Here is a 72,089-nt window from a genome sequence, read left to right as displayed (position 1 = left end):
ACAGTAACGCTCGCAGGCAAGTGGAACGGGAAAAACTGTGGTCGTGAGCGTGATCGTTGTGAACGTTTAGTGGAACGCACCCTTGAACATATCAACATACCTTCTAAGCTTATTTAAGTATTGGGCTAGATTTTCGCGTTATAGCAGATTTCGATACCTAATTAATGAAATCATTACAGGGAAATGTTGTGTTTCCATGTGCAAGCTTGAGTAAGATGTCAAAGAAGGTCATATTAGTTTTTACAGTATATGTTAAAATATATACTGCTACATATATGTATTTTTATATACATTTTAATTACTTGTAAGTATTACGATATTTACGATTCAATATTTTACTTATCTTTGCAGCGGATATATCCGTTACACATTTATAGGTTAGATCACTCTGTTTAAAAATACGCTAAATTGATATTATTGTCTTCTTTCAATAACCTGACCCACTACTAGGGCATATGCATGTATCACATGTCATTCGGATTACAATATCGCCGCAGTGCTTGGAACACTCAATTACGATACGTACCTGTACGTACGCTCTTGCCATAGAAAGAGAGGAATACTCGTCTTACTATGTCTCTCTCTTTCACCGGCTCGGGGAAACTTTTTCTGCCACCAGGCTGCCTCCATACTGTATATATGTATATGCTCTAGGCATCCGACTGGAACGTACACTTGGGGACAATGAATCTGAGACGGCTAATTTTTTACACTAGACTTGTTATGTTGGCAGCACAGAGAAACCTACAGCATCATAGTCGGCCGAGCGCGAAACAAACTCAGTCTCAATAAACGTAACATAACCCATGACCGTCGAATTTAACCTTAGAATACCGCGGGAATAATGATTTCTTGGATTGACACCTACTAGGTTACAGCGACCCTTGCGACCAATCTAAGAATTATCGAAAGTGGACTAAAGAAGTGAGTCACCCCCACCACCAGAGTTTCCAGACCTGTATGTAAGACCGTGGTAAAACCACTGATGCATGTATAACCGACATAATCTAAAGCTAGATGCACTGCTGCAATGATCCATAAAACCAGTGACTGCGGAACCTTCAAAACCGTAAATACTAATTATCTAACATGAATTATAGACTTTTTTCGTAACGCTGTATGGTAGGCAACGTGCACAAATATTTTGGAGGTAATGCAGATCTCCAATGTGGAGCCATACAGAACCTCACCTGGAGCACATATTAGGAAGCTTAATGACAAAAGGATTGTAGGTAAATCAACTCACGGGATGATTCTGTAAGGCGAAATAACCTGACAAACATTATTCCAAACAGAATTACAATTAATGTATGAATACAATAACAATCAACCCTTTAAAATGAACAAAGCTTATACCAGTTTTGAGGTGAAACGTAAGAAAACATATCCGTAGCTCTTTACAAGTATTGCACGACCACCAAAGAATAAACTCAAAGATGTATACGTGGCAAAGCCCAGTAACAGGCAACCAACAAACATAAGAACAACGCTCCAATACCTCTCAAGCCGATCTATATCCATATAGGAGTTGACAATTACCGAAGGGAATTATACGAAAGCACATACGTAAACCTATTCTAAAACTATGAACTATCAAATCTTTAAATATCCTAACTCTGTTAAGATAGTTACAATACGAGCACCTAAGAATATCCACAGCGCTGCGATCCTAGTATTAGCTTTGCTATTCAATAAATAACAACTATGTCCCATAAATAATCACTATTGCACTCCAGATGGATACTGACAGTGATTGATTATAACATATATGCAATTCTATATATTTACACGCTGTAAAGCTAACCAAGTAACAAGTAACCGCTATGGTAATCTTAATATATTGACTTTGTAACGAACAGGATAGTAAGAACATTTAAGAAGTAAATTACGACTAGAACTCAGCGCAACGTGACCTCGAGAGTGCACACGGCACTAACTTTCACGATATATGATACCACTACGAAACACGGGTCACCTGAAGCACACCTGCACTATAATCGCTATATTAGGAAGTAGCAGCTAAAACCGAACCATGTCCTAACGCCTGAAAAAGGGGGGTGGAAGTGAGGTAGCCAGGGGGGCTTGCTGCGCTCGGCACCACAGCTCGCATGGATAGTGGCGCGCAACTCGACACTACCACACCACCACGGTGTTATACCAAACATAGAAAGCTCTCAATATAGTAATAGGTAAGAGCAAAGATCATGGGCGAACATGCGACGAGCATATCGTACCCTAGTGTTAATTCCTAGAATAAGGGGGAAGGTGCGCAGTAGTTTGACAAAGAATTGAAGAGGGGGATCGGTTTGCGCAGCTACTGATCTCCATAAAAACGGCGACCGATCATCGAATCGTCCTTTTGGTTTCTACCACAAGATTCGTTGTCTTGTCCTCGCTACAATCTCGCGGTGAAATCCTTTTGCCTTCTGCATTCAAATTTTTCCTGCGAAGTTACTCTGTCTAAGCTCCAGCGATCTTCCCGTTACATTTTGTTATATTAATTTAAAATCAGCACTATAGTAGCTCCGTTGTTTGTTACTTGAAATTTGAAACTACAAAATAAATCCAAATTAATCATAGTATACAAATATATCTAAATCAGTCATTCCGTTAAACCCTCTCACCAATCTGCGCTGCAATTTATCATATTCAGATTACTTTCCAAAGGTAAGCCAATTTAAATCTCTAATCTAACAATTACTCTTTCCTTCGGTTTGTTTGATTAGAGCGATAGAATAACCCTTGTTCGGTGTATTTCAGTACTTTATCTGTAATTAGTGACCCAGCTACATGATTCTAGTACATTTAGAATTGTTTAATAGTGAACCAATTTTTTCAAATAAAATATTAAAAAATTCTACACGTATCTAGCCGACAATCATGTATAAAGTTCAATATTTTCAATAAATTCCGTTACGTATCACTAAAAAATCGTTTGTAGGGCAATAGTTGATTGTAGCAAATGATTGATAGTAACCCCCTTCTTCTGATTCCCCTACCCTTCTTTATTAAAATTATAAAATTGCAAAGTTAGGGTTATGACGTCATCATTGGACAAACATAAACTCAAGGCTGATACGAATTAGCAGACACAGCGTTCCAAACTTTTTCAGTTATACCATAAGTTACACCCATATATTCGAGAATCATGACCAATATTGTTATGTGATATTTATGACCAGGTAGGTGAGAAGGAGAAGAGATTGAGCACAAACAACGTTCAAAGACATTGAACGAGCGTCGAAATTTTTTGTTGCAAAATGGACTCCATGCGGGACATACGAAACTGATGGTAGTGTATATTTTATAAGGAATACATGTGCATTTGATTCCATCGCCAGTATTCTGGTAACCGCTGCCTTGGACGATTACAATTATTATTATTTTATGAAGGAATCCGAAAATGAACTTTGTCAATTTATCATGAAATTCGTGGAGATTGGAGTAACATTTGAGTTATACGAAGAACGTTAAATCTATTGAAACCTTTATATGAGAGCCAATGCACTATCAGCAGTTGTGGCAATTTTGATTTTGTGATTTCTTATAATGCCACGGATAGTCCAGCAGGTGTTTGTTGAAAATTTTTTGAATATGTACCCAACACATTTCAAACATCTGATTGTCAATATTGCAAGGATGAGATTGATTGTGAGGTAACATTGCGTGTAAATCATAACATTATTGCTTATAGAATATCGCTAAAAACAAGGAAAACACGTCTGAGGGAAATACTCCAAAAAGAACGACTAGTTGGATTTAAGTGAAATTTACTTACTAAGCTGATTCTGGTGTATTTTCTAATTTTGTAACGCTCTACAAGAACCGACTACGAAACTTTTGCTTCAAGATACCTGGACACCGCATGACCAGGGTCACTTATGGGGTCAACAGCCGGCCACCACCAACTACGGACTACCGAATATCGCTGAAATAACTCCAGATGGATGCCTACCTATTTTCCGAAAAGGATCGTGCGTGATGCACAACCAGGACCTCCAACTACGTAGACTTATCGACCAAGACCCGAACCATGTAATAACGCTACTACCGCTCGGATGCATCGCCGACGGCGTACAGGGCTGTGCGTCGACAACACAAAGAAGCCTCCCGTCGACGATTCTTATCAGCCCGGAGCTGAACCGACCACGACACCTACTTATCCGTTGTCTATGAAACAAGGACGGTTGTATCTTAAAGAACCGTCTTATCGAAGGGCTGTGGCATGGGTCACGCTCGACTACGCGGACCACGTTGATCTGGTGGATGCAGTGTGGAGATCCGGGATGAGGACCATCACCACCAGACCGTTCCGGCATGAGGGCTCCGATGAGCGAGTGCCGTGATGCAGCGCCAACGAGATAGTCACAACGGAGAGTACCAGAAAAGAAAGGAGTAAAGGATAACCTGCCATAAGTCCAAAACATCAGTAAACCAATTTTCTCGCACACCTCGGTAGCGCAACACATGTGGAGTACGACTTCCCCTCTCGCCAACAATACAGCACAGCTGATGGAAACCCCTCCGATGACCGCTCGACGTATCTACCTATACCTCGATACCTATCAGCGAAGGAGAAGAAACCAAGCGACGAGGGATTGTCGCCGCCCTTCTCTAGACCCGATCTACGCGACCCGCTAGCCCAATTAGAATAACGCAAATTTAAGGAAGAATCACGTGACAGCAGCACGACGAAAATCGCCAGGATCACCGCTCGTCTCGACACTCTACGTTCAGGTTACACGATATACAGGCGTTCTTTCGCTAGCTAAGTTTCGGTTATCATTATCGCATCTTCCAGTATTCTGTACCAGTTTATATCTTCCTTTCACGTAAGTGAGGTTCCTTTTCTATTTTGTGAAGCCACGAAATTACTTGCAAACAATCTTTTCTCTCTTTCGCTCTCGCAGTTGCTCTGCGTGAGCCGCTTGGGCTCGTATCTTATTCTTTCCTAGTTCTTATCGCATGTAACTTCGCGACTGGTTGGCTCTTACTTACGCCGTTGGTAGTGATTATTGATTTATTTAGTTATCCCTATCTTCTTAAATACCCTAAAAATCTAATATCGCTGTATAACAGTACTGTAATATTGTTTCGTTTATATTTGATTGGAAGCAAAGACATTTGACTGCTTGATGTCAATTGGCTTATTTTGAATGTAATTATTTCTTATTCTCTGAAACAACCGATACCTGCTAATTTATTAATTCTCACATCAGCTACTGAGCATTACTATTTCTTTACATGGTTTCCGGTTAACTAATAACAGCTTTTTTACCAATTCTCTCTGAGTAATTAATTTTAGTAAGTGGACCGCGTGCGCGATCTTATATCGCTGCGCAGCATCACTCGTCGTTCTTTTGACATTGGAGTACTGCGCGGTATTAAATATCACCTTTTTCATTATTTTCTTCGCTAATACCGCTGATCGTAGTTGTCCGTAAGTAGTTATATAAGGGGGGGTTGTGGCTCAAAACTGCGTTACCGATCGGATCGAGTGCTGCAGGACGCGCCTCACCTGTAGTCAGTTTGTTACCGACCGAGCGTCGCTGTGTTGCCGACTGCAAGATTGCGGATCAACCGGAAAGATGGTGGACTGACATGCAAGATGGCTGACTAGCATGCAGGATGGCTGACTAGCATGCAGGATGGCGCCGCAGTGCAGCCAGATCGTGGGTAGAAGTTACCACCTCTCCGACTCTCTACCCACAGCGCACACAATCACAACTAGTGTGTCCGTGAACAGGCGGTGCCGACGCTACTCGAAGATAGTCGAGAGCGGCCGAAGATCGCTTCTCCTCACGCGTTAATATTCGCCCGTCGACCGGCCAGCATGTGTACTAACACATCTAAGTTGAGCACGTGCGTGAGTAGCCAAGCCAAAAGCGAGGCTTGGAAAAAAATGAAACTAGCGCGAAGCCTGAGAAACTCGCATATGACGTTACGCGACGAATTTTTTTTTTATGTTTTCAGGTTTTTTGCAGCAAAATAATTTATAATTAAATAATTTTAAGCATGAATATTAATAATTAATAATTATTATTATGGTGATTAAAAAGCGTTAATTAATAATAATAATAATAATAAATAATAATAATAATAATTATTATTATTACTAAAATTATTAATTGATCGGGATTCGTGATTTTCTTCTATAGAAATCGTATTTTTGATGCTTTTTCAGTAACTTTCGTCTTGTTTACGTTACTTTTATTTCTTTTTTCAAATAATTTCATATTTTTTTGGGCTCATGGATGAGCCAGTAGAAAAAAAGCCGAAATCGGCAAAAAATTTTCAGCATCAATGGTACGATGACTACCCAGAATGGCGGTTATGGGTTCGGGAAATCCCTTCGGATCGCGCAAAACTTTTTTGCATTGCGTGCAAAAACACGTTTTCATGCGGGCGTAGTGAAATTCTGCGACATTCTAAGTCTGCAGGGCATGTTAAAAATATGCCCTTGATGGCTAAAAGAGTTGCAGATTTTCAAAACACGATGCCTTCAGCATCTGTTTCAGAAGCAACTTGTACTGCTGGTCTTGAATCATTTTCAGTTGATAATGATGCTGATTTTGAATTCAAAGAAAGAGTACAAATTGCTGAAGTTCGTTTCGCGACTTTTCTTGCAGAGAACAACATTTCCATGTCGGCCGCTTCGGAAATGTTGAAATTATTTAAAACGATAGGGAAAGAGCCTGCTGTGCTACAGGCCATGAAAGTCGGTAAAACGAAAGCCACAAAACTCATTGATAAAGTTGTTGGCGTAGTTGAAACCGAGCGAATTGTCGAAATTTTACGCGAAAATCGTTTTTCTGTGCATCTGGACGAAACTTCAGATTGCACAAACGACAAATGGATGGCAGTAATGGTCCGGTACGTTGAGCCAAATACGTTGGCTGTGAAAACTGAATTATTACAATTAATTCATTTAGATGCAGCTGACTGCTCAGCCAATGAGCTTTTCAAATCGTTGAAAAATGAATTTTGTAAAAAACAGATTCCACTGTCCAACATAATTGGCTACGCGAGCGATAACGCGTCGGTGATGATGGGCGAGCATTTATCGGTTCGTAAATTGTTATCGGAACAAATCCCTCAACTCGTTACGATACCATGCATCTGCCATTCCCTCGCATTAAGCGCAAGTGCTGCTTATGCCGTGATTCCGGAGGAAATTAATTCTTTCATTAAAAACATTGCGTCGTTTTTGAATGCGAGTCCTAAAAGAACAGCCATCTTTCGTGAATTTCAAAAAAGTTTTTCCGATCGTCCGTCTAAAATCACCCGTTATGCCGAAACAAGATGGCTGTCGCGTCATTCCGTGATCGTTAAAATTTTGAAAAATTGGGACACATTGATGGCTTTTTTGACAGAAATGTCATTTGAAAAATGTAAGCAAGCAGGAGAACTCCTCGAAATTCTAAAAATGCCTTTTACAAAGGCATACATGCTTTTTTTGCAATTTTCTTTAGAATCATTTAACAAGGTAAACGCTTTTTTTCAAAGTGAAGAGACATTAGTTCACTGCTTGCAAGCTTATTCAAAGAGAATGCTTCTGGATGTCCTGCAAAAATTTTTAAAACCTGCTTTGTTGCAGCCACAAATATTCAATGGCAATGCTCGCAGCATTGATTTCCAAAATCACGTAAATCAGCGTAATTTAAGTGAAATTGATGTTGGTCATGATTGCCAAGAATATTTAGATGAGCGAGTAGCTGTAGGACTTCCAAAGGCAGAAATTGACATATTCCGTGAAAAATGCCTTCAATTTTACGTAACTGCGGCGACCCAGCTTGTAAAAAGACTTCCGTTCGATGATTTCTTTTTAAAAAATGTAACGGTATTCGCGAAAATTCCCGCGTTATTCCACCCGGATCGTCAAACAACAAACGCCTGCGTGGCAAACGTTTGTCGCCGATGACGTATTGTTGACGAGAGCAGTGTTGTCCGCGAATGGCAACTGTTGTACAGCGAAAACAAACTTCAGAAGGAAGAATGGAGCAAATTGTCATTTGACGAAACGTGGATGGCAATTTGCACTGTTACAAATTCTGATGGATGTTTTCGCTATGAAAATTTGCGATTACTTCTGGGTATAGTGAGAGCATTACCTCATTCAAATGCAGCTGCTGAAAGAGCGTTCTCACTTATTCCAGATGTAAAAACAAAGAAAAGAAATGCTCTTCACGCGAATACATTAAATTCACTATGCGTCGTGAAAAATGTCATTGAGGGCAAGGGGGGGTAGTGCGATCACTGTAAATATCGATAGGGAACACATTTCGAAAATGAACGCGGTTAATTTATATTCACGGGTAGGGACAAAACCACAAGAAACGATACGATTGCAAGCTTACAACCCAGATGAACACTGGGATGTTTATTAAATTTAAGAATAGGTTAACTTTTTGAAAGTCCAATTTTGTGGCTGTGAGCAATGCTCTATTTATTTAGAAAATTTTCTAGTCTTGCTGTAGATATTGTGCAATCGATATATTCTTTTAATTTTGTTTCTTTTGGTTTTGTGGTGGATTAGATCTACGGTGGGGATACCACTTAAAAAAAAATGCGCACCATGGTATCTTACCTCATGGGTCACGTGGAAAGAGATACAAAAACATTATGATTTTTGAGCACGGGACATTACGCCCACGCCACAAAAAAAAAATTTTTTAAAAAATAAAAAAAAAAAAAAAGGTAATGTTCCGGGATTTGAACTCGGGACTTAGTGCATGTAAGCCAAAAATTTAACCACTCGTCCATCGGGACCAGTTTAAACATTATCAAGTAATCTTATATTTAAGTTGCGCTTAAGGCTTTTTAATTACCATAATAATAATTATTAATTGTTAATATTCATGCTTAAAATTATTTAATTATAAATTATTTTGCTGCAGAAAACCTGAAAACATAAAAAAAAAATTCGTCGCGTGACGTCATATGCGAGTTTCTCAGGCTTCGCGCTAGTTTCATTTTTTTCCAAGCCTCGCTTTTGGCTTGGCTACTCACGCACGTGCTAAGCTTAGATGTGTTAGTACACATGCGGGCCGGTCGACGGGAGAATATTAACGCGTGAGGAGAAGCGATCTTCGGCCGTTCTCGACTATTTTCGAGTAGCGTCGGCACCGCCTGTTCACGGACACACTAGTTGTGATTGTGTGCGCTGTGGGTAGAGAGTCGGAGAGGTGGTAACTTCTACCCACGATCTGGCTGCACGAGATGACGGGACATGTAGTCAGTGTGTTACCGACCTAACCTAACCTTTTTTTTTTTTTATTATCGCTGGAAAAATGCCTTATGCACACCCCGAGGCTCCGCGCAAGGACCCTCGGGGTAGTGTGGGACTCGCACCCACTAAAAAACCAGCGGCCATCCTGGTGCGGATAGGGGACTCCCCGGAACCGCTCGAGGCATATCTTCAGGGAGCCCCCCGGCACTAATACGCGGTTGCGTGCCCTGCCTGTTGGGGCTTGCGCTTCCCCTTCCCCCCTCCCACTAGCTATCATGGCTCTCTTCCTCGTGGGTAACCTCCTCCTAACCGCGCTGTGGCTGGCGCTTCGTGAGGCGAAACCGCCCAGTGCCGAGGGCGATTCCCACTCTGCGTCCTCTAGAACCAGGGCTACCCTCGCAGAGGTCGGGGCAAGACTGCGCGGCGTCGCACTCCAGTCGCCGTCCCAGGGGGTTAGGGCCGATGATGAAGAGGAGGTATTGAGCGGAGAGGCCCTAGCCCTAACCGAGAGCCTACTGCGTCCCACTCTGCCCTACTCTGGCACCACCTATGCCTCTCCGCGCCTCCCACGGCCCGCCCCAAGGGACGGAGCGGAGCTCGGCCGGCACCCCACCCCGCCAACCCGTTCGGGTCCCCACATGTCCGAACTATCCGTTCGGCCCGTGTAGCCTGCGCTACCGGGTCCCATTTGCTCCGCGCTGCGGGGCCTGCTGCCGCGGTCTCTCCTCCAGTTCTTTCGCGGCGATCATCCGTTCCGCGAAGCGGGCCACCGCCGCCCATCCCTCCCTTGAGCTCGTCATTGCCCGTACCAACCCGGCCAGGGTCAGGTCCCCCCCAACGGCCGCCCGCAGGGCTGCCCTATCCACCGCCCACGCTGAGCACGTTTCCACCGTGTGGCTTGACGTGTCCGCGGCCCCCCCACAGTGCTGGCAGTCCGGCCGTTTCGCCCTCCCTATCCTGTGCAGGAAGTCGGCGAAACAACCGTGGCCCGTCAGCACCTGGGTTAATCGGAAGGTCAGCATTCCGTGCCCCCTGCCGTGCCACCTATCCCACTTATCTGCGATCGCCGCTCTTAACCTCCCACTGGGAAGGTCGGGACCCTCCAGGGACCTCCTCCAACGTTCGCGGGCAGCGAGGAGTTCTCTCGCCCTGACAATCTTTGCTTCATCAGCAGAGCAGGATCCCGTCGTCGCTCGCGCCTCCCGCATCCAGCCGTATGCTCGGTGATAGGCATCAGCCACCAGGTGTAGCGGCGTCGTTCGGGCCAGCAGTGTGACGGACACAAAGGACGCCGTCCAGTATGCCGCGACCACTCTCGTACAGATTCTCCTCTAGTGCTTATCCATGGCTCGTTGAATGGGTTTTGACCTTTGCGCCACGTCCCCCCATACAGGATGGCCACGAACAGGGTCCCGGCGTACAGTCGCCGCTTCGCCTCCGACGGCCCCCTGAGGTTCGGCATCAGTCGCGATAAGGCCCTCGTGATGCCCCTGATCTTCGCCTCCATGGCCGCGAAATGCTCCCGGAATGTGAGACCGGGGTCCAGCCATATCCCGAGGTACTTCATGGACCCCGCCAGTGGGATCCTCTCCGAACCCACCCTCAAGTCCGGGATGTGTCCTACCGTCCCTTTTCCTGCGCGGCCGAAGAGGACCGCCTCCGTCTTGTTGGCCGATATCTTCAGCCCAAGGCCCGATATGCACCGGCATACCCTCGCCACCATTACGTTGGCCAGCGCCACCGCTGATGCTGGGTCCGCCGCGGAGCTCAGGACCAGGGTGTCGTCCGCGTAGCAAACCACTGCGGTGTCCGGCCTCGCTCCAACCCGCAAGACTTCGTCGAACGACAGGATCCACAGCAGAGGACCTAGAACAGACCCTTGTGGAACTCCGGCTGTCACCGCCAGGCTGCTCAGTCCCCCGCCCTCCGTTGCGTACTCGACGTACCTGTGGGAAAGATAATTGTTAATAATTTCCCGCATGTACGCGGGTACCCCCTTCGTCACGAGTGCGTTCATGATGACTGGCCATGGGAGGCTATTGAACGCGTTGGCTATATCCAAAGATACAGCCACCGCGCAGCCTCCCATCCTTGTAGCGCCCTCGACGAACTCGCGCACCCTGATTAGCGCGTCGATTGTTGACCGCCCTTTCCGGAAGCCATATTGCTCGTCCGACAGCCGGGCCCGAGGGTTCTCCTCCATCCAGTTCCCCAGTCGAGAGACCAGAACCCTTTCGAAGGCTTTCCCCAGTTCGCCCAAAAGGCATATAGGCCTGACCTTTGGAAAAGATCCGCCGGACGTGCCTCCTTTGGGGATAAGCACTAGGCGGGCCCTCTTCCAGGATCGTGGGACGTGCCCCTCCCGTAGACACACCGTAAACGTCCGTGCGAGCAGCGTAGTCATCCCCTCGGGGACTTCCGCCCACGCGGCTCCTCTAACGCCGTCTGGTCCCGGGGCGGTGTTTCGCCCGCTCCCCTTCTTGATCGCGGACCGTACTTCCTCGACCGTGACAGCCCATCCCTCGTTCCAGCTCCGGTCTTCCTGGCTCACCGGCTCGCTGCCCTCTCCTCTTGGGAATAGCGCTGTGAGGAGCCTCCCCAGACTTTCGCTGTCGAGGGTTTCCGTCAGCCCCCTCGAGGCGGTGCGTAGCCTGCCCAGCACCAGCTTGTAGGGTATGCCCCATGGGTCCGATTCCACGGAGCCCACGAGGTCTTCCCAGGCCTTGGCCTTCGCTGCTTTAATGCTGTCCCGCAGCCTCCGCTTACTGGCCCGGTATTCGGCCTCTATGTCGTGGTGGGGGCCGCTGGCTGCTCTCCTGTCCCTGGTGAGGCGCCTCCTTGCTGCCACGCAGCGCCTGCGTTGTTCGGCCAGGTCCTCGCTCCACCAGTACGTGGTCCTCCTGTAGCTCTTGGTTCGAGCTCTGGGAGCGGCCGCGTCGCAGGCCTGCGTCATGGTCCTCTCCACCCATGCAGCGAAGCCGGCTGACGTGGTCTGGTCCTCTCCCGTTGGTCCCCATGCCAGACAAGTGTCTAGGGATTCCCGAAAGCATTCTGCGTTGAATTTGCGCCAGTTCCACCGTGCGTGTCCACCCCCGTCCCCAGATTTTACGCGCCGGGGGCCCCGTATCTCGTACGTTATGTAAAGGTGGTCCGAAAGCGTCTCCCTCTCCGTGAGGACCCGCCATTGCTGCACCGTCGGCGTCAGGCTCGGCGTTGACCACGTCAGGTCGACAACTGATGAGCCCTGCACCCTGACACACGTTGCCGTGCTCCCATCGTTGTGCAGGCTTACTCCGCAAGACGCCGCCCATCTCTCCAAGAGCTTCCCCCTGCGGTTGCTCCCCGCTGGGTCCCATGCCGGCGAGCGGGCGTTGAAGTCGCCGCCCACCAGTACTCCCCTGCCGCCATCGCCTGCTGACCGGACCACCCGCGCCAGGTCGTCCATAAATGTCTTGAAAGCTTGCATGGGGACGTTGGGGGATATGTAGACAGACACGACTGCTATGTTTCCGCATCTGGCCGCTACATACCCCCTTCCCCTCTCCAGTAGGGAGCACCATGGTGCATCGGCCTCCGTCCTCCAGCATATGGCCGCAAGGCCGTCCTCGCTGCCCAGCCAGTTGTCTGCGCCCGGGATGGAGTGTGGCTCGGATATGAGACACACGTCCACCCCCTCTTCTAACGCAAACTGGCTCAGCAGGTCCTGGGCCCCCCGGCTATGGTTCAGGTTGCTCTGCAGGAAGAACCTGGCCATCTACGGTGTCCCTGGCTATGGGCCCCCGACCCCGTTCACTGACCGACGCGCAGCGTCCCGATCCCATCCTGTGGGCGCTGTTCTTCCCTTTGCTGTCGCACACCGCGCATTTCGGGGCAGATGTGCAACTTCTCGCCTGGTGTCCCTCGCTGCCACACCTGAAACACGCGCGCCCGCGCGTTGCCGGTGCGTTGCACGCGGTGCCTATGTGGCCAAAGCCCCAGCACCTATAGCATTGACGGGGCCGCGCCTCCAGTAGCTCGACCCTGGCTATGTTCCATCCTATTTTGATCTTCCCCTTTGCCGCTACGGTTGTGGCTGCCCTTAGAGGGCACTGCACCCAGGCGCTGAAGAGCCCGCTAGCCGTTCTCCGAGGAGGGCCTACTCGGATCTCCTGTGAGCCGCATCCTCCCTGCTCCGCTAGGGTGCGGGCCAGCTCCTCTGTCGTCACCGAGTCGTCCAGCCCTTGTACCCTCAGCTCCCCCTTGGTTGACGGTCGCGTCACCTGGACCGCGTCGCCGTATTTTTCCCCGATTACCTTGGAGAGTCACTCCGCCAGGGCGTCCGCCTTCTTCACGTTCTCGGGTCCGGGTATTTCTATGAGCACCCCGCCATTGGCTGCTCGCCGAACCCTGGTCCCTCCTATGTCCAGCTCTTCCAGTTGGATCTTGCTGCGGGCAAATTGCAGAATTTCTGCGTAGGGGGCGCTCTCCCCTCTGCATTTAATCGCGACCGCCGCGGTTCTCGGGGCCTTTCGGGTAGCTCCGGGCGGTTTGTTCGCACCTGATTGCCCCTGTGGCGACGGTGGGACACTTGGCCTGGCCTCCGTTGCCGACCTGCTGTAGTTTGCCCCTCCGGGGGGGGTTCCCTATAGTTAATCGCTCCTCCTTCTTCTTCTTTCCCTTCACCGTCGCGCCTCTTCGTCGCACTTCGACCCAGGCGTCGTCGCCTACCTCCATTGGGGAGCCTGCAGCGCCTGGGGCTTCTTCTGCGGGTTTTGCGGTTTCCCGGGCCGCGATAGGTACCGCGAGCGTCCTGTTGGGCGGTCCAGGGCCTGCACCTCTTTCTCTTACGGCATCCGGGGTGGTCGCGGTATAGCTTGGGTTTCCCCCGTCTCTCGTATTGCACAGCATGCGGGAGATCCGGCTGACCTCCTCTCGCACTTGCCTGAGGGCCGCAGCTTGCCTGGCCAGCTCTTCGTTCCTGGCCCTGTCCTCGTCCGGGACCAGGTATAGCTCGGAGTCCGTGAGTCGGAGTCCGAGTTCCGAGGCGCCGGTCGACGTCGCTGTCGGCTGGCCCTCGCTGGTTTCCCCCGCCGCGCTTACCGCTGCCGCCTGGATATCGAGCGACAGCGCTGTTGGGGGTATCCCCCTGGTGACCCTCGCGTAGGTGTCTACTGCGGGGGTTTTGGCCCTGGCCTGGGCTCTCCCTAGGGCCACCCGGTACTCCTCGAGCTTCTTCTGGAGCTTCTCCCTCTCCCTTATTCCATCCCGGACCTGGGTCTCCAGCTTCCTTTTCTCATCCCGTAGCTCTGCGGGACCAGCTGCCATTTCCGCTTTGCCGGTAAGGGTGAGCAGAGCTTCTTTCGCTCAGCCCACTCTTTTTTTAATTTCGCCGCTCATTCTACCGTTCATTGACTTGCATTTTACCCTAATGCCGTCAATTTCTTCGATCCAATCTCTGATCTGGGCTCCCAGATCTGCCGCGGTCATGTATCTGTACTCGACGGGGCCTATCCCCATCCGAGCATCTTCTGGGGAGCTCGTCACCACACCGGTGGCTTTTTCCCTGGCCTTCGTGATAGTAGGGGGGGCTTTGCCATCCCCGGACGTTGGCTGTGGGTACCTTCCTCGGATCCCGTGTCATCGGTGTCCGAGCCCCTTACTGCGCAGGCCCCCTTGTTGAGGACAACGCGCCTCTTTTTGTCCTTAGGGCGTGTACCTGTGTTCTTCTTCTGCTGTTGCTGGCCTTCTCCACTCTCGTTGGCTGAAAGCGCGGCTCTCGCCTCTCCGGTCCCGCTTTCTGTGGCTCCCGGTATGCCCCCCCCGCGTACTTCCCGGCCTGCGCGGCAGGGTCGGCTCCTCTTCGTCCGAGGAACTCGCGACTCCTAGTGGGGTGAGCTCACTTCCCTTTCTCTTACTCCCCTGCTGGCACTGTGGCTACGGGGGTTGCTTATCGGCACGCGCCATTGGCGTGATCTCCTCCTTCTCTTCCTTCCCAGTGGCCTTGGCCGCAGGTGTCTCTGCCGCTGGGTCCGATCCCGTCCTTGCCGTAAGGGGGGGCCAACTGATTCCCCTTACGATGGGACGTCCCCGTGTCTCCCTGTCCTCAACTCCTCCTCCTTGTTTTGGTTTGTTTGGTTGGTTTGATGTTATGAAATCCATGCTGAAACAGAAAAATGTATATCGACGGTTCGGCCATCATGGCAGCCACACCGCAGTGTGGCATCTCTCCCCGCCGGTAAGAACCCTACCCCCTCGAACGGAAGCCGCTGTCGGTTTGTCGGGTGGTCTGCCCTATCCGCTCGAACCCCCCGTCCCTGCCTCTTTAGCGTCGCCAGGCCGGGGATTCCCCTGTCAATCCGAAACAGGGTAGACCCCGACCCAGTAAGAAGTTGCCGGATTTGACTTACCGGACGTCGGGTATGAGGAAATACTGACCGGGTAATCCTCCACACATGCGCCCGGGATCCCAGGTTTGACTCCCAGATTGGCTCCAGTCAGCTGCGAGGAGCGGTTCTCCCACTTTGGCCATATGGTTTCCTGGGACCTTCGCCAGGGAACCGAGGTTCCGTGGACTAACGTTTACCCGTAGTACGCCACAGAGGCCCGGTAAAGGTACTGACTTCACCCGCAGCCCCAGTTGGTCGGCAACTACTCCTTCCTTGGTTAGCTCTGAGAAATCGCCCCAAGGGCCCCAACCGCATCCCATGTACACATCGCCCATTCAAACCACCATTCATACACCCAGCCCCAAGAGGCTGAGCCGACTGTTCTTAATGGACGCTCGTCTAGAATCACTTCCGCCACGGGGTTTTGAAGCCCCAGGGCGTCGGGTTATCAAGATTCATCGCGGCCATCAAGCCCCTACACCACGACAAGGTGACAGCCGACGTAGAGGGACCTAACCTAACCTAACCTAACCTAACCCAACCTAACCTAACCTTTTTTTTTTTTTTTATCTTTTCCGACATATCAGTGGGTGAGACGTTCACCTAGCGTGGTGTCCGGGTATCGCATTTTCTGCATTCGTCCGGAACGCCACTCTGCAGATATGGGAAAGGGGCGGAAAAAGGTTAGGAAGGCTAGGCCCCTCTGCATTTCACAACCACGGCTTGGGACGGGCTACGGCTGCGACCGAGGGCAGTTGCCTTACTCTGAAAGCAAGAGGTCCGGTACTTGCGTCCGGGCGTTAGGTGTCATGACGCGAGGTTAACTTTCTGTCTTTGTGTTCTGTCTATCAGTAAATAAATAAATAAATAAATAAATATAAATATGAATATGAAAATTTTCTGTCTGTCTGTATTCGTTCTGACTCTTACTCTGAGTCTGGTCTCTTGTCACGATCTGCGTATGAATGGATCATACTCCGTGGATACTAATGGGTGCGGCTCAGCCACCGCTCTCATTGAGTGCTCCCGGCTGTCGTGTAGCCATCGCCTGGAGTCTTCTCTCGGTGTGTCTCTTTGCCCTGAGGATACTGGTGATGGCCGTCGAGATCCTGCCCCATCCTTTCTCGTCTTTCAACATCTCTTCGGCGATTGCGTCCGCCGTCAGTGGCACGCCACTCTTCGTCAGTCCCGCCATACGCTCTGTGTCCCATGCCGGGCATTCGAATAGCGTATGGTGGACGTCGTCGTACTCGCTGTCGCAGTGGTCGCAGTGCGCGTCTTTACGTTTCCCGAATCTGCTCAGGTATGCATTGAAGCATCCGTGCCCGCTGAGCGCCTGGGTGACATGGAAGTTCACCTCGCCGTGTTTCCTTCCGATCCAGCTTCCAATGTTGGGTATTAGGCGCCAAGTCCATCTCGCTCGCGCGCTGGTCTCCCACCTTCTCTGCCATTCCGACAGAGTTGTTTCGCGCTCCTCTTTTCGGATCGTCCTCTTCAAGGATGGGTCCGATGAACGGTGTCTCAGCTTTTCCTCGGCTTTTTTCTGGCGGTTCCAAATCCTGCTTCTTTCTCTAACCAGCAGGTCGGCAGGAGGGGTGACTGCGATGACATTCGCTGCCTCCGTCGAAACAGTGCGATAAGCGCTCGTTATTCTTAGCGCGGCCTGTCTTAGTGCGCTGTTCATTTTATCAGCATGGATCGCCCTCTCCACAGCCCCAGCCCATACCGGGGCTCCGTACAGCGCCACGAATATGGTTACCGACGAAAGTAACTGACGACGTATCTCTCGGACCCCCTACGTTCGGCATCATTTGGTCGAGCCGTGTTGCCACTTGTGCTGCCTTTTCCGCCGCTATTCGTATGTGTGGCCGTGCGTCAGGGACTTGTCTATGACAACACCAAGATATTTGATGTTGTTGCAGAGGGGCACTTTTTGGTCCTTGATCTTGAGTCTCGGGAGTTGTTTCAACCTTTTTTTGGTGAAAAGCACTGCCTCTGTCTTGTGCAGGGCGATCGTCAGTCCTTTTCTCTCTATCCTGTGTACTACTGTGGAAGTAGCCATGTTTGCTCTCGTCTGCAGATCTCTGCAGGCTGTGCCTACCGTGATAACCAATGTATCATCTGCAGAGCACAGTGTCTGGGTGCCATTTGGCATACCCTCTGACTGCAGTACGCTGTCAAACATAACGTTCCATAGAAGTGGTCCCAATACCGACCCCTGGGGGACGCCCCTCGTTACATCTATAACCTCTTCCTCTCCCAATGGTGTCCTGCATGCCAGCTTGCGGTTCGACAAGTAATTTCGGACTATCCGGATCAGATAGTGCGGGACCCCCTTTTCCCGCAGTGCCCTGATCGTCTCGGGCCAGCCAGCCGTATTGAATGCGTTCTTTATGTCGATACTTACTACGGAGCACATCGCTTTCCTTTCCAGTTGTTCTCCAATAACCTGCTCTAACTTCATAACCGCGTCGATCGTCGATCTCCCTGCCCGGAATCCGTATTGCCTGTGGCTGATGGTATTGTTGTCGTCGAGGTGTTTTATTATTCGCTGGGCAATTATTCTTTCGAAGACCTTGGCCATTCCATTTAACAGACGGAGCGGTCTGTACGACTGTTTCCCGTCTTCCCCTGGCTTACCTTTGGGGAGGAGTACAAGGTTCGCTTTCTTCCATACTGCCGGAAAACGCTTTTGCCTGAGATAGGTATTGTACAATCTGCTCATAGCGTCGGGGTCGCTGGCGTACGCCAGTCGGATCACCTCGTTCGGTATGCAGTCTTCGCCAGGGGCTTTCCCCGTCTTCATAGTCTTAATGGCTGCCCCGATCTCGTCTTGCCCGATAGGAGGAGCTGCTCCGTCTGGCCAATCGTCCCCGTCGTCTTCTCCTTCTTTCTCTTCACTGTCCGGATCTTCCAGTATCAGCTGCCCTGCAGGGAAGAGGCTCTGTACTACGTCCCTCACGTCGTCTGGGTGCAACACTGTCCTGCTCTGGAGCTTGCCCATGCATACCTTGTACGGCATTCCCTAGGGGTCTTCCTCTATGCTGTCGAGCAGCTATTTCCACGCCGTCTCCTTGCTTCTGCCGATAAGGATCCGGAGTCTCTTCCTTGCGCGTTTGTGGTCTTCCTCGGCACTGCTCGACTCGTTGTCTGTCGCGCCTCTGCGCCTAGTTCATTGCAGTGTCCTTCGGGTGCTGCTGCACTCCCACCGTGCATCCGCCACCTCCTCGTTCCACCAGTAGGCTAGCCTCTTGTCTGGGAAATTGCGTCGTCTCGGGGCTGCAGCGTCGCAGGCCCTTTTTAGTCTCTCTAGAGTAGTGTATATATGACAGTTCTGGACCACACAATGGGGCGCTCCCCACTAGCTCCCGCCTAGCTCCCCCTAACCCTAGCCGCCACCCCTACCCCTGCCCCCCTTCCCCCCAAATCCGCGGCGTCACCCCCTCCCTCAAATCCTGGTGGCTATTTTCATAGGATTTGACACACACACAAACACACCATAATTCCTGTCGAGACTTGTTTGGCGCCGGAAAGCCGCACATAAATCGGATAGGATAAAAACCCGCTAGATCTATTGAAAAAATTCCAGGAAATGACCCCTGAAGGAAGGTTCAAAATGGCGTTTTGAATGCTTTTAACAATTTTTTTATTTAACATCAATTACATTTAGTTTTCTTATTCTATTCTAAATTATCTTATTCTAAATTTTAACGAGTAAAATTATACATATTATTTTCAATATCCATATTAATTAAACATATTATTATTCCAAAATTGACTTATACAAATTTTTTTACAGTACCACTAATCGGATTATATTCAACAATGCGGTCATGCAAGATCATGCAGTAGGCAGAAGTCTGTGGTGGGAATGTAATGCTAGAGTCGAATTCCAATCGAATGTCCACAGGTCCAGTTTTCAATGTTTCGTTCTGCTTGGAGCAATCGATGACGATAAGGGGAGCTTGGTTTATAAATTCACGCTTCGATAGCAAAGGCTCAGCTTCTTTGTTATAGTAGGCCATTTGAAACCGAACATACATATCATAGAGAATGGCGTATTGATTATTGTATATATCAAGATTCATATTTCCGTAGGGATAGCACTGTGAGTTGAGGAAGAGTTTTACATCTCTGATCCGACAATGATCAAATTCGCTGGCATTTCGCAGCGGCTCGTTTCTCCTCGCAGTTTGAAATCCTAGAACGACATATCTCGGCTTCTCAAGCTGCGTCGATGTCTTGACTGACCATATATGCCGCGTTCTTGATGGGAGCATCGGATACACGTACGTTTTTCAAGAACCGAAACTCATGGATATGGCCGGATCCTTGGTGATGTAGTTGAGTAGCTGGATTTTCGGTTTATCTGCCAGTTTGATGTAGGGTAACAACCACTTATTTAGGGCGATTACAAAGTTTTCCGTCGCGGAGGCCTGAATCACGGCATTCAAATCAGTGTTGGAATGTGTGAGGATTAACTCATGTTCAGCATTAACAAAAACTCGACAATAATCCTCGGCGAAGCCTAGCACATAATTTAACGGTAAAACAACATCGAAATTTCCAGCGGCATCGGTTAGTTTCTTATCCCCACTCAACCATCCGGTATTCTCCAGACTATATTGCTGGCCTGAAGTCAAGGATACGTAACCCTTCATAGTGCTGGTGATGCCAACATTTTTATTCCGATCAATCTCTACATCGTTCAACTCATAGCGAACTTCCTCAAACAAATGACAAACGGCCATATTGATCAATTTCGTAAACGTCACCGCAGCCACACCATCATCCTTTGTGATTTTTCCATGAATATGTAGAGAGCTTTTACTGGGCAGTAGACACAAGTCTTGATGTTGAACAACAATATGGATTTCATCGTTGTTTTGGAAGGTAGATGATCCAGACGGCTGATGAGCATGAATCTCAGAGTGCACAATCGAATCGTCGAATGTTATGGGTTTCTGTATTCTTATCGTTTCCTCCATGGTAATACACACAGAATGCAGCGAATGCGAATTCTTATTTTCCCAAATTTCCACGTAATCGAAGTCCTAGACTTCGAAGAAACCGAGTGTTTAGAGGCGTCAGCTTCGTCAGAGATCTCAGCCTCGTTGGAGACGGTTGACGACTGATGATGTTTGGTCATAATGTCTTGCTTTTATAGCTGCCACCAGAATTTTTTGTCTCAAACAGAATTCCCATTATTTCTGAGATTTCGCATGTAATCGATCGCTCATGGTTTAACCGAGAAAATTAATTAATTCCCTGTCTTGATCAACTATTCTCAGCTGCAAGTGATGTATCGACTGTACAGCGATTGGGAGGTAAATGACGTTGGTGGTCACTTCGATGATCTTATATCCTGATGAAACGGTTGGAAAAAATTCATGAATCGTGTGAACTAGACGATCATTCATGTATGCCCTTGTGGTTATATTGCACTCAACGTACAGAGAGTTGACTTTCAGTATAGCCACCGGTAATTCAGATTTATGAGTGATGGTACTTGGTAGCTGCGTTGCTTTAAATCCCAATAATCGCCCAATGCAATCGCTCGGTGTAAAGTCCACCGTTTGATTACATGTAACTTCAACGTTCAACTCGTTGTTGTTGGCTCGCAGACTAAGGGTGATGTCTTGGGGCAGCGCCTTAGATAGAAAAGTTTCAATGTCTTCAATTTCGTAGCTTCCCGTGCGTATTGTGATGACTTTCCGATCAGCATTTGATCGTATTATGTGAAATTTATTGCAGCCCTCTTCAATATTCGGCATCGAATTGAATGTGAGCAATTCGACGAGTCCGAGAACATAGTTTTTCGTTAATAACAACTCGATTGGGGGGAAATATCGCGCCTCAAGCACGGATGATGTACCCGACAACGTTAACGTAAACGAATCAGCCATGACTAACGCTTTGCCCACGCTTCGCCGCCCTTTTTATAGTCGCCCGCTGAGGAATTCGAGGCACAAGTGGCCGCAAATCACAGTATTATATTCCTGATATCTCTTATGATTATATTTTACGCTACCAACACCGAGATATTTCATTAGATCTTTGGGCGGTTGAAAATCGCCAAAACTATCGAAATAAATGACCTGATCGCCATTTTTCTTGTATGCAACCCAATGTGTTCCTGGACCAGTCTTATCATCAAGATTAATAATTGCAGATTCATGTTTTTTCGGCCCCGATTTCGGTAGATCATTTCGCATATAAACGCCGCGAAAATGTGAAATTTTCATGTCTTTGGCATATTTGCGTAGATCGACATCAGTGAGAGCTCGGTGTGGTAGCATTATTAGTTTTTTGTTGGCCGTAAGTACAGTCCTATACCTTTTCGTTAGGGTTTCAGGTATAATCCTTTACCCAAAGCAATTGCCTCCATTGTTGTGTTATGTCGTTTGGCCTCATTTAACTGTCGTTTACTTGCAATGGCATCATTAACGGCTTTAGCTACGCCTGCAGCACCGCTAGCTAGAGCCCCCGTGGCGCTAAGGCCGGCCAGAATTGGAATAAGGAAAGGGAGGATACCGCCGATTTTATCGGGTAGCGGTATAATGCGCGGCACGCATATTTTGCTTCGAGCGAGCTTTACCGTTGAACGAGCACCCGACAGCGCCGTTGCATCAGCCTTATTACCAGGTTGCATTGTTTCTTTCGCAGCCATAATGATGGATTTGAAGTTAATTGCCCTCTTCCACCGCTTAGTCCTCAAACTAGTCAAACGGCGCTTGGCATCTGTTTGCACTTTCCCATTCGTACTTTTGGCGCCGATTCCCGATCGCTTCCCCATTAAACCCATACCAAGTTTAGATTTAGTCTTCATTGCGTTGGTGACCCCTCAGGCTACGGCTTTTTCACTCATACTAGCGTCTTTAGCTAAGACAGGACTGCATGCCTTCTCGGCGAGCACTTTATCAGCTTGATTTCTCACAGCAATGTTATTCTGATTCTTTAAGTACGCAATATCGTGCTCTTTGCACGCGGCATCCAACGGATTGATACCAGGATCACCACGAGCTAACCTCTTCGACACATTTGTACCGGGTCCGCAGTACTGATACCCCGGCACGTGTAATTCAACGGGAAGATGATCGATGATTTTATTCAATAGACCTTTACCGCGCTTTATGTATGTGCATATCGCCATGGTCAAACACCAACTGACCACATTTCTATAAAAGGAATCAATTTATATGTGAACATCTTAGTAGTCATTATCATGTTAATCGAGCACCATGAAATTTGAAGATCAAACAAATAAATTACCCGTCACAAATTTCGATAAAATGGTTCAGCGTGCAAAAAAGACAACGAAACGCCAAGGAAAATCACTGCCAAATACAGTAAGAGTAGTTTTTTGCGGTCCATCGAATTGTGGTAAGACTAACGCCCTCCTTTCGCTTATCACCCACGACAATGGATTGAGATTCAAAAATGTCTACGTCTATTCAAAATCACTGATACAGCCAAAGTATCAATTTTTGCAAAAGTTATTACAACCGGTGCAGGGTGCGGGTTATTATCCATTCGCCGAAAACGAGGAGGTCGTGAAACCCGAAGATGCACATCCAAATTCCATTATGATTTTCGATGATGTCGCATGCGAGAAGCAAGATAATATCAGAGCATACTTCAGCATGGGAAGGCATCGACATGTCGATAGCTTTTATCTCAGCCAGACGTATGCACGTATTCCAAAACACCTCGTGCATGACAATGCAAACTTTTTGGTATTGTTTCGCCAGGATGAAATGAATATGAAACATATTTACAACGATCACGTGAACACCGACATGACCTATCAGCAATTCAAAGACTTATGCTCAGCATGCTGAAATAATGGCAAATAAAGTTTTGTCTTCATTGATAAAGACAGCGAAATCGATGGGGGGAGATACAGGAAGGGTTTTGATTGCTTTATAAACGTAAATTAGTGTATAAATTTACACAGTTCCATTGCAAAAATCAAGACGCCAACATGGCGAGCGCCAACATCTGTAAACATAGCGATGTGTTGAATGAAATATTAAAAGCAGGCGATGCGGTGCGCCGGAAGCATAAAATGATTAAATCCGACAGAGACACTACGGAGCAGGCTATGGGGGAAATGTTTAAGCCTCCAGTAACACCGCTGCAAGAATTGGTCGATACTTCGAAGTGGCAGATTAAGCAAGAAATCAAAACAGAACAACCGGATACTACTATGAAAGAAGAAAAACTTGATGAGAACGACGATGATAATGATGATGATGATGATGATATGGATGACGCGGATTTCATGGATGCGGCAGACAAAACATTTACAGGGGATAATATTCCCACTACAAGCACGCCAATGAAGAAGATCGATAAGTCTGTGGTGCAGTATTTAAAAATGTTTGGTACAAAGAAACAAAATGATCTAGACAACACGTATGGCGTTCGAAAGTTGGCAAAACGCATGATGATCGGCGATTCGCAAATCCATTTCGTTGAGGATCAGATATATGTGGGGGATAAAACCTATGGGAGTACGCCGGGATTACTCGAATAATTGTTCAAAAAATCACCTGATCCCGCCCTTGTGAACGATACGGACAAAAATATTTACATAAAAATTGTAACCATGACAAATGCACACCGAAAACATTACAAGGCCGATAAAAGCATTCGTGTTGATGTGAAAAGTGCGAAGTATAAAAGTTTAATTGCGCAATCTGTCGGCTCACCACGAAAATCTGGCAAAGGTTTACCCAACTATAAGATTGCACGAAAGGATGGGCAAGAGGTCGATTACGTATACTGGGATAATCCAAATGAAATTGTGGATCAGCTTCGACTGCTTATGGCATCACAGGCTGCAGGTAATACCAACCATTCCAACGAAATAGTGGCCATTATTGAAGAGTTGCGGGAAGCCGGAATCGTTTATTAGCAGCGGATCAGCATAAAATCGTCATTCGTTCAGTGACTGCCTAAAGATGAGTATGGACATATTCGGACATTATTCGGAGCGTGGTGGTAAAAAATTCGTTCGTGGACCACCTGGTGTTGGATTCAAAATCACCCCTGACAATCAGTACGATCTGGATGGTAAACGATTGTGTAACATAGCTGATCCGCAGCACCCCACCGATGCTGTTTCCTTAAAAGTTCTCAATACAGCCTTACGGTCTATGGCTGTGGATATTGTGGATACTTTTCAATCAAATTTTGAGAGTTTCGCGCATAATCACAACGAAGAGTTGCAACAGCTGCGCGTAAATAACAAAATCGTAGAAAACGCGTTGAGTCACATCAAACATATTGGGGATCAAGCAGCACCGACGCTGGAACAAGCCAGCAGGGAATTAGTATCGATTGAGGAACCAGAGTGGTTGAGTGCCAATTCGAAAAATTGAAAGGTGAAGAGTTGGGAACAATGAAGACTGCAATAGCTGCTGAACTTCACAGACAGGCTCGACGCAACTATCCGCGGCGGTATGTGGATGTACGCGGACTGGACGAGACTTGGCAAGCTGATCTAGTTGATATGATTGCATACAGCTCGCAGAATAAGGGATACAAATACCTGCTCACAATCATCGATATATTTTCCAAGTACGCGTGGGCGGTGCCGATAAAGTCCAAGAGTGGAAAAGATGTGACTGCCGGCATAAAATCCATACTGGTACAAGATCGCGTACCCAAACATCTACATGTTGATCAGGACAAAGAATTTTATAATAGAGAATTCAAAGCTCTCATGAGACAGTACAATATCAACATGTATTCTACATTCAGTAATTTAAAGGCCTCAATATGCGAGCGCTTTAATCGAAATTTGAAAAATAAAATGTGGAGGCAATTTACTTTTCGCGGTTCGCACAAATGGATTGACATTTTGCATGATTTGATCAAATCCTACAATAACTCCAAACATCGCACGATTCAGACGAAGCCGGTGAATGTTACCGCCATCAACGAAAAATAGTTGTATGAACGCGTTTACAGGTCGCGACAAGTCAAATGCTGCGGTAATCGAAAGCGGAAATTCAAAGTTGGCGATCGCGTTTGAATCAGCAAATATAAAAATGTATTCGAAAAAGGCTATACACCGAATTGGACGACGGAAATATTCACCGTTAATGAGGTAAAAAATACCAAGCCCCCAACTTACAAACTTATCGATTATCAAGATAAATCCATCAAAGGAGGCTTCTATGAGGCGGAACTAAGTAAAGTGAAATACCCCAATGGTTATCTGGTGGAGAAAGTATGACGCCAACGGGGAAATCAAATGTACGTGAAATGGCTGGGATTTGATAGTTTGCACAATAGTTGGATAGACAGGGTTGATTTGTAAAACAATTGTATTTATTAACAATAAAATATATATATTTAAGTTATAAGCGTGACTCTTATAACTTAAAAGGGTTGCGGAAATAATAATTCCTGAGTTTCAACGACTTGGGTTGATGTAGAAACGATACTGAAACATTATATTAACACCAATCACAAATAATTACATAAATAATAACAAAAATAATTATAACACTTATAGTCACCTAAATCAACAACAATGTCGGTTTTGACGATCGGGATTGTAGGCTTAGTTAACAGTGATGAAAAAGAATAATTTACAATATATTTTCCAGAGCATTCACTATGACGCTAGTGGATGTCTCGAGCGCCTGTCAATCACTCCCCTCTCTCCCGAGGCGATGATTCCGCGATGGTCACTCTTGGTTATCTTTTCCGTAACCCGTTCAGCGTGTTTGTTGTTTTTCATGGATAAGTTTGGGTAAACAGGCCACAAACTTACATATATACATAAATCATACAAAATGCATTTTTATTCTTCATTTTTACCTATAATTAGTTTATATCGGTAGGCAATAACACTTAATACCCTAATTAAACTGATTCCCCTAATATGTTGTTAGATCTACTACTGTTCACAACAACATTGTGAACGCAACTCGTTGGTCGCGCGCCTTCCAACCCACGCGAGGCAACAAGCTTTTCACACTTTCTAGTCACGCGACCCAGAAGAAAGTGTGACGTCACGCGCGCCGCTCACGCCACCCACGCAGCCGAGCGCGTTGCGTAATCAGCCAACGTGGTCTCCCGCTGCCAAAGACCAACCGAGGCTGCAATAAGAGACGACCGATCAGACCGATCGGCAGGACACTTCGGGTTCACCTCGACTTGACCGACTCTACTGACGCTGACGCTACAACGCCACGCCTTGCCTACGCTCCAACGTCACGCTGACGTTACGCCACTACGACGTTTTACTGACGCTACGACGCCACGTTCTAAGACAGACCGGACAGCAGACTGAATGCATGACGGATCCTGTTTATCTGGCTGCGGCCAGCCCACATCCAAACACAGCAGCTTCGAACCCTCCAGCTCCTTGGGTATTGCACCCTATCGATATCCCGTCGCGGCCTCTCACCAGACCCCCAGCTGTACTACTTTCCTTGTGGGACGTAAGGAGAGCTCGACTAACATCACCTAGCTACTGCAGACGCATCCCGGCTCCAGTTTCCCCGTTTCCCGAGCCGCAGCGCTCATTCGTGTCGACTGCCGCCCAGACGACCCAGTCGGAGAGTGAGTGGGAGTCTCCAATAAAGACGACCGAGAACCGCTGTCCCCCGACACCACCGAGCTCTCCAGAGAGCCGGTACACGCCACCACCAAGGACCGAGACCGACCCCTCTCGATGCCCAACATCCTCTCTACAGCCTCCACCACAATTCAAGAAGACAAAGACCTCTCCTTCTCTCACGTGGCAACCATTACTCTTACTTTGTACATATGTAAATAAAATCACTAATAAATAAGATGTAAAATAAACTCAAGAAAAACAAACTCATCTTTGACTTCAGCGACCCACACCTTCCACGCGGTTCGGTCGAACTACTAGCTATCAAACAGCGAACAACTACCGATAATCATGCTCGGACTGATGCGTAAACAATTATTATTCACAATATCGAAGACACATTCCTGTTCATGAATAATTTGTGCGAAACTTATAATATTATATTGAATGAAATGAAACATTCAAAATTAGCGGTATTTGCCATGCATATAATGTATAATATTTACAGTATTTGCTTCAAATGAAATTTACAATATTCGTATAGAATTTATAATATTAACATAAAATTGACAATATTCACAAAGAAAAACAATTTTTACAATATTTACATTTCATTGTCCTCGATATCTCCAAGGCAGTGTATCAATTTTATTTCGCAAAATTATCCGTTTATCGTCGTTACTCCTCAATGCCCACTTCACTTGTTTGATAGTGCTCACCTCGTGCTTTTTGTTGCGGATCAGACATTGCTGCATTTGCAGATCCGTCTGATTAAAAAGACATCGCTTATAATCATCAAATTTGATCTTTCGAAGTGTCGAGCCTGTGATACCTGTCGCTTTCTTCATAATGCTTTTGGATTCATTCTCATCACCATTATTATCGCCGCTTGTAGTCTGAATTCGAAAGGCGTAGAATTTGGCGCGCAATCCCACAAACTCGGTCATGATCTTGCCATTGCTTTCGTCCTTCATAAGACCCAGCACTTTTTTGTTCACCAATGTGATACCATAGCAGTTGTTTGCGTGGTAATCAGAGCTGTCGAACTTCGAAATATCTCGTTTGACGATATCATAAATATTTGGCACAGCGAAATGGTAGATAAGACTGTCCGTGTCCGTGTACATGAGCTTAACTCTCTCTCTCCAAAAGTTGTCAGTACGTAGTTGTAGTGAAATTCGTACATCCAAGTCTTGAATAGGTCCAGAATTGAAAAACCTGTTTATATCGGTTTGTTGAATTTAACGTTCAGTCGAGTCAGTTCAATTATAACCATATCAGCATCGAATATGGTGCAGCTATGAAAATTGGGCTGTGCAATCCTTGATCTCGCGCCCCATCGACCCTCCCATTCCGTAACCAATTTGACATCTTTGTGCTTCCGCACATTTTCCACCGTTTCCCCAAACACCGCGTTGTTCATTAATTTAAAAAAAATCTTCTCGAATTCATTGCGTGATTTCTTTCGCATATCTGTGATTAAATCAATATACTTTTTTAACCACGGCGATTGACTAAATTTTAAAATTCGGTGAATTTGAAGCAATTTCATGCCAAGGCTAAGACATTGTTTCAAGTTTCGGTAATGAATGACATACTTTTCGCGCGATAGGATGGTTGGTATAATTTGGATTGCGTACTGTTTGGGGGAACGAAGTGGTGAGGACAAAGTGGGAGATCTCGATGCGTATGGTGGAGTTCAGCTGGATATTCCAGATCAACTTCCAATATATATCCAACGGGGGAGTCATCTGGGATGGTTAGCAAATCTGATTGCAGATCATTCACCCATTCAAATCCCCCTGATGGTAGATATTGGCTCATAGCTGCACCATACAAGTTATTTACATCAAAACACATCAAATACGTGGTTTCTATGCTTGGATCGAAATCTTCGCCCACGTAGGGATTGTTGGCTTTAGCGTAACGGTTGGAGCATTGCGCCACACCATCTCTGATACCATTCTCGACGAGCAATACTTGATCCATGTCTGTCAGCAATTCGAGCTCAACTTTCATGCATTTGAGCATCGCGTCGAAAGCAAGCCCCGGCGCGGTGTAATAATGCAGAGGATCGAGATTGTAGGTTGAGAAGCAATTACGGCGGAAGTTTTCGAAAATATCTGCTAAAAGCAGCACATCAGTTTTCACATATGAATCTGAATACTCGCCAAGCGTAGTTAACCCGAATTTTTGCCACACATTTTTTGCGTGCGCATAATCTTCGTCGGAAACGTCCGAATCGTTCAAATTTGAGTGAAATTTATCTTTAGCCGGTAATTGCTGCTCATTCAGTTTCGCCCAATTATCGATATATTCATATGGGAATACACTTTTGCGTGTTACAAGCTCGAATTCCTCGGCATTATTGTAAAATTTACGCGTCACTTGTTTATCAGCGCCACCCAAATGTGACGAAAGTTTATCGATGCTGCTAGCCATGAACCTAAACGAATCGATGAAGCGCAATTTCACTTTTGTACCTTTGACCTCCTTCGTAAATGCGATATGCTTCTTCTTGTTGATCGGAAGAAGAGTAATTGATCCCTCTATGGACGTTGCCAAATCACGTATTAAAAAATGTGCATCATAGCCCGACCAATTGTAGAAGACAACCGGTATAATGTGTGACTTTGTATAATTTAGATTGCAGCCCTGATGTGCCGCACCGCGATATTTACCCGTAAAATGGCAATGATCGCCCTGTTTTACATCGGTAGGAGCAATCGGTCTTTCGCAGATAAGGCAAACCTCCGCCACTCTGAACTGCTGTTCCTGGTCAGCACTCAATGGCTCCATCGGCGCAACTTGAGTCAAATAACCTTTGACGGTTATGGCTAGAGATTGTAATTCGTTGACGAACCATGAAATGCAATCAGGACCGCGGTTTAGGTGGAATCGAGACAAAGAATTGTCAAGGGCACAGTGAACATAGTACGCCGCGCTGTGCGGGGTTTGCTTTTGCGCATCATTAACCATAGGTTCGAGGATGCACACAAGATCGGTATAGACGGTGAATGGAACAGACTCTTTATACCGATAATTCTCGAATTTCATAATGTTATGCTCTTTGTCGGGCAGATCTACTCTGCAATTATTTGCGCTCCGACAATCTTGTATATGATTTTGATATGACGATTCTTGTTAAAAATGGCATAAACATCGGTCACATAAAAATTTCGCAGTCCTGTGTCGCGATAGTTGGCTGCTAAGTAGACGCGAAAGATTTCGAATCCAAGCATAATGGAATATAGTATGGGCGTTAAGTTCGTTGTCATTGTCCAATTTGATTTTGTTTTTTACAGCAAGCAAATGAATCGTCGGTCTGTCCGAATGAAAATATTTGCTCAAATATAGGGGCACTATCACATTCGAGTCAAGCCCATAAACATTAATGGCTAAATTATTTTGTATCTCAAACCTGGGGATATCGGTGAAAGGTGTGGGGAAACTAATCTCCTTATATTGTAGCCGCGTGCTGAAGTGCGGATAGCCAGCCGGTCGGCATTTGTTTGCTAGTTCCGGTCCTGCGTACAGCCCTGCGTTGACTGACCACAAAAAACAATGCTCGTCCGTGTTTATTATATTGACCACTGCGTGCCTTCGCTGAATCTCTCTCGGCAATGCCGTAAATGTTGACGCACCTCCACGCAGCGGATCATATTTGTTGATGTTGACGGCGAGGTTGATGATTTCGATCATGGCCCATCCGGAATCACGATGCTGGAATTCCTCCACCTTTACTATGAGATGGTCGGCGATGTTATCGACAAACCACGGGCTGAGATTGGTGGTTGGTAAAATAATCACATTTCTGGTGGTCAAATGTTTTATTTCCACCATTCTTACGCCATTCTTGAAGTTTTCGAATTTGCACGATAAAATGCCGTTCACCTTGATGCTGCCATCCGTTTGCACGGCTGCATCCAAACGCTCAATTGCCAGGCGCTTGGCATCAGTGAAAAAATCGTACAAATCGAGGTGTCGTAAATTTGTTATAACACCCGTCTGAATTTGGCTGGCGAAGGCGCTGTCCGCATCGTCCCATTGTGCGCGATTATCGCTCACTGAAGTGCTGGCGCCGGTTCCGATGATGAGGAGAGTCCGGAATTTCTCCACCCAAGATCGCAGGAGTGTGATCGAATGTTGGATGCGGTGTTTCTCACTCATGGCCGTCTTCGGTCTCATGGTGACATCACGTAAATATTGCATATTTGTGGTCCCAATGGTGATCCAATGATCCGCGGTTCTGTGATGCTCATGCCCCAGTGCCATGGTATGCACCAAATCATAAGCGCCTCTTATCGCGTCGACGAGATCCTTGCACGCTTCACCTGCCATGACTTTAATGTTGCAATTGGAAAACTTTGTAGACGAATACTGAGCTTTGATTGAGTTCGCTGGCCTTATATATGGGTGCCGACACGTGGTGAAAAAATTTCGAGGGGGCTATTCACTGTTTCAGCGGTAGTTGCGGAAAATCTATTTCGCGGTATTGGTTTGGAAATCCCGATGCCATTAGCGTGCGCCGTTATTCGTTCAATAGAAGAATTTGGTCTATTAATGGAATATTCACATAAGGTTTTGTCGAAAAATCCGATTAGCGGTATTGAAAATCTTTAAAGGGGTTATTTACTGTTTCAACGGTACTTTCGGAAAATCTAACTGCTGATATTGGTTTGGAAATCCCGATGTCATTAGTGTGTGCTGTCATTCGGCTCATTAATGGTATATTTGCATAAGGTTTGCCGTATGGGTAATGTACCGCTAGCGGTGGTGTGCTATGATTGGGTGGTATGCGCAAGGCTGCTGTACTCTAATTACCAACGATTTTCTGTATAAAGCGAATATTAGCTTCAAATTCATGATATATTGAAACAGTTGCTGCATCGATTCGCGTTGCGTGAAAAGTGCCCATTGGAGGAAAAAGTAAGAAAATAAATGAAATCAACATCGAGAGTTTCGGAGAGAAAACTGTTTCACAATGTGAGTACTTTATCAAATAATTATTGAATGGTTTTCCAAAAAGGCCCTTCACGAAAAACTTTTTAAAACTTTTCTGTTATTGAAATTTCCTATATTTTCTAGAAATATGTGTGGTGAAAAGAATAAGCGGCGCCAGCCTACCCACTCATCTAGAGCAATAAAAAGGCGGCGATTATCGCTCGATGACGAATCCGACTATAGTGCGAATGATGCAGAGAAGAAGAATGCACATGAGGATGCTGTAAATGAAGAAGACGTGGAGGATGCTGCAGATTATGAGGAGGCGGAGGGGGTGGGGATGGTGTGGATGAAGAAGAGGTGGAGGATGCTGCAGATTATGAAAAGGCGGAGGGGGTGGGGGATGGTGTGGATGAGGAAGAGGTGGAGGATGTTGCAGATCATGAAGAGGCGGAGGGGGTGGGGGGTGATGTGGATGAAGAAGAGGTGGAGGATACATGGCATGCAATTGCGATATTAATGAATGAGGCTGCAAGGGATCGTCTCTTGCAGTCATCATCATCATTATCATCATCATCATCCCCTGAAGATGCAGACTTCCCTGTCTCAAACGATGATGGGTAGAGCTCATTGTAATGGTGTGTGATATTACAATGAAATAATACTACTTAGCAATCAATAAACTGAGATTCGAAATTGGCGGTATTGGTTTTGGAAATCGCTTTGCCATTAGCGTGTGCTGTTATTCATTCAATAGAAAATTTCTACCTATTAATGGAATATTCCATTCTTTAAACTTTTGAAGTCTTTCTAAAACTTTCTAAAACTTTTGAAAACTTTTCAAAACTTTCTAAAATTTTCTAAAACTTTTTGGGGACTTAACTTCAAGGTTATGGTGTGCCGCATGACAAAGCTATGAAATAATGCTAATTACACCATCAATAAATTGTGATTAATAAGTATTTTTATTTCTATTAACAGATGCTGTCTCCAACAATACATTCATATATATATTTTAGATTTATTTGAATAAATTATATTACTCAAAACTAGGTGTAACTGTAATTCGAAATAAATATAACTACAATAAATTCTATTAATATTTTTTTTTCTCCAACAATATATGAGCGAAACCGCCAAATCGAGACGACGTTTTGGATAACCCATTCATGGAACTTTTTGAAATAATTTCAGGATGTAGTCCTCGATAATTGACATGTAGGTAATTTGTTTTAGATTTTTTCCTCCATTATTTCGGCTGCCATTATACGGGACATTTCATCACATTTAATTTTTTTTTTTTTTCATTCAACTTTTCGGTATTTTATAGGAAAATAAAAATATTATTAAGAATGCTTGTTTTTAAGAAATTTTCTCAGCTTTACGAAAACAATATTGATCTTTTTCTCGAACTTGTATAAAGCTCTTAAAATTGAGTTTCAAATGTGAAAAGCTGTTTTTATGGTATTGCGCATGGATTGACATTTTTTTCAATGCTTTTTTCCGAAAGCTGAGAAAATTTCACTAAACATATGTCAATTTGATTATTTATAAAATTAAAAAAAAATTACAATTTTCAAGAATACAGTTTTGAATTATTTAAAAATCAATTTTCTATTAACGCAACATAATATTCTCGTTTGTTTGTTATTTTTGTCGAATTTATTTCGTTTTCTTGATAAAAAAAATTCCATATTTTTGATGATTAGTATAAGAAAAATTGTATCTCCCGCCCACTATTCGGGTTCAACAAATGTCAACATGACATCTGGTGGCTAAATATCGAACTACTCTGCGCCAGTCACTTGTCGTCTGCTACTGATGTTTTCTATAACTATGTATACATGGCCGCTCTAAGCCAGTCAATTCGCTAGGCCACGCCTCCGTGTTGATTCCCAAAAATATTAAAGCCTCATTTCTGGTGTTATTATCCATGTGTCCAAATTGATTGAGAATTGATGATAATATATCTTAGAACTACAAAAAATAATTTTTTTTTTGAATGTTGTAAATAATCGTATAACTATTTTCCGATGCGGGTTATTGGTAACATATGATCACATTGTATTTCTATTTAATAGACGGAAAAAACTTTGAATGATTAACAGCTTATATGGATTGTAAAAGAATCCATTAATTTTCAATTTTTAAATATGCATAAAAATAAAAATTCCAAATAATTGAATTTCTGCATTTTTATTGATTTTTGCCGTATCTACAGAGAACCCAACTTGAATTTGACATATGTTTAGTGAAGTTTTCTCAGCTTTCGGAAAAAAATATTGAAAAAAATGTTAATCTATCCGTCATACCATAAAAACAGCTTTTCACATTTGAAACTCAATTTTAAGAGCTTTATGCAAGTTCGAGAGAAAAATCAATATTGTTTTCGAAAAGCTGAGAAAATTTCTTAAAAACAAGCATTCTTAATAATATTTTTATTTTCCTATAAAATACAGAAAAGTTGAATGAAAAAAAAAAAAAATTAAATGTGATGAAATGTCCTGTATAATTGCAGCCGAAATAATGGAGGAAAAAAACTAAAAAAAATTATGTACATGTCAATTATCGAGGACTACATCCTGAAATTATTTCAAAAAGTTCCATGAATGGGTTATCCAAAATGTCGTCTCGATTTCGCGGTTTCCCTCATATATGTCGGAGTAGTAGTCGTGCCGTCAGAACTCTTTGCCTTCGCCGAACGGGTGTTCATATTTAATGAAAGGAATTACAAATGATGCATATAATCAATGTACAACTTCAATATTACAATACTGAGCTTTCTTAATTCAATGTTTCTTAAAACGATAGCTGGCACTCAATCTATCCCTTATGAGTTGTGGGAAGTTCAGTAACGAATCCACGGTCGACAGGATACTCGATGTGTCCTTACTCGACTGCCTCTCCATCAGAACTGTTTCTTCCTTCGCACCTTCTTATTCCAAAAGGCTTCACCGAGCTCATCAGCCCGCTCCCCTTTTCCCTCTTTACCTCTGCGGGTAGATAACGGTACCTATCCCGCGACCGTGGCTACGTTCGGTGACCGGATGTGTCACCCCGAACCCAATCAGCGAATGTCATAAACGACTACCCTTATGTTTAAATTAACTACTTATTACTGTTATAAATGTTCAAACTAGGGTCTTGGGAATTTCCACTCTCAGGGAAAACCCGACCATTCTTCTCTCTCCGACATATATATATATATTAGGCTGATTCAAAAAAACGGATAATTTTTTTTTTCAAAATCCTCACATAAAAACTTCCGAGAAGGTGTGAAAAGACGCCTGTGAAAAGCAGAGCCCTTAATATTATTATCAAGAGGTCGCGCATCGGGAATTTCTATTTCCCGTTTAAATAACACAGGAATAAATTTTTTTTAATTTTGCAATTTCGTATTTGTGCAACGGCTCATTGAATTAGCGGACCAAAGCACATTTTTGTAGGAAATTTGACGCTCTACAAAAAAAGTCCTTACAAAGTTTTCGATAGTCACACTCCTTCAAAAGTTATTCGAGGTCAAAGTTGAACTTACAAAAAAATTCAAAGTTTTTTTTTTTTTCGATGATACTATGAATCTTTTCTCATTATTTTGTTATATTCACGTTGTACTCCTCCCCAACGTCCAGATCCGATATTCTCTTAGTGGGCAGCGTTTCCAGGCGACAGATGAGGTTGATTTTATTTAGATCCATCACGGTCGATGTAGATTTTATAAACTTGACGTACTATGGATACTGAAGTGCACAATAGGAAAACTATGAGAACAATATAACCTGTTGAATAAGCTCGCGATTTATATACGAACCAGCCACACACTTCCCCTCCATAATAAATTTTTGCACGTGAAAGCTTACGGGCCATCATCATCATCATCAACATTCCCAGTCTATCTAATTGCGGTGTCGCCATCCGGTCAATTAGCACAAATAAATTCATTCGAAGTAGGTCGAAAATATTATTTATGAAACGGTATATTCCGCCGGCCATTTTGCAATACCGCCCCGTTATCCTGCATAGTCATCCTGCTTTCACCGACCGCATGCCTCGTCATCTCATGTCAGCCATCTTGCCCCACCATCTTGTTGCTTACATTGGTTAGGTTAGGTTAGGTTAGGTTAGGCCGCTAACACACCGACCGCATGCCTCGTCATCTCATGTCAGCCATCTTGTTGTTTACATTGGTTAGGTTAGGTTAGGTTAGGTTAGGTCCCCCCCCCTCTAAGTAAGGGGGGTGGGGGGGATCGCATGGATAGGGCTGACCACCCGACAAGCTGAAAGCAGCTTCCGTGCGAGTATGGGGTTAGGGTTCTTTCCGGCGGGGATAGATGCTGCACCGCGGTGCAGCTGCCATGATGGCCGAACCGTCGTTGGACATAAATTACTGTATCATGGCTCACTTAAACAAAACAAACAAAACAAACAAAACTGAGAACCAGATGGAGAATGAGGTCTTTGAGGTGGATCCCTTCGCGAGAAGAACCAGTATCCACCGGACACCACCACAGCCCAAGCGGGTCACCACCTTGGAGGTGCAGATGAGGGAGCCGGCGCCTGTCCAGACACCACTCATCCTCATCGACGTAGAGGCGCCGAGGGAGGGAGCGCATAAGGCTGCGTTCGAGCTGAAGGGAGCGATCCCGAAAGCCAGGAGCGAGGGGGCAAGGACGATGAGCTGCCCCGGGGAGGTTAGCCTGACCGCCCAAAACGTGCAGGAGGCGAGCGAGAGGGAATCGCTGAAGGACCTGATTACCCTCATTGAGGGTATGAAGGCCTTCACGGTGGCCCATAAGAACATCCACGTCGCCCTCAGAGAGGATGTGGCCAAGGCAGCCATTATCATCAGGCGAGTCGAGCGCGCCTGGGGCAGGATGGAGGGGGAGCTGGCCGGAACCAGAGTACCGCGGGAGACTGGGGACAAGGCCACGCAGACAGGGGCGCAGCAGCTGCAGCACGAGCAACAGAAGGCAGCAACAACTAACAAGAGGAAGGAGATCTCCCCCTCAACTGGAGCTGCAGAAGGCCAGGGACCGACGGAACGGGAGGGCCACCGCGAGGGAGTCCCCCCCCCCGCGAAAACGCGGGCAGCAAGAGCGACCGGGGTGGAGCCAGTAATGCTCTCCCCCACAAACCGTGAAGCGACCTTCGGGCGGAGGCTCGACTCCTTCCCAAAATGGCAGGAGTAAGGGGAGACAACGCGGGGTCCGGGGGCAGGCCTGGGGTAGTAATACTCCAGGTCAACCTAAACCGGAGCCGCGCCGCCCAGGACCTGCTGACCCAGACCGCCGTGACTATGGGGGCCAGCATACTGCTGGTATCTGAGCCTAGCAGGGCCGGGAAGCAGGGTAACTGGCTGGTGGACACGAGGGGGGACGCGGCCATCCTTGGGACGCGCAACCTGACCAGCAGTCTGACACTGGGTGGTGGAGGCGAAGGCTTCGTGTGGGCGAGAGTAGGCAGCATGAGTGTCTTCAGCTGCTACTTCTCGCCCAACACGTCGACACAAGCCCTGGAGATGCGGCTGGACGGCCTCGAGGAGGCAGTCAGGGCGGCTGGGAGTAGGATCCTCATAGCAGGCGACTTCAACGCGAAGTCGCCGCTGTGGGGATCTGATAGATGGGACGCGAGGGGTGAGATCATGTCGGAATTCCTGGCCAGACTCGACCTCTGGCCCATAAACACGGGAGACGCCCCAACCTGGAGCAGGGAAGCCACTGGCGCGAAGTCGATCATCGACATTACGGTCGGCAGCCCCGGAGTAGTAGCCGAGGTACAAGGATGGACGGTCCTCGAAGAAGAGAGCCTGAGCGACCATCGCTACATCTACATGAAATGGGTGGCGCACGGTGGAGCTCGGGCAACGGACAGAGGCGCCAGCCAGCGGTTTAGTGAGGGATGGGCCGCTAGGAAATTGGACAAGGTGGCCATGGCAGCCTGTCTCGACGCAGAGAAAGCTAAGCACAGACCTGGCCCAACCAGGACCGGCAAGTCGGAGGTGGACGCTCTCATGGACACCATCACCAGGGCATGCGATGCGGGGATGCCAAAAAAAGGCTACAACGCGGCAGGACCGCCGTTCACTGGTGGACCAGCGAGATCGCCCAACTCCGACGCGACTGTATCAGAGCCAGGCGACGTATGCAGAGAGCACGGGCTAAAGGCGAGGGCAGCGAGGCGACAACCCTGGAATATAGGTGCGCCAAAAAGAGCCTGAGAAACAAGATCAAAGCCAGCAAGGCCAAGTGCTGGGAGGAGCTATTGCAGGCGGTGGACGAGGACCCGTGGGGGCTGCCGTACAAGCTGGTCACCAAGAAGCTTGGGGGCCTGAGGCAACCAGACGACCCGACAACCGTTGAGAGGGTGCTAGATGAGTTGTTTCCAACTCAAGGGAGGACGACAAGCAGCACGCCCTGGTGTGACGACGATGGTCCCATCGAACCTTTTACCGAGGCGGAACTCGCCGACGCGGCAAAGAGGCTCGGTAGGGGAAAGGCGCCAGGACCTGACGGAGTGCCGAACGAAGCCTTGGCCGTAGTTGCCGAGTGCTACCCAGACGCGCTCCTCAGGGCCTATAACGAATGCGTCCGCGGTGGCGCATTCCCCGACAGGTGGAAAAGACAAAGGCTCGTCTTACTGCCTAAGGGGCAGGCTAAGAACGGAAAGGCAACGAAATACCGGCCCATTAGCCTGATCGACGCCGCCGGCAAAATGTTGGAAAGGCTACTGCACGCCAGGCTCGAGGCAGCTCTGGACACGTCGGGCGGACTAGCGGACAACCAGTTCGGCTTCCGCAGGGGTAGGTCAACCATCCAAGCCATTGACGAGGTTGTCGACATCGCCAGGAAAGCGAACGAGCGCAAAGGCCGCTTCGCTACCCCCTGCTTGTTGGCGCTTTTGGATGTCAGAAACGCCTTCAATGCGGTGGGGCACGAAGTTATCCTGGAAGCGTTGAAAAAGCGAAGGGACATGCCGGCGTACCTCCTGGGCATGGTCAAAAGTTACCTGGAAAACAGGCTACTCTTGTACCGCACCAGCGAAGGTGAGAGATCGCGCCGGCTGACGACAGGGGTCCCGCAGGGGTTGGTCCTCTGCCCACTCCTGTGGAACGTGGCCTATGACGACATGCTGCGGCTGAGAATGCCGGAAGGGGTGACAACGATCGGCTTCGCCGACGACGTAGCCCTGGTGGTGACAGCAAGGACGGTGGAGCTGCTCGAGAGCAAGGCCAACGAAGCAATCAGCAGTGCCTGGGCATGGCTGGCTGGCGTAGGGCTGGACTTGGCGGAAAGGAAGACGGAGATAGTGGTGATAACCAGGCGGCACTCGCTGAAGGTGAACCCTATCAAAGTCAAAGGGCACGAGGTGAAGCCTACTGACAGCGTGAAGTACCTGGGAGTGACCATCGACGCCAGGTTGAACTTCGTGGCGCACGTGCGGCAGGCCGCTAACGAGGCCATGGGCGTAGCTGCGGCCATTGGCAGGCTAATGCCTAACATGGGGGGACCGGCCCACGTAAAAAGGAAACTCCTGGCGAGCGTAACTTACTCCGTTGCACTCTACGGAGCCCCAGTGTGGGCCGACGCCCTATGCGTGGCGAGGAACAGGAGCAGACTGGAGGCTGCGGGAAGGGCCAGTGCACTGCGAGTAGTGTCGGCGTATCGCACTGTCTCGACACCGGCCGTTATGGTGCTGGCGGGCCTGATCCCGCTGCACTTGATGGCGGCCGAACGGAAGAGAATCGCGGAGGCGGAAGCGAGAAGCGGGGCCCGCAGCAAGGCGGCCAGGGCCAGATTGAGACGCGAAGAGCGGGTTAAGACGACCGAGGCATGGGACGTGGAATGGGGAGAGTCGGAGAAGGGGGCATGGACGAGGGAGGCGATACCTTCGGTAGCACCCTGGATCGACCGGAGGCACGGCCAGATGGAGTTTCACCTGACCCAAGGCCTAACGGGGCACGGGTGTTTCGGTACATACCTCCATCGGATAGGCAAGGAGACGACGACACGGTGCCACCACTACGAAGCCGCTGCAGACGATGCAAACCACACGTGGTTCGTATGCCCGGCATGGAAGACACCAAGGGAAGAAATGAGAAGCGCGACCGGACCGGTCGCGAACATCCGGGAGGTAGTGTGCGCCATGCTGAAAGGGCCGGAACAGTGGAGCGCGGTAGCTGACTACATCAGCCGAGTACTCCGCGACAAGGAGGAGTCCGAAAGGGTCAGAAGGGGCGAACAGCCAGGCAAAGGACCCAATCTGGGCACGCCCGCGCCCGCCATGGTATGCGGCTGCGACCTGGCCTACAGGCACGCCGTATGCTTCATGAGCGCGGGCTACCTCAGGGACGGTGCGACCGAACCCGACAGTGACACAACGAACGTCAGCGCGTTACAGGATGAGATCGTGCGCCTGGCAGCAAGGCACGCCGCAGAGGAAATCGGAAGCGAACCGCCCGCGGTCAGAGCAACAATGTCGGGCAGTGAGGGTGCAAGGGTCCGTATGACCTACGGGGATGTAAACTACGTAGGCAACAACCGGGCCATCTTGTACCTGAAACGCAGGTTCGGAGGCCAGCAAATGCTGACGAACTCGTGCAGCCCGCTGAATATGCAACCGCCGGGGCTAGACATTGTAATACTCGACGGCGTGGTCTTTACCGCCGACTGCCAATGCATCAGCTGGGCCGAACATGCGAGGATGTTCCCGCACTACAGGTCCACGGTGGATAAGGGGGTCACCTGCTCGGACTGGTGACTGGCCAGGACGCAGACGTCGCAGGTAAGTGTGCAGAAGCGTGGCTGGGGCCATGTAAGCACGGCCAGCAGCATGCTCTGCAGAAAACATTAAAAGTGCGCTGGAGGACGTGAAGTGGGACAAGTGACACAGACAAATAAACGATTTGGCAGGACATTATTGCAAAGCCAATCAGCGTAGCTTAGAAAGCTCAGTGACGGGAGACTAGGGTCACGGAGAGGTGAGCAAGTGTTGTGTGTAGTGCAAAGTGTGACTGCGGACAAGGTTACCGGAAGACAGACGGTTTTGATCGAATTCCGTGCCGTGAGCAGCCAGAACCGAGACAAGATGAAGGAAGGCGAGGGAAAGCTGACCGATGCGTGACTGCCTGGCCAAGATGGTCAACGCCACGATAAGGTAAGTGGGAGTGAGAGGCCAAGAGAACGGCCGGCCACAGGGACGGAGTGCAGTAATGCGAGAGCGGGTCCGCTCCGTCCTGGGCGACGAGCGGCGGAGGGGTTTTAGCCGGTAGAAATCCGGCACTATCCGACGACATCCACACGAACAACCGGATGTCTTTAGAAGATTTCCTCTTCGCCGCTAGAAAAAAAAAGGTCCCCCCCCTACGTCGGTTGTCACCTTGTCGTGGTGTAGGGGCTTGGCGGTCGCAATGAATCCAGAGGACCCAATGACTAGGGTCCTAAAGTCCCTAGTCAAAGGCGAGACTGGAGGAGCGACTATCACTAAGCACAACCGGCCCAGCCCCCCGAGGTTGGGTGAGGGAATAGTGAGGAATGAATGGGAAGCGAATGAATGGGATGTGGTCGAGACCTCTGAGGATATTCCTCCGAGACTAACCAAGGCCGGACTAGTAATCCGCCGACCAGGGCTGTAAAAAATGTCTGTACCTTTCCTGTGGGTTTCTAGGAATCCGCAGGTTTGAAGTGGGAAAACCGCTATTTGCAGCTGGCTGGAGCCAATCGGAGGGTTGAATCTTGGATCTCGGGCGCATGTATGGAGGATTACCTGATCAGTATTTCCTCATACCCGAAGCTGGTAGGGTATTTCCGGCAAGGTCTTACCCGAATGGGGGCCTACCCTGGTTCGGATTGACAGGGGAATCCCCCGGACAGAAGACCCTAAACAGGTAAGGGGGGAGGGGGGGATCGCATGGATAGGGCTGACCACCCGACAAGCTGAAAGCAGCTTCCGTGCGAGTACGGGGTTAGGGTTCTTTCCGGCGGGGACAGATGCTGCACCGCGGTGCAGCTGCCATGATGGCCGAACCGTCGTTAGACATAATTTACTACAATATGGCTCACTTTAACACAACAAATAAAATTGAGAAACAGATGGAGAACGAGGTCTTTGAGGTGGATCCCTTCGCCAGAAGGACTACCATCCACCGGACACCACCACAGCCCAAGCGGGTCACCACCTTGGAGGTGCAGACGAGGGAGCCGGTGCCTGTCCAGACGCCACTCATCCTTATCGACGCAGAGGCGCCGAGGGAGGCTGCGCAGAAGGGGGCGTTCGAGCTGAAGGGAGCGATCCCGAAAGCCAGGAGAGAGGGAGCAAGGACGATGAGCTACCCCGGAGAGGTAAGCCTGACCACCCGAAACGTGCAGGAGGTAAGCGAGAGGGAATCGCTGAAGGACCTGATTCCCCTTATTGAGGGCATGAAGGCCTTCACGGTGGCCCACAAGAATATCCACGTCGCCCTCAGAGAGGACGTGGCCAAGGCAGCCATTATCATCAGGCGAGTCGAGCGCGCTTGGAGCAGGATGGAGGAGGAGTGTGCCGGAACCAGAGTACCGCGGGAGACTGGGGACAAGGCCACGCAAACAGGGGCGCAGCAGCTGCAGCAGAACAACAGGAGGCAGCAGCAACAAACAAGAGGAAGGAGATCTCCCCCTCAACTGGAGCCGCGGAAAAGAGGCCGCGCCCGGAAGAACAGGGAGAGAAACCCCATCAGGAGGGCTGGAGCGAGGTGGTCAAGCGGGGCCGCCGCAAGGCAGCCGCCACAACGCCAGCAGCGCCAGTGGCGCCAACCAAGAACACGGCCGCGGCCCCCGCCAAGGAAAGGGGACCAAGGCCCAGGAAGCCTGTCAGGCCGGATGCCGTCCTGATTAGGACGGATGGGGGGAAAAATTACGCGGATGTCCTCAAGAAGGTAAGGGGCCAGGTGGACCCCGACAAGGTAGGTGCCTCTATTACGGCAGTCAGGAGGACCAGAGGCGGGGACGTCCTTCTTGAGCTCAAGGGCTCAAGCGGGGCACAGGCCCTGAAGGAGGCCGTCGTGGTGGCCCTGGGTGACCAGGTTAAAGTGACGACGCTGGAGCCGGCTATGACCATCGAGGTCCGGGATCTCGATGAAATCACGACGGCAGAGGAGACCAGGGCGGCCCTCAGCAGCGCCCTGAAAGCACCACTGGAGGGAGAGATCAGGCTGAGGAGCGGCTTCCGGGGCACGCAGACCGCGCTTATGCGTATCCCAGAGCGGACTGCCCGGAAGCTACTGGCGATAGGAAAGGTCAAGATCGGCTGGACCGCCTGCCGGATCCGTGAGAGGATCATGGTAGACAGGTGCCACAGGTGCCAAGGCTACGGGCACCATGCCGCCAAATGCCTAGGAATCGACAACTCCAACGCCTGTCGAAGGTGCGGTGAGACAGGGCACAAGGAGAAGGACTGCAAAAGGTCCAGCCCTCGGTGCATCGTCTGCACAAATGGTGGCGCAAGGGCCGACCATTTCGCCGGGAGCGGTCAGTGCAGGGCTTTCAGGGTAGAGCTGCAGAAGGCCAAGAACCGTCGGAACGGGAGGGCCATCGAGAGGGAGTCCCTTCCAGCGAAAACGCGGGCAGCAAGAGCGACCGGGGTGGAGCCAATAATGCTCTCCCCCACAAACCATGGAGTGACCTTCGGGCGGAGGCTCGACTCCTTCCCAAAATGGCAGGAGTAAGGGGAGACAACGCAGGATCCGGGGACAGGCCTGGGGTAGTAATACTCCAGGTCAATCTAAACCGGAGCCGCGCCGCCCAGGACCTGCTGACCCAGACCGCCGCTGCGCACGGGGCCGGGATACTGATAGTCTCGGAGCCCAGCGGCGCGGGAAAGCAGGGGAACTGGATGGTGGACCGGAGGGGGGACGCGGCGATACTAGCGACGAACAACCTCCCGGGCACCGTCACGCTGGAGGGAAGAGGGGAGGGGTTCGTCTGGGCGAGAACGAGTGGCTTAACCATATTCAGCTGCTATTTCTCGCCCAACGTCGCGCCCATCGACTTCGAGGCCCAGCTGGATAGCCTGGAGGCCAGCATCCGGACAGCGAGAGGCAGGATCATCGTGGCTGGGGACTTCAACGCGAAGTCCCCGAGCTGGGGGTCCTCGAAGCTGGACGCGAGGCGCCAGGCCGTTGTTGAATTCTTGGCAAGGCTCGATCCCCACCCCGTCAACGAAGGCGGCGCACCGACATGGCAGAGGGTGAGTACTGGCTCCAGCTCAGTCATAGACATCACGGCAGGTAGCCCGGAGGTAGCGGCTGAGTTGCAAGGGTGGAGGGTCCTGGAGGACGAAACCCTCAGTGACCACCGCTGCATCGCTATGAGATGGCTACCTGCCAAGCCTGGTAAACCACTGGGGAAGTGGCTCAACGGCGGGTGGACCGTCCATAGATTAGACAAGGAGGCCATGATGACCTGCCTCCGTAAGGAAAAGGAGGAGCAGGCAGACAATCCAGCTGACTCGGAGGTCGACAGGCTCATGAACACCTTGACCAAGGCGTGCGATGCGGGAATGCCGAGGAGAAGACCCTCTCTAGGCAGGACCGCCGCACATTGGTGGAACGAGAGGATCGCAGCGCTCAGGCGGGATTGCGTCAGGGCCAGGCGGCTGGCGCAGAGAGCCAGGGCTAGGGGTGGTGACTCGCAGAACGACCAGGCAACAGCGTACCGGCTAGCCAAGAAGGCCCTGAGGACGGAAATCAAGGCCACCAAGGCCCGATGCTGGGAGGAACTACTTCAAACCGTCGACGGGGACCCGTGGGGGCTGCCGTATAAGCTCGTCGCTAAAAAACTTGGCGGCCTTAGGCAGCCCGACGACCCGGAAACCGTGGAGAGGGTGCTAGAAGAGCTGTTCCCGGGATCCGCAAGGGCACCGTCCAGGCCAGGTAGAATGGTGGGGATGCCAAAACCTGAATTGTTTACCGAGGCTGAGCTCCACGAGGCCGCAAGAAGACTGGGCCGGGGCAAGGCGCCGGGACCAGACGGCATCCCCAACGAAGCGTTGTCGGTGGCGGTTGAGGCGTATCCTGACGCGTTCCTGAGGGCTTACAACAAATGCCTCGTTGATGGGTCGTTTCACATCAGGTGGAAGAGGCAAAGGCTGGTGCTGCTGCCGAAGTGGCAGCCCGTTGAGGGTGAGGTAAGGAAGTACCGGCCCATCAGCCTAATCGACACAGCAGGCAAGCTGCTCGAGAGGCTAATACAAGCCAGGCTCGAGGCAGCTCTCGAGGCATCAGGAGGGTTAGCTGACAACCAGTTCGGCTTCCGCCGGGGCAGGTCAACACTGCAAGCGATCGACGAGGTCATTTGCGTGGCTAGGAGGGCTTGTGAGCGAAAAGGAAGATTCGCCACCCCCTGCTTGGTGGCGTTTTTGGACGTCAAAAACGCCTTCAACGCAGTGGGCCACAACGTCATCTTGGAGGCCATAGAAGGAAGAAAGAGCATTCCAACGTACCTCCTGGGAATGGTCGGGAGCCACCTGGAGAACAGGCTGCTTCTGTACCGCACCAGCGAGGGTGAGGGAACGCGCCAACTGACAGCCGGAGTACCACAGGGGTCGGTACTCGGCCCCCTGCTGTGGAACATCGCGTACGACGACCTGCTCCGCATGGAAATGTCGGACGGAGTAAAGACAGTGGGCTTTGCGGACGGCGTGGCCCTGGTGGTAACGGCAAGAACGCCGGAACTACTAGAAGTCACAACGAATGAGGCAATAGCTAGAGCCTGGGAGTGGCTCTCTAGTAGAGGCCTGGACCTTGCGGAGAAGAAAACCGAGATTGTGGTTCTAACTCGGCGACATACGCTGAGGGTGAGTCCAATCACGGCGAAGGGTCACAAGGTTAAGCCAGTGGCCAGCGCGAGGTACCTGGGAGTCACGATAGACTCCAGGTTAAACTTCGCGAACCACATCCGGCTTGCAGCGGACAAGGCCATGAGGGTGACCACCGCCATCGGCAGGCTGATGCCAAACATTGGAGGACCAGCCTACAATCGAAGGAGATTACTGGCCAGTGTCGCGTACTCAGTGGCGCTGTACGGGGCTCCGGTGTGGGCTGACGCTATGGTATTCGCCAGGAACAGGGCGAGGCTTGACGCTGTAGGCAGGTGCTGCGCGCTGCGCGTTGTATCCGGATACCGCACAGTCTCAACGGCGGCGGTGATGGTGCTGGCTAACCTGGTCCCGCTCCACCTATTGGCAGTCGAGCGAAAAAGGATTGCAGCAGTGGAGACGGAGGGGCACTTGGGCAAAGCTGCAAGGAACAGGCTGCGACAAGAAGAAAGGGAGAGGACCCTCGGGAAATGGCAGGAGGATTGGAGTACCGAATTCAAAGGGGAATGGACTAGGAACGCCATCCCCACGCTTGCGCCATGGGTGGATAGGAGGCACGGCCAAATGGGGTACCATCTGACCCAGGGGCTTACGGGGCACGGTTGCTTCGGGTCGTATCTGGAAAGAATAGGCAAGGAGGAAGATGTACGGTGCCACCACTGCGCGGCCGAGTGTGACGACCCGGAGCACACCTGGTTCCGATGCCCAGCCTGGGAGGTCCCCAGAAGATACATGATGGAAACGATTGGCCAGGTAGATGGTATCCAGCAGGTGGTTGACAGTATGTTGCAGGCCCGGGCCAAGTGGGATGCGGCTGCCCGGTATATCACCGCTGTCCTTCAGGAGAAGGAAGATAGGACAGCAGCCCGGAAGACCTGTTGCGGGACTGGAGGCTAGACCGGTGGACAGGCTGAGGGGGGGGGGGGGGGGGGGGTCGGGTGCGCGTGTGATTTATCATACGCACACTCGGTGTGCTTCCGCAGCGGCGGCCTGCTGAAGGACCTGAAGGACGGGAATGATCACGAAACAGGGCACCCGGAGAAAGGTGGTATCGACGCCACGTTCAGAAGGGTGGAAGACTTGGCGGCCGACCACGCGACCAAACAGATCGGACGAGGGGAGCCCAGGCCTCCGGCTACCAGGCCAATGGAGGAGGGAGCGATGGTCCGGATGACCTACGGTGATGTGAATTACTTAGGTAATAACTAGTGGTGTGCGAATATCGTTCGAATCGAATCGAATCGAATATTACTATTCGATTCGAAATTCGAATCGAATAACTCGAATTTTCGAATTATTCGAAATTCGACGAATAATTCGAAAAATTTCGAATAATTCGAACAATTTGCGAATTATCGAAATATTACTGGATTTTCTATTGTTTCCAATTTAAATTCCATTACATCGTGTATCAAAATATTCTACTTACGAATAATATACTTTTCGATTAAAAATCAATTACCCGAAGCAAACAGTTGCTCAATTTCAATATATGTTCATCTCTGTCAGTAACAGAAAAAATCTAGATACTAATATTGGCAAGAAATCTTTTTGAAGTTTGATGAAGCCCTTTCGAACGCCACCAAGTTTGTCCAAATCGGTTAAGCCGTTCAAAAGTTATAAGCGGTTCACATACTTACACACACACACACATACGGGCACGTTCGTAAAAATGGTCGAAACAGCTTCGCAAGACCTCAGAACGTTGATATCTGATGAAAACTCGATTTTCGAAAATCGGGGTAATACCAATACTTTTCCAACTTTTGAAAATTTTCAATTTTCTTAGCGGGAAGTTAAAAATAATTAACTTAGTCATTTTCTTCTTTTATATCGCTACAATTTGCAATTTATCATCCAACAAAGCAGTAGAAACAACGACAGATAGCGTGAACTCGCACTCGAACGCATTTGAATCGAACCTATCTTCAGGTCTCTTCCCCCTCTCGATAGTATTTTACTTCGGAAGTCGGGCGACTTAGTCGGCTATTTACGGTAGCCTTTGGTGATCAGCTGAGCAGAATATATACAAACAAGCTTTCCACTAAACGTTTTCAAACGTATGTTTTGTACTATTTAAATGATTAATTATTTAATCTAAGTGTTCAATAAAAGGTAATTATAAAATACGTATTAATTATTTCAAATTGTTATAATATTGATAATAATTGTAAAATAATTATACTAACGACAAAAATTAGGAGTAAAACTTAAGCTGACGTTTGTATGTTTAACCTTAAATTTTAATGAAAAATAGAAAATTAAGAGCCACTTAATCTTAACAATATTTAAATATTATAATTATAATAACTGATATAAAAGCACGATAATGATAATGAATCATCTTTATTCTAAGAAAATTAATTCTCTTTAAAGGTTATCTGGATAATTACAAATAAAATACTATGTCCGAAGAGGAAATTGAAATTTTTCCAACATTATTTCCAATGACAAATGAATATCGAATGAATATCGACAACAGCGATACTGAAAATGAAGGTGATAGTAATGGTGATAATACTGATAATGAAGATGATGGTAATAGTGATAATGAAGGTGATAGTAATAGTGATAATGAAGGTGATGGTCATCCCTCTGAACAGGTGATGGAAGATGACAGCGATAATTCTCCTCGTAGCGTTGCTTGGACATATTTTAGGCGAGATAAAGAAAATATTAAGAAAGCTATTTGCAACATTTGTGCCCAAGTTCTCAAATTACCGACAGGTAGTGTTAGTTTAAATTGATTAATGTTTTTGTTAATGACGTTCATGCTCTGTGCTGAAGTCAAACGATAAATATCTTTGTACAAAATTTTTTTGAGTTTTGAAATTAATAATAATAATCAAGAAATATAAATAAGTCGTTGGTTTGGCGTCCATGATTATTGGTGATTAAATTTGACAAATCTATCGTTTCTAACCTTGTAAATTGTACTAAGGTTACTCGTTTTCAGTATGATGAAAAATGAACTTGAATAACTTTAATTATACCATGCAAAACATTAAATATTAAATTAAAACATTCCATAACATCGTTTTTTAAATGCAAATCGTTAAACTACATATTTTAAAGAGTAGATTCTATTTTGAAATTAAATAAATAAATAAATAAATAAGATTGTATACTAAAAATTTAATTTTTAATCGCTAATAACTCTTCAAAACTACTGATCACGAGTTTCCAATTTTTGAGAGAAATTATCATACAATTAAACTTATCGAAACTCAAAAATATAACTTTTTATAAACTATTATGTTTCACCCATGAACCTCCTTAACTTTTGAGAATAAGTTATAAAAAGTTTTTAATTTTGGAGCAAAGATAGATCCAGCATTAGTCTCAAGCATGATCGTCATTAATCGTAAAAATATAGTTATCAATTCGTATTTGTACAGGAACAACTTCACCAATGTTCAATCACCTTCGTGCTCAACATAAGGATATTTATAAAGTATGTATTGAAGAGCGGAATAAAAGCGCAAGAGTTCAGATAGTAATCAAGACCAAGAAGGAAAAGAAAAAAGAAGAAAAAAAAGCACAATGACAAAAGCAGAAAAACAGGAAATTGATCAACTAATTATGGAAATGATAGCCATCGATTTGAAACCATTTTCCTGCGTAGAAGATCGAGGTTTCAAAAACCTATTAAAAAAGTTAACTCCCGATTATGAGCCACCATGTAGGACCACTTTTTCACGCAGTCTTGCTCCGATTTTATACCACAAAACAAAACAGAGGCTAATTAATGACTTGAAACAAGATTTAGAATTGGGTATAATGAGCCTATCATTTACCACCGATTGTTGGAAATCAAGAGCCAACGATTGTTACATATCTTTAACTCTACATTACTTAACTGTTGACTATGTTCCTAAAAATATAATGTTAAATATCGAGCAGTTATTGGATCGTCATACTGGCAGCAATCTTAAAACACACTTGAAGAAAATGATGGACGAGTGGGATTTATCAGATATTGAGAATATCCCGATATTTTTCATTACAGATAATGCTCGAAACATATCATTAGCGACTCCTCAGTTGAGCGACAGCCACCTATACTGCTTCGCGCATACTCTTCAACTTGTGTTGAAAGCTGCGGAATCGCATACTCCTGGTGTCGGAGAATTATTAGCCAAGGTAAATTTGATCATTAATTGTAAATTTAGGTTTATTGTACTACTAAAACCAAAAGAAGGCATAAAAAACTTTTTTTCAATTAACTTGGATATTAAAAACGTGAGAATATGTACTCACGACATAAAAAAGAATTTGTTTTTTTTACCCACTTTCGGCTGTAGTTACGCAATATATTAGTTTACCAATTATTAACGTTTAAGCTTCCATTCCATTCCAGTTTCGAAAAATTGCCGGCCATTTTCATCGGTCGGATCCAGCACGACAGAAATTCGAAGGGGCTCAAAAGGCGCTAAATTGTGAACCTTTGCAGTTGGTTCAAATGGTGGTCACCAGGTGGAACTCAGAATACGAGATGTTGGAAAGGATGCAAAGACTTCAAAAACCTTTGTCTCACGTTCTTGCTGATTCTACCGACATTGAGTCTGTATCTGGTATCGAATGGTCTCAAATAAATTGCTTACTGAAGGTAATGAAGCCGTTATATGACGCCACACAAATATCATGTGGAGTTAAATATCCGACTTTATCAATGGTAAAACCATTGCTGTTTGGGATAACAAATGGTCTGAATAGTATCGAATTTGACTACGACGATGCATCGGAAATGAGACGAGAATTTATAGATAATATCTTGAATGGTCTAGATGTCAGATTTTGTGAGGTTGATCGTGATATTATTTTTAAAAAAAGCACTTATCTGGATCCCCGGTACAAAAATTATTTTTACAAAGAAGAGGAAGTAAAAGAAATAGAAGATGATATAAAGCTCGAAATTATGAGATTCTTGATGCCAGACAATGATTCTCATGAACTTAATGTTTTGACCAGAGAACGTAAGTTTTTACAATGAGTCACTCACTTTTTGAGATTACTTTTTTGATACAAATTTGTTTATTTTTATACTGTATGTTTATTTTTTTTACATATATCATTGATTCAAAATTTCGTACAACCAAATTAGGAAATCATTTACGTTAAAATTCGTAATTGAAATTAAAAAAATTTACCGATTGTACCTTTTTTTAGCTAAAAATACTTTACCTAACAAATAGATAAAATTAATTGCTTTTGCAACCAAATGTATTTTGCTTTTTTCTTTTAATGCGTCATGATAAATACATTTTTTTACGTACTAAATCTTAACTTACAATTAATCAGAAAATTAACATTCGACTCAATCAGAAAATAATGTTAATAAATATACAATGATTTATTTATTTTAAATTTCAGATAGTGGAAACCAGTATTCGGGATTTTGGAGTTTCATGAAACGACCAACAATTAACGCACGAGAAAAAAATTTAGAGACTTTGCGTAATGAAATATTGCAGGAAATGGTGGTGTATCTAAACTGTGGTTTGATAAATCCTCAGCAAGATCCACTTATTTGGTGGCGACAAGAAAAAAATAAATATCCCCGATTATCACTTATGGCGAGAAGATATTTAGGAGTACCTTGTATTTCTGCTGAAAGTGAAAGATTATTTTCCACTGCTGGTGATATTGTATCTGATAAACGAACTTCATTATCACCAGATTCAGTATCGTATTTATTATTTTTGTTAATAGTTTAAATAAAATGTATATTAATTGTTAATTTCTTATTTGAATATTGAACATAACAAACTCCGAATTCAAAATATTCGAAAATTTGCTAATTATATAATAATTCGCGAATAATTCTGAAAAAATTCGAATTATTCGAAATTTTTCGAATTATTCGAAACTTTTCGAATTATTCGAAATTTTTCGAATTATTCGGGAACTTTCGAATAATTCGAATTTTCGAATTATTCGATTCGAGTTTCGAATCGAATATTAATATTCGATTCGGAACGAATAATTCGTAAGTTCGAATTATTCGCACACCCCTAGTAATAACCGGGCCATCCTCTACTTCAAGAGACGGTATGGGGGGACTCAGCAGCTGGTCAATTCGACCAGCCCGCTGAAAATGCACCCCCCCTGGCGTGACGCGGTGGTGCTGGACGGGACAGTGTTCACCGCCAACTGTCAGTGTGGCAGCTCAGCGGAGCACAAGCGTATGTTCCCGCACTACCGCACTACCGTGGAGAACGGGGCCACCAAGTCCGACTGGAGGGTGACGGTGGAGGCGGCTAAAACCGGCGTGACAGCGCAAAGGGGACACCACATCCGCACCGCGCAAAGCATGCTAGTGAGGTGCGGAAACAGTGAGGTGAAAGGTGACGCATGGAGGGGATGTACAAGACAAGGTGCGCGAAGACACCCCCCCACGAACAGGTGAACTAGTGCAAGTGGACACATCGTAGATTAGATTAGACTAATAGGAATAGGTGACTAGGCTGTCTGATGAACTGATTAAACAACAACAGCCAGTAAGATAGGAGCGCATACAAACTAGCGTAAGAACTTCAGTTGGACGGTAGCGTATGGTTTAGAATAAGTAAATAGGATAACAGTAATATTAGCAGGGACATGGTGCGCGGCAGCCTGGCTGAACAGGGCGGTGCCACGCCACAAGAGGAAGTGAGAGGCCATGAAAACAGGCCGGCCACAGGGACGGGGTGAAGTAATGCGAAAGCGGTTCCGCCTCGTCCTGGGTGAAGAGCGGCGGAGGGGTTTTAGCCGGTAAAAATCCGGCACTACCCGATGGCATCCACAAGAACAACCGGATATCTTTTGAAGATTTCCCCTTCGCCGCTGAAACAAAAAAAAAAAAAAAAAAAAAAAAAGGTTAGGTCCCCCCACAGGGTCGCCACCTTGTCGTGGTGTGGGGGGCTTGAGGCTCGCCGTGATGAACTGTTGGAGCGATGCCGGCAGGGCCTTCGCGTCCCAGTAGGTTCTACCTTGCCGGCAAGGTCCACAGGGAGCGGAGAGTGACTAACGGTAACTTAAGGGAGGGACCCTGAAAAAAACCCGTGATGGAAGAGGAATTAAGAATAACAGTTACGGCACAAAGGATCAGTGCCCTAATGCCGGCGGGGAGCGATGGTAAGCAAGCAGGCCACACTCCGTCATCATATGACTGCAAGAAAACATGCATACACACTAACAACAGGAGGCGTAGTGGTATTTCCCCACAAAAAAGCCCGGATAGGTACTATACCTTGGACAATGTCACCATCCCAAGTCCAGAATATAGTACATCGATAAGACAACAAGAAGAGGAAGAGTCGTCCATGGAGGAATGGTTGAGCCCAAAAAATGCGATACGAAGGGCAAACGCGGTCATAGAGCAACTGCTAGATATTGGTCAAAAGGTTCGCTAAGCTTACGGGCGAAGCGTTAACCTCAAGAGGGAGGAGCGGGCGGAGGCTGACAACCTGTCCGCTAGACTAAATCAAGAACTGATGGACGCGATCAACTGTCCAGAACCGGAGGAAGAGGTCGAGAGGGTCCAGACACTGATCATGGGCTGGCCGAGCAGAATTGGGGCAGTTATGTTTACTGTCTCAGAATCCAGGCGTTTCAGCGGGAAGATCATTAGCAAGATGGAGCAGCTAAGGGATCATGGTCAATGGACCATAAACAGGTGGAGCGAGAACGCGCCGCTGGATTTGACCGACGAAGAGATACAGGAGAAAAGAACCTCCTAGACGGTTCCAGAGAGCAGGCGACCGAAGCGTAAGAATCACTTGGAAAGCGACGGCAGTTGGGAGGATGCGAGGGAGAACCCAGGGGGCCAGGTACACAAAAAGATACGGGACACAGTGGCGAACGTCAGGGGGTCACACCCCCCGTCCCCCACGCTGGAAATGGAGATGCAAGAAGCGGAGTCACCCCAAACGAGCAGAACACCCAGCCAGGTAGCAACAACTACCACCGGGGGATCGGATAGACAGACGACAACGCCCGCCCCGATAGGACCCACACTGAACGAGGAGGAGCCGCGGGAAAAAAAAAGGAAAGAAAGTGAAAGAAGAACGGTGATGATCCAGGCTGAGGGTAGGACCTACCTAGACCTCACCACGGAACTTAAGAAAAAAATCCGGACCGATGACATCAAGGTTGTGACGTTGCACCTAGAGTGCAAGTCACAACAAACCCCAAACCCGCGGGGAAGAGCCGAACGGGTGAGTCCCGTCCCATCGGGAAACACCCGAAGGTAACCGAAGCCCACCGACGCTCGGCTGAGCCGAGCGCCAGCGAGCAGTACGACCACGGCCTGCGAAGCAGCAACAAGTCAAAAGGAGAGAAATCCACGAGAAGCGAAGAGGGCGAGCTAGAGAGAGAGAGAGAGAGAGAGAGAGAAAACGAGAGAGACACCGACACTCACACCGTTACACATACACCATTACCCACACACGCCGACGACACCAGGTTAGCCTGCATTCTACAGCCGATCTGCTCCTCCCCTCGCAATACCAACCCTTTCTACCTCACACTCCCCGTCACACTACACCACCCCCCCCGCAATACCGACCCTTCTTACCTCACACTCCCCGTCACCCTACACACTGCCCCCCCCCCTCCGCGCGCGTATCTATAAGTTAGGATTAAGTGACGCTAAGGGCTGAGGCGTGATCAGCCCCCGTTAAAGTCTACAACCCTTTTGTACCTTTCGTAGTTTAAGTCGACTCACCCCCCCCGATCGCAACACATGTACCCCCCCCCCCTTCACAAATATACACACCAAGTTTTACCTATTCTATCGGCCCCGACTTTCTCGCCCCGTCTCTAATTGTTCCCCCCTTCCACAGTATTAGTGCGGACTCAAAACCCGTCACAAATTGGCGCCCAACGTAAATTACCCACATTTTTACCCCAAATCCGAACAATTAAGAGACAAAACACAGGAATAAACGCTAACAAAGTACACATAGATTCACGAAACAAAGCTACACAGTCACGAAAATTCGAATAAAGACAGTTGAACACACACACTACCAAACACGATACACACAATGGCAGACCAAGGACACAGAGAACCGCAAGGCCTAGCGCGCGAACACATGGACATACACACACCCGAACGCAACCAAAACAACTCGACACAGAGCGAGCCGCGCGCGACACGAGATCAACAAACGCCGACCCAACCACAGGAAATAAATAGACGACACACGATAAACTCACCAAACGCAATAAATATAATTGATGCAGCTATCATAGAGAATACCCACAACTTACATAGTACACAAATCCAACATCAAGAAAGCCCAGAACCAACAAATCCCACACAAACATACAATACAATCCCAACACCTACACACACGCAAACTAACACGGTAACAACCAGTCAAACGAACCGACACTTCACGGGAACAGACACATTTTTAGCCACCAACACACGTAACACACGACTTATACAAAACCTGATAGACCTCGGAGCACTACCAAGCGACAGAAACGAATACGAAGACCCACACATATACAGCACACAGTCAATACACCCCACAAACAACCAAAACACGACACACCTAAACCACACACCAAGCCCGAACAGCACATACTGGAATCAGCCAGCAATGGCAATGAAAACAATACAAACATGGAACATAAAATACTCAGGAAACACAAACGAAGACATAGACGAATTTTTACAAAATCTCCGCGACTACCAAACGGGATATGAAATACACGATACACAATTAATCAACAACCTCAGCCCGATACTCGAAGGTGACGCAAAAAACTGGTACAGATTAAATAGAGGCAAATGGCGAACACTGGAAGAATTCGAAAGAGACATTACACACGCATTTCAATACATACAACATAGGGACAGACTGGAACAAAAAATCAAAAACTACGTACAAGGACCAACACAAAAAATTACACAATTCCTAATACAATTTAGAACACTACTATCACAACTAAAACCACCATACCACCCACGAACACAATTAGACTTGGCATACAGAAAAATGAAAATAGAATACAAGGCATACATAAAACCATACGACTTCGCGAACTTCGACCAACTGGAAATAGCCGCGAAAGAATGGGAAGCAAACATCGAATGGGAAAACACAAGACAAACAATATTAAATAACTACACACACCCACGAGAAACCTACACACACCAAACACACCACACACAATACATCCCATACAAGTACGCACAAACACAACCCCGCCCAGCATTACTCCCAACACCAAATATACCACCGGCACTCACAGACAACATACGACGAAACCAAACAAACCAAAACACGCAACAGACTCGATACCCCGCAATCACGTATAACTCACCACACTACACTCAGCAACAAACACAAACGAACTCAAACACAGGCACAACACCACGCAGATGCTTTAACTGCAACCAACCCGGACACTTCAGATGGCAATGCACACAGGTACAGAACCAGGGAAACGAGTAAGGGTTGACCCAGCAAGGGTGGAGGGCAACCCCACAAACAACACAAACACACCCGAGACAGTAGCACCTACAACAGATAACAACAGAACGGAAAGTAGATTTCACATCAGAATCGAAATACACGGTCACGAATTTAACGCATTAATAGACACAGGCGCGACACACTCATACCTAGGCGCAGAAGTAATACAAATACTACACAACACAGACACACCAATAGACGACACGCCCGACAGAACAGCTACAATGGGAAACGGAACACAGGTGACGATAGAAGGAGCAGTAACACTCCCAATACGCCTCGGCAACATAACAAAAAAAATTAATTTCGGATTAATACCAAACTTAGGCTCGCAATGTATCATTGGGAACAGCGGCTTAATGAGATTTGGAATACAAATAAATTATGGAAAAAACACATGGTCACTTATAGACGACCCACAGACACACTACCATATGCAAGCCAGACCACAAGAACTACCAACACCACTCAAAGAATACATACAAATACATGAAACACGAAAAATACGACACCAATCAACACAAACACACACAAAACAAGCAAAAGCAGCAGAAAAATTAGAAGCAACGAAACAACAAACGAACCCGAAAACAACAGAAAGACACGAAAACACAGAAAAAACAACCATAAAACAAAAGCCACTAACACCAACACTACCCAGCACAAAGACACCACCGGAAAACACCCCCCCAAAAGACAACCCACAGAACACACAAATCACAAATCAAAAAATCATACCCACAAACGCACAAACAACAGGCGACACACAAACTGACAAAGAAACCGAACCACAGATATGCGCAGGAATACAAAAACTCACACAATCACAACACACACAACCACAGACGACAATACAGCAGAAAATCTCAACACTACCAGGCCAACTCGGCCTAACACACCTAATCAAACACAAAATAGACACACAAGGACACGCACCCATAAAACAAAGATATTATATGGTATCACCAAAAATTAGAGAAGCCATCCACACAGAAATAGACAAAATGCTAAGAGAAGACGTGATAGAACCATCAGAAAGTGAATGGTCGAGCCCAATTGTCATGATAAAAAAGCCAAATAACACATATCGCTTCTGTTTAGACTTCAGAAAAGTAAACTCAGTATCAAAAAAAGACGCATACCCACTACCATACATGACAGCAATATTAGACAAACTACGGACAGCACAGTACATATCAAAAATCGACTTAAGCCAAGCATACTTCCAAATACCACTCGACGAAGACAGCAAACACATGACAGCCTTCACAGTCCCGGGAATGGGCTTATTTCAATTTAAAAGAATGCCATACGGACTGACAGGCGCACCGGCGACATTCCAAAGACTACTAGACAGACTCATAGGCCCAGAATGCGAACCATATGCATTCGCATACTTAGACGACATAATAATAGTAACACAAACATTTGACGAACACTTACAAAGACTAGAACAAATACTCAAAAGAATTACAGACGCGGGACTAACAATAAACCCAGAGAAGTGCGAATTCGGATGCGCACAAGTAAAATATCTCGGATACATAGTAGACAGACACGGACTACACATAGACCCCGACAAAACACAACCCATAGAAAGCTACCCAAGCCCAAAAACAATAAAACAATTACGGAGACTAATTGGCATGGCATCATGGTACAGACGCTTTATACGTAACTTCGCACACATTACAGAACCACTGACACGACTACTGAAAAAAGACCAGAAATGGCACTGGGGAGAAGAACAAGAAAACGCAATGAACACAATCAAACACGCACTCACATCACCACCCACACTCGCATGCCCAGACTACACACAAACATTCACACTATAAACAGACGCTAGCGGAACAGGGATAGGTGCCGTACTAACACAATCTCTCGATGACGAAGAGCATGTAGCAGCATACGCTAGCCGTGCGCTAAGCGAGGCAGAACGTAAATACTCCACCACTGAGAGAGAATGTTTGGCGGTACTCTGGTCCATAAAAAAATTCAGACCATACGTGGAAGGATACCATTTTAAAGTTATTACAGATCACCACGCACTGAAGTGGCTTAGAGAATTTAAAAACCCCACAGGCCGACTTGCACGATGGGCACTAGAACTATTAGAATACGACTTTGACATTACACACCGAAAAGGTACAATGCACGACGTACCAGACGCACTTTCAAGACGACACGAAGACGAAGAACACATAGAAACAATAGAAGACACGACAGACAAATGGTACACATACAAGAAAACACAAGTACAAACACGCCCAGAGAAAAACGAATCATGGCGAATCAGAAACAATCAACTATACTTCCACCGCCCTAACCCCCTACACTCAAACCTCCTACCAGACACAAACCCATGGAAACTAGTAATACCCAAAGACAAAATGACACACATACTACACGAAAATCACGACGTAACACAAGCAGGCCACTTAGGGATCGAAAAGACATACCAAAGAGTAGCCAAAGAATATTATTGGCCAGGGATGTACAGAGACACAGTAAACTACATAAAAAAATGTGACACATGCCAAAGAATAAAAACAATACAAGCGTGACCGGCAGGGCTAATGGGTACTAGAATAATTGAAGAACCGTGGACAGTAGTAGCCTCAGACATCATGGGCCCACTCCCACTATCAAAGCAAAAAAACCAATACATCATAGTTTTCGAAGACCTATACACCAAATGGGTGGAAATTATACCGATACGCAAAGCAAACGCAAAAACAGTAGAACAGACATTCCACTCACACGTAATATCACGATGGGGTACACCACGCATACTACTAACAGATAACGGCACACCATACATAAACAAACTCATACGCGAACTGACACAAAAATTCAATATAAGACACGCAACAATCCCCCCATACCACGCACAAGCCAACCCCGTAGAACGAGTCAACAGAACCGCTAAAACAATGATCCAAGCCTACGTAAACAACGACCACACAGAATGGGACATACACTTACAAGACTTACAATTTGCAATCAATACATGTACACACACATCAACTAAACACACATCAGCCTTTTTGAACCTAGGAAGGGAATTAAATCCTACACAATGTCTAAGAAATCAATTAGAGAACGACGACGAAATAGAATTACAAGACACAGACAGATGGACAGATCACCTGAGACGACTACAAACACTTAGAGACGAAGTACAGAGGCACTTAATAGAAGCAAACGAAAAACAAGCACACTACTATAACCTACGAAGACGAGACATTCAATTCAAGGAAGGAGACAGAGTACTGAAAAAGAACCATACACTCTCATCCGGGCCAGAAAGAACGGCAGCAAAGCTAAGTAAAAAATTCATAGGCCCATACATAATCACTAAGAAAATCTCACCCACAATATACGAATTGACAACAGAAAGCGATAAAAATATAGGAAAATGTCACATAGAAGACCTAAAATTATATACATAATCAAATAAGCAATAAAAGAACCACGCCCGATAACACATCTCGAAAATAAACTAACATGTGTATTCACCCCACAGAACACAGCATGGAAAACAAACAACCGAGAATACCGGCCCTGATGACACTGCGACTGACGAGACCGACGACAACAACAACAACAAACACAGAGAGAACACCACTACTACAAACACCAGGACAGGCCCCACACCCACACAGATACGGACGCGACGGCACACACCAGACAGAGACCCGACGAACTCTACTACCGACGCCCACCACACACATACAGGTAACAAACACCGCCACGACAACAACACACATAACAACCATTGCACCCACAGCCACCCAGAGACACTCACAAACACACACAGTTACACTCTCCGGACCAAGGCAATGCCCAAAATGCAACGGGCTGGTTCGGGACACTAAATACCCACAACACGTACAAACCTGCACACAAACTAACACAGACACACAACACCCAGCACAAATTGTCACACACCCACCAACAGTCACCCAAACCACACGAACCACAACCACGCACACGACTACACACCCACCCACCAAGAAACAAACACCCCACACAACCACACACCCCACATCGACACCAACACCACGACACACACCACCCCCCGCATCACCCCCTCTATGGACACGCACCAGACTCACGAGACCACAGACAACAGAAGACAGGATCCTACAAACATTCGCCAACATGGACACACACACAGAACCGACGAAGATAAGACAGACGTACAAAAAACACATAGGACCACCCCCAGAAATAATATCAATAATTGCTAACCTACAAGCGACAAGCACCCTGGACGACGAACTACGGGCACAAAGAGACAGATACATGACCAGACGGGCACACCAACATACAAACACAGACGAGACAGAAGCCAGCACCTCCACACCCCAACCACACACCAACCACACACCACACATCAAACAGCACCACACAAAATACAACCCTCAAACACACCAGACACCGACACCGACACAGACTCCACCACCTCCACCGCAGAGACAGTTATACACATCGAAACAACACACACAACCACGCCACAGACACAAACGACGGACGACGACACAGACAATAACACCGACACCACCTCACTCACCGACACAGACGAACATACACAAACACCCCAACCAACCACACACACCACACGGGACTCAAGACGATACAAAAAACGAAAAACAATACGTAAACAGAAAAAAGAACAAAACAGAAAACACTAGACAAACTGACAACACCAAACGGACGGACGAACAACGACGCACACACAACACGGGACGCAATACGATACAAAAAAAAAAGAAGGACAAAACAGAAAACACTAAATACACTGACAACACCAAACCGACGGACGAACAACGACGGACGGAGGCCAAAGAAACAGAACACAACCCAAAAAACTCCAACGCAGAACCACGGAGAAGCAACCACGAGCCACAAGGAACAAGGAACAACGCAAAAACTCACCAAGACCCACACCGACGAGAGCCACCGAACCGAAACCAAAAATTTAAGTACAAATAAATTAAGAAAAACACCCGAGTTAGTACAAAATAATATAAGAATAGGATAAGTTAGTATAAGAGAAAAAAAAACATAATTTTGACAAATACACAAGAGACCAAGTAGAATAAGTAGATATAAGACAACCAACAACCCCACACCCAACGCACACCCCGCAAATACAACCCGACCCACATCCCCTAACCCCGACAGATCGGAGCAGACGACCACAGAAAACACAGACGAAATGACCACAAAACCCGCCACCGAAGCCGGCTCACCCTATAGGCCTCGCCCCGCGTGGGGAGGGGGGAGTTGTGACGTTGCACCTAGAGTGCAAGTCACAACAAACCCCAAACCCGCGGGGAAGAGCCGAACGGGTGAGTCCCGTCCCATCGGGAAACACCCGAAGGTAACCGAAGCCCACCGACGCTCGGCTGAGCCGAGCGCCAGCGAGCAGTACGACCACGGCCTGCGAAGCAGCAACAAGTCAAAAGGAGAGAAATCCACGAGAAGCGAAGAGGGCGAGCGAGAGAGAGAGAGAGAGAGAGAGAGAGAGAAAACGAGAGAGACACCGACACTCACACCGTTACACATACACCATTACCCACACACGCCGACGACACCAGGTTAGCCTGCATTCTACAGCCGATCTGCTCCTCCCCTCGCAATACCAACCCTTTCTACCTCACACTCCCCGTCACACTACACCACCCCCCCCCGCAATACCGACCCTTCCTACCTCACACTCCCCGTCACCCTACACACTCCCCCCCCCCCCTCCGCGCGCGTATCTATAAGTTAGGATTAAGTGACGCTAAGGGCTGAGGCGTGATCAGCCCCCGTTAAAGTCTACAACCCTTTTGTACCTTTCGTAGTTTAAGTCGACTCACCCCCCCCGATCGCAACACATGTACCCCCCCCTTCACAAATATACACACCAAGTTTTACCTATTCTATCGGCCCCGACTTTCTCGCCCCGTCTCTAATTGTTCCCCCCTTCCACAGTATTAGTGCGGACTCAAAACCCGTCACAAGGTCTATGGGATTAGACGGGCAAGAGGAAAGGAGGACGCCCTGGCGATGGTGATTGGACATGCGGACGCGACGCAGCTAGTAAGTAGACTCCAGGGTGAAGGGCTCACGACCGAAGTCATGGGAGACAGGAGGACGCGGGCCATCATACAAAATGTCGAGGCTACAGTAACGACTGCAGAAATTACCGAGGCAGTTAATTGGGCCACAGGTAGACAGGCGGAGGTGACTTCGTCAAAAACACACTACGGGGCACTCTCACGGTGTGTATCGGGGCCCCCGGGAAGGTGGTCGATGCCCTGGTTAGACAGCGACACTTAAAGATTGGATGGACGCAAGCCCTGGCTAGGGAATTCGTCCAGGACAACAGATGCTTTAAATGCGGGACGGTCGGCCATATGGCAGGGGAATGCAGGGAAGCAACAAAGGTCTGCTTTAGATGTAAGAAGCCGGGTCACATGGGGAGGGAGTGCGAAAGGCAACTGATGGAAAACCCGAATAAGGGTGGAGAGGGGAACGGGGCTCCCAAGGCTGCCACCTACCCAAATGAAACAGCAGCGAAGGGACAGACAACGATTAGGGCGACGCAGCCGGTAATAAGCGCGACCGAAAAAGTGCTGAGGGGTACGCGTACCTTTAGGTCCATCGGGGTGCAAACAGCAATGTGGGAGGATAGACCCGCTCCTACCAACACACTTGGAACTGAGGGCCTCCCCCGCCCAAGGGCAACCAGTTACGCACAGGTGGCCAAGTCGAACGATCAGGCAAGATATCAAGCACCGCGCACCTCAACTGCAACCACCACTAGTGGGGCGACCGGAGGAGCGGGAAAGTCAAAAGGACGAGACGCTGGGCCCACCCCCGAGCAAAGGAGAAACACCGGGACACAACAAACGGGACGCAACAACAAGATAGGTGTCGCACTTACGGTTAAGGTAAAGGGGGAAAAGTATGAAAGAACCCTTGCCCGGATTAAAACGGGGATCCCACCACCGGTAAGTGGGGGACTGAGGGGCATACGGAAAAGCAAGGATGGGTCTCTCCTGATGATCTTCGACGAGATGAAAAAAGCCAGGGAGATGGCAGAACTGGCGACAGAAAAGTTGGGGGAGGGTGTGGACGTCAGACTGCTAGGTGACAGGGAGACGCTAAAGATCCGGGGTCTGGACGTGCTCATACAGGAGGAGGAAATTCTATCCGCCCTCGCCAGTGCGGTACCAACAAAGTCTGAGGACAGTGACCAGACGGAGATACTGAGAATCTTCACGTACCCCTGGATGGAGAGGGCTGCTATTGTCAGAACCAGTCGGCGCACCTGGCAATCCCTGAAGAACACTGGAAAAATAAAGATAGGCTGGACCACGGCCAGAATTATAACGGGCCTGCAAGGCACGCGTTGCAAAAATTGCAACAGGCACGGACACAAGGAAGAAGTGTGCCAGGGCCCTGGGGGGCAGGGGAGACGAAAAAACCCGCAAACATCACCACAATCAAGAAATAGTGTAAACGGAGTACCAGAGGAAAGACACCCGGACATGGACGTGAATGTAAATACACAGATGGACATCACCGGGGAACAGGCCGCTGCCCCAGTGGGATGCAGTACAAGAATTGAATCAACCCCACCAGGCACGGACATGGACCTCAATGCCCAAAATGAAGATGAACTGCAATAACATCAACTTCATCCAACTTAACCTAAACAACTTGAGAATAGCCTCGGATCTACTCACACAGATGGTGGGGAAGATGAAAGTAGACGTGGTCATCGCTAGTGAGCCATCCAGGTCAGGGCGTGGTTTTGGGAATTGGTATTCCAGCAATGACGGCAAGGCCAGCGTTGTGACAACACGGAGAGACTTGAAAGTGCGGAAGCTAGCCACGGGCAAGACCTTCGTAGCCGTGGAAGTCGAGAACATCACAGTCATCAGCTGCCACCTCCCGCCTAACGATAAGTGGCAAGATTTCAATAAACAGGTCTCCGACCTGGAGAAGATGCTCGAGACCGCGCGGAAGCCGGCATTAAATAAGAATAAGATTACAGGAATCATACTAGCGGGGGACTTAAGGAAGTTCATCTGCTACCGAGTTAGTCAAAAGAAAAATTATTACGACTAGCATAGTCCCTTCGATAAGTTTGGCAACGCTGCAACCAGGCGCGACGCCCGACGGCGTACCGCAGCCGCAGCCATATGTTAGTATTTTTCTCTTGCTTCTATGCTTTGCACGTTAATCTCTTAAACAATGGAAAAAAATTCGAAGAAGAAAGCGTTTTTCTGGAAAGGAAAACGGGTTACTGAAAAAGTGTACAATTCACGATTGCGACTTGTGAAAGTGGGAAAAAATTTGAGGAGCGTTTCCGGATGCAGAAAAAAAAAGTTAACCTCAAAGAAAGCGCAACTGAATCGAATAACCTCGAAGGCCGACGTATTATGCACTTGAAAACTGTGTCTAAACATCTTTTCTGCAAATGTCACAAATGTGATGCAGTGGTACCTCTGAGCAACATAGTCGATGAAACGCGAATCGGATTAGCGTCGATATTCACGGTTCAATGTGAAAATTGCCAAGGAAAAATCAGATTTGCCACTGATAAAACACACGAAGTTGAAAAACAGAGTACACGAGCTAAAACGAGTAAACATTACGATGTCAATACCAGAGCAGCAATGGGTAAGATGATATATGGTCTTCAAAAAAAGTAACACATATTACGATATCAATCGTCGTCAGTAAGAAAATTCAATTATTTATTCTAGGAGCTCTGAATGGTGGTATGGGCAACACGCATATCAACAAAATACTGGCTTCATTGAATATTCCTCCACTTCATGTGAATTGTTATAAGACGCATGAAATAGAAGTAGGCACTGCGGCAGAAGAAATGGCTCGAGAAGGCTGCATCGCAGCAACTCTCATGGAGCGAGAACTGACCATTCAGAATGTCGACAAATTAAAAAATCTTTTGTAAGTTTCCAATGTCAGTGTGCTTCGGGTTTGCCAAGCTATCAAAAATATTTGAGAAAATGTCAGGATAAAAGATTTTGTAAAGTCTGAAAATTTGTATGAAATAGAGCATTATGGGGAATTTTGTGGAAGCACTCGACAAGTTTGAATTTAGTGTCGGGTTCGATTAGAAAATGAACAGTCAAGTTTCATGCGTGCATTAACTTCGTATGATAAACTACGTCGTTAGAATTCTTGAATCAATATTTATAGAAAGACAAAATTGTACATTTGACATTGTTTATGTCAATGTAATAATAGTTATTAGGTATATACCACGAAAAATTGTAATTATAAACATTTTGTAATCATTTTCATAATTTCTCAAAAATTTCTTTTTTGTGGAAATTAAATTTCTTAGACTTTTTAAATTCGGAATTCTTCTACATTCATAAATTTAATTATTTTATTATTATCAAACTGAATAATTGAAATAAACATTAAATTAAAATATAAATTTCTGTAATTAAATGATAATAACTATCATTATCATTTGAAATGGAAATAAAAAATATAATGGAAATGGAATGAATTAATATTTTGATGTAAATAAAACTCATGAATAAATTTGAAAGGATTTTTGTACAGGCCGTCCCATCTCACTACGAATTTCCTATTTCCAACTTCATGCGAAAAAAATCCAAGAAACTTTACGGACATTCAACCAGATAATATAGTACGTATTGCGGCTTCGTTCGATATGGGATGGACAACTAGAGGCACTGGACGTAACTACGACAGTCTTACGGGATCTGCGGCTCTCGTCGGATTTTTTACAAAGAAAGTCCTTACGTACATTTCTAAAAATAGAAAATGCCGAAAATGTGATCGAGGACACGACTCTAGCGATCATGACTGCAGACTGAATTTTGAAGGTTCTGCTAAGGCAATGGAGTCCGCAGCTGCTGCGCATCTAGCAACCCAAAATTCGATTTTCGACACGTGTCACGTTCAATTAGGCATCATGATCGGAGATAACGATAGTAGCGCGATAGGATCAGTACGAGCGGCTAGTCATCATGAAGTTATCAAACATTCTGATAAAAACCACACAAGCAAAGGGGTAGTAAATGAACTCTACAAAATAAAAAAAAATCACAAAGAGCTCACTGCTGGTGCAATAAAATATCTCCAACGCTGCTTTAATTATTGCGTAGCTCAAAATATCGGTGATCCTGTCGAAATGGGCAAAGGAATAAGAAACATTCCATCCCATTGTTTCAATAACCATGACAATTGCGGAACATGGTGCGGCTATCATGCCAACCTGGAATCGTACAGACATTCCGCGATAGGGAACGGATTTGTGAGCGAACAATTATTTGATGCGTTGCACTGTACTTTCGACGTTGTAGCGTCTAGAGCGGACAGATTCGCAGCAGGAGTTTCGAGTAACGTCAACGAAAGCCTAAATGCGACGATTGCTAGTAAAGCACCAAAAATGCGTGTATAGTCGAAGCTTCTTCATAGGCGAAGTTGCCTCGTAGTTTTGAATTGAACCCTTTTTATTAGGGTGAAGGATAGAGGTTGAAGTTTTCTTGAATAAAAAACTCTCGCGTTTGAGCCATCGAATTATGAATGTTTATTGGCTCTTGTGGGAAAAGCCTTGCGGCATAAAAACCCACGAAGTATGAACGTGTATTTGTAAACGTATAAAAGTATGTGTCGATTGTGTATATGAATGTGTATATGCCGATTACAGCCCGTTTGGCTCGTGCCACCGCGATCTCGAGTGCGTTTCGTATTGCGATTTTTGTTTTATTCGATTCGATCGAATTTCGTATGATTTGCGTTTGCCTTACTCCGAGGAGCGAACGTGTATGAGAGTATGATTGGTGTTGGTAGTACACCAAGAGCGCTCGGGCTCGTTGTATGATGAAAGGGTGCAAGACCCTTGGTATGCGTGTATGGGCACTCGGTCCCGTGTAGAATGAGAGACACTCGGGCCGTACTCATCTACGTAGAATGAGAGACACTCGGGCCGTACTCATCTACCTTACTCCGTAGAGCGAACGTATACGAGAGTATATTTGGGCCTCTCGTCTTTTGGTCGTGATACGAGAGAACGCACGGCGTCACTCACGATCGTCACTAGACGGACGACTTGACTCGACTGTTTTAAAAAATGCGTGATGCGCGCTCGCCTCCTCATCTACGCGAGATTTGGCATCCCTGCGGAGATGAATCGTTCGAGCGCGGCTCGCACGGAGATCGCAATGACACGGGCACAAAACGACGCTCAGGCACTGAACAATGCGCTTCTATGGTTCAACAGCTTCCAGTGATGCTCGGCTAGCATGCGCGATCAATAAAAAAAATAGCGGGGAACAGTATGTACATAAAATGGCGGAAAAATTATCTTTGTCACCCGCGAAATATACGGAAACGTATGGTCTGAATGTGGATTCGAACGCGAGCAAAAGGTATTTAAGATCATGTTCCCAAGAGTTCAAAAAAAGACGTTTATTTTTGAAAGCAAAAAAAACGGATTTGCGACACAAGAAGGAACGCTCGGAAGGATCTCAAACATACCAATCAGACATGGGATTATTGAACGCTGATATGCCTCCGATTATTGAAATTGAGAATGATTCTTCATCGTGTATATTGGTGTTTTTTGATTTAGAAACTGGTGGTTTTTCTAAAACAGCCGATATTTTGCAAATAGCTGCTAAACACGGAAGTTCGTATTTTTCAATTTACGTAACGCCTACCCAGAAAGTTGATGAAAAAGCAAGCAATATAACCGGATTACGGACAGTCGCAGGGCAGCTGCAATATCATGGAAAAGAAGTTGTATCGATTGGTCTCCGAGATGCATAGTTGAAATTTTACAATTTCTTGGTAGAATTAAAAAAGAAATGCGTGTTAGTTGCACATAACTGCACATTTGATCGTCCGAGGCTCATAGAGGCTATAAAAAGAAGTTTGCTGATTCAACACTTTGCAGCAGTGATATTTGGCTTCTCGGATTCGTTGCCCATTATCAAAAAAATCACGAAGCTAACCGGAAAAGGGGAGAATAAATTAGAAAAACTCGCTGAAAATCTCGAAATATCAACGTCTAATGCTCACAACGCTACCGATGACGTTGCGATGCTCGAGCAAGTGATCATGAAACTTGGTATTTCTAATGAAAAATTCTTTGAAAATACACTAACGTGGGATGACGCAATAAAAAAACAACAATTCGACGAGGAGTTGCCAAAAGCTTTAAAAAATTTTGATGGTTTAAAAACCTGTACATCACTTGCAACGCGTAAAAAAATCGTCGCTGCGGGAATAAGTTACGATCTGATATTACAAGTGCACCAAAAAAATAAATTAATGGGCGTGTTGAACCTTTTTGGTGAGGATGAAAATGGCAATATTAAAGTCAGTAAATCCAGAAGCGTTTCCAAGAAAATCTGCGATTTTTTGGAAAACAAAATTTCGCAATTATGATTTTTTTCCAAAGATGAAAAACCAAAAAGATTCCGAAACAAAATTTCAATTCCTACTTTTTAGATTTAAGATTCTATACGCTTTGTTATTGAAATGGAAAATTATATTGTGATAGAATTTAATTGCAAAAATATATGTTTTCAATTTAATTTGTATATGTGTTATCATTTTGTATATCCTTTTTTTTTAACAACAATGGTGTTATTTGCGATTCATTGATTTGACACAAGTGTACTGCATATTGCGTCGTTTGGAAAGTACCCCAGTGGTCATTTTAAAAAGCGCGCGGTTGCAACGTTGCCGGCTTCATGTGCGGTCATAGTAAAATGGAGGTTAACCTCCAGAAAATTAGCACTTCGCGAGACAAATTAATTTATTCTGAAGTTCGTAAGTATCCAATGGATTTTAGAAAGCAGTCTAAATGTTCTTTACATATTTTTTTATCTATTACAAAAGTTTGGTTCGGAACTGTCTGTCAATGATTGTAAATTTCACGTTTATAGGCGAAAAAAACAAGGCTATACATAAGAGACCATGTTAATTTAGACAATTTTTATTTATTAATTGCTCGCGAACAAGATATCCGGAGAGATTGAAATTTAAACAGGTGACTTTTTACATATTTTCAAGTTGACTCGAATTTTTTCATCGAAATCTATCTGTTAATTCGATCATCAGATAAACTCCCTTAAACGCTAAGTCGCGGCTCTGGATGGACAGGACGGAACGGAGGGGAAGCAGGATTGAGGAAATGATAAGCAGCTACGACATGCTATGTCTTAACAGACACGGACTACCAACTTTCGAACGCAGGGGCTCAATGGCAGTACTGGATATTACGCTGGCATCACCAGAAATAGCGGCTAGGATGCACAGCTGAAGAGTGCTTGAGGATGAGACCCTGAGTGACCACAGGGCCATCGCTTTCACAATTGAAGGGACTATGAGCGGTGCCGATGAAGCAAAACAGAAAGAGCGGCACACTAATACCAGGACGAAGTGGAGCTTAAGAAAACTTAACCGTTCTAAACTTGAAAAGCTATCAAAAGGAATAGACAGACCGGGTAACGGAAGCCCGAACGAAAAAGCTCAGGCCCTGACAGAGAACATACAAGACATATGTGACGCGGTGATGCCAAAGATCCCGAAAAAAGGCAGAAGAAGAGCCGCCTATTGGTGGAATGAAGACATCGGCTGCATGCGCATGCGCAGGGAGCTGCAGCGGGAGCGAAGGAAGAGAAAGGCTTGGGACTCTATCCTCGAAAACAAGGAAGACGAACTGAGGGAGAAGAGGCGGCACCTCCGCAAGCAAATCAAACAAAGTAAAGGTAAAACATGGGAAGAGTTACTGGCCACCGTTGATAAAGATGTATGGGGCAAGCCATACAAGCTAGTAAGAAGAAAGTTGAACAACCTAAACGGGGCACCTACTGTGATGTATGTGAGTAAGGTAGTACGGCATACGCTATTGTGCGTATGCGAGTGTGCGCGAGTATGCACGTATGTTGGTATGTGTGATTATACTCTGCGTGTGACTCCGGTGCGCGGGCCAAGCACTCGGTCTTGGGCGCTCGTGTGAATACCGTGCCGGCTTCCACGCTTCCTATTGTACTCACTGGTATATATCATTTGTGTCCTTATAATCATACTTATAAATAAACTTACTACGTTTAATCTTATTTCCTGTGTATATTGATTGTTATATCAACATATAAATATACCACAGTTGGCGACGAGGTAAATTGGTGTACGCGTGTGAAAAGTAAAGTAGGAGAACACGTGTTCGAAAGAGGTTAGGAAGTGAAAATACGTAAGCGCCAAGACGTTAAAAATCATAAGAGTCCGCGTAAGTACAGATTAGAAGTGCGGTACGCGTATTTCGTCGAAAATCGATATATTTTCGCGAAAGAAGTGTGAAATTTTCGATTGTAAAAAGACGCGATCGAATGGAAAAGCAAACGTATAAGAGACGATTGCTTACTGAAACCGTTACTAATGAGTGTGTCATGCAAATATTGCGCAACGATTATATAGGTATTTATATGTTTATTCAAACAGAGAATTGAATGATGATTGATAACAAAAATGGTAAAAGGAAGTGTTAACGTTATATTATATTAAATTAGACGTGCGTTACGCCTGGAAGCAGTATTGAGACTGCTCAGACGGCCTCTCGCCGGGCTCGGCGACAGTGCACATGAAGTGCATAATCGCGTAATTTGAGCACTGCTGCCGATAAGAAAGCCAAGCGCATAAGGCGGGCTACGCTGCATGATAAATTTTGTACTCATCTAAATGATCCCCGGCATGTTCCTACGAGAGGATATAAACTGTTACATTTCATTAGAAATGTTCCAGCTCCATCACATCCCCCGACGAAGACAAAGGCGCGTCTCTGCGGCTTCTAATTTCTCGTAGGATTCTTTCGTTACGTTTAGCCTGTGTCTCAATCCTGCGTTTTAATTTCCTTCGTTCTACTACTTCCAAAGCAGAGGGATTCCTTTGGCAACAATATCCGGCGAACGCCGAAATATAGGTTGGTATATTAAATTTCCACAGCAAGAGTAGAATAGACAAGACGAATATCGTTCCAGAAACGACAGCTATTGATGGGATCCCTATACCTTTGAAGTTAGCCCATGTATTGTTGACCCGAAGGGTCGCTTCGTTATTCGCGAGGACACTCTCAAGGTCTAAAATGGCTTGTCCTTGATCCTTGAGGGTATCCAAGTTAATCACGTGATGCAATACAATTTCCCGGCCTGTTACAAATTTGTTTAGCGGGGAAATGGTATCTGCATGTATTTCTGTTAATTGAGAAGTCATATGTTCTACGATTAATTTGACTCGCGTTTTCAAAGTTTGAAGTTCGCAGCTCTGATTCGTGGTTATCAGGGATGGCTTGGTGATTTGAATAATAAAAGTCTGCATTGAAGCGCATGTTATGGTTACCTCAATTGGCTTCGAAGGTAAGATTATTTGCGATCCCTGCGTTCTTATGTAAGCAATATCTGTGACGAGAAAACGACTCAGAGTGCATCCTCGTGGTATGGGATCAGATATTTTCTCACAAAGTTCAATAGTATCGTTGCGATGTCCCACATCGCGGTAATCACCAATGAAATAATCGGTTATCTGTTTCAGTTGAGAAAATGTGACTTCTCTTATAAAATTCTTACGTACTAATTTCA

General features: G+C 46.7%; 3 protein-coding genes across 3 annotated transcripts; 2 read left to right on the top strand and 1 right to left on the bottom strand.

The window, feature by feature from the left end:
- Nucleotides 1-9,903: 9,903 nt before the first annotated feature.
- Nucleotides 9,904-10,251, bottom strand: LOC107221282. Its single transcript, XM_015660220.2, has one exon. It carries the CDS (start codon nucleotides 10,249-10,251, stop codon nucleotides 9,904-9,906), a length of 348 nt encoding a protein of 115 aa, XP_015515706.2.
- Nucleotides 10,252-50,456: 40,205 nt separating this feature from the next.
- LOC124296612 lies at nucleotides 50,457-52,654 on the top strand. Its single transcript, XM_046746653.1, has 4 exons — nucleotides 50,457-50,937; nucleotides 51,335-51,494; nucleotides 51,980-52,285; nucleotides 52,558-52,654. Exons 1-4 carry the CDS (start codon nucleotides 50,457-50,459, stop codon nucleotides 52,652-52,654), a joined length of 1,044 nt encoding a protein of 347 aa, XP_046602609.1.
- A 1,187-nt stretch (nucleotides 52,655-53,841) lies between these two features.
- On the top strand, nucleotides 53,842-61,424 carry LOC124296611 (mucin-2-like). The gene is made up of 5 exons (XM_046746652.1): nucleotides 53,842-54,093; nucleotides 56,324-56,388; nucleotides 59,963-60,174; nucleotides 60,398-60,920; nucleotides 61,322-61,424. Exons 1-5 carry the CDS (start codon nucleotides 53,842-53,844, stop codon nucleotides 61,422-61,424), a joined length of 1,155 nt encoding a protein of 384 aa, XP_046602608.1.
- Nucleotides 61,425-72,089: the final 10,665 nt, after the last annotated feature.

This window comes from Neodiprion lecontei, chromosome 1 (assembly GCF_021901455.1).
Source record: "Neodiprion lecontei isolate iyNeoLeco1 chromosome 1, iyNeoLeco1.1, whole genome shotgun sequence".
Classification (NCBI taxonomy): domain Eukaryota; kingdom Metazoa; phylum Arthropoda; class Insecta; order Hymenoptera; family Diprionidae; genus Neodiprion; species Neodiprion lecontei.
Note: the sequence above shows the minus strand (reverse complement) of the source record. Positions and strands in the feature narration are given on the sequence as shown.

Excerpts from the sequence above, each read along its gene's own strand:
- LOC107221282 (XM_015660220.2), bottom strand. The coding sequence starts at position 10,251 with ATGCTGACCTTCCGATTAACCCAGGTGCTGACGGGCCACGGTTGTTTC.
- LOC124296611 (XM_046746652.1), top strand. The coding sequence starts at position 53,842 with ATGGAGATGCAAGAAGCGGAGTCACCCCAAACGAGCAGAACACCCAGC. Across the intron at positions 54,094-56,323 it reads TCCGGACCGATGACATCAAG|GCACAACACCACGCAGATGC; the intron begins GTTGTGACGTTG and ends ACTCAAACACAG. Across the intron at positions 60,175-60,397 it reads CGCCCACCACACACATACAG|TCACCCAAACCACACGAACC; the intron begins GTAACAAACACC and ends ACCCACCAACAG.
- LOC124296612 (XM_046746653.1), top strand. The coding sequence starts at position 50,457 with ATGTTGGAAAGGATGCAAAGACTTCAAAAACCTTTGTCTCACGTTCTT. Across the intron at positions 51,495-51,979 it reads CAGCAAGATCCACTTATTTG|TAATAACCGGGCCATCCTCT; the intron begins GTGGCGACAAGA and ends GCACACCCCTAG. Across the intron at positions 52,286-52,557 it reads GCGCAAAGCATGCTAGTGAG|GGACATGGTGCGCGGCAGCC; the intron begins GTGCGGAAACAG and ends TAATATTAGCAG.